This window comes from Seriola dumerili, unplaced genomic scaffold, assembly GCF_002260705.1.
Source record: "Seriola dumerili isolate Sdu_G_001 unplaced genomic scaffold, Sdu_1.0 BDQW01000091.1, whole genome shotgun sequence".
Classification (NCBI taxonomy): Eukaryota; Metazoa; Chordata; class Actinopteri; order Carangiformes; family Carangidae; genus Seriola; species Seriola dumerili.
Window position 1 is genome coordinate 5,879,162 of NW_019174346.1, and position 58,519 is coordinate 5,937,680.

General features: G+C 40.8%; 2 protein-coding genes across 3 annotated transcripts; one reads left to right on the forward strand and one right to left on the reverse strand.

The window, feature by feature from the left end:
* Positions 1 to 4,461: 4,461 nt before the first annotated feature.
* Positions 4,462 to 8,321, forward strand: LOC111222197 (creatine kinase M-type). Its single transcript, XM_022745817.1, has 8 exons — positions 4,462 to 4,551; positions 5,883 to 6,090; positions 6,270 to 6,424; positions 6,595 to 6,727; positions 6,978 to 7,149; positions 7,282 to 7,405; positions 7,507 to 7,696; positions 7,822 to 8,321. Exons 2-8 carry the CDS (start codon positions 5,898 to 5,900, stop codon positions 7,998 to 8,000), a joined length of 1,146 nt encoding a protein of 381 aa, XP_022601538.1. The 5' UTR covers positions 4,462 to 4,551; positions 5,883 to 5,897; the 3' UTR covers positions 8,001 to 8,321.
* A 2,102-nt stretch (positions 8,322 to 10,423) lies between these two features.
* On the reverse strand, positions 10,424 to 38,751 carry LOC111222210 (MAP/microtubule affinity-regulating kinase 4-like). Of its 2 annotated transcripts, XM_022745838.1 has the most exons (18): positions 38,698 to 38,751; positions 35,948 to 36,145; positions 34,392 to 34,445; positions 29,921 to 29,969; positions 29,482 to 29,547; positions 24,955 to 25,025; positions 24,808 to 24,864; positions 23,969 to 24,205; positions 20,894 to 21,013; positions 20,705 to 20,804; positions 20,476 to 20,585; positions 19,105 to 19,291; positions 17,701 to 17,912; positions 16,255 to 16,358; positions 14,890 to 15,174; positions 13,304 to 13,386; positions 12,587 to 12,631; positions 12,327 to 12,475 (listed from the first exon to the last, which is right to left on the reverse strand). In XM_022745838.1, the coding sequence occupies exons 1-18, from the start codon at positions 38,749 to 38,751 to the stop codon at positions 12,411 to 12,413; spliced, it is 2,097 nt and encodes a 698-aa protein (XP_022601559.1). In that variant the 3' UTR covers positions 12,327 to 12,410. The 2 variants fall into 2 exon arrangements, with proteins under 2 accessions (XP_022601560.1, XP_022601559.1); XM_022745839.1 differs by lacking the exon at positions 13,304 to 13,386 and having other exon boundaries at positions 10,424 to 12,475.
* Positions 38,752 to 58,519: the final 19,768 nt, after the last annotated feature.

Sequence of the window (58,519 nt, forward strand, 5' to 3'; positions counted from 1 at the left end):
TTGAAATGGTTCCATAAAGAGGGAACAGCTGATAGGTCTCACTACTCGTGGCAGAGGTACTGAAATTGCTCATTTCCACCATTCCTAACCAATGTGACATAATTTGCTCTGACCTAACAGCTTGACATGGTGCTATTCTGACACAGGTCAGTGCAGTTGGTATGGATTCCTTTGCAAGGGTCAAGCTGTATATGTTTCAAGAAAGTGTCCTGCAAGGCTTTGCACTAATGCTCACATCCTCTGACAAACTCAGAGGGATAAGAAGACAGAAATTGTTCAAATTCAACACTCAGAAAAATCAGGATTGTGAAAGGACATGGTGCACACAAAAACACAGCAAAACATTCACTCAAAACTCAAAAATCTTTAAAACTGTAAAACTTTCAAACCTATAATTTTATCATAACAATACAATCGACCCGTCCTCATTTAACAAACATCCAAGCTGTAATGGGAGAATATTTCTGTGGCCTGAGTTGTATTTCAGTATCTTGTGAAGCTTGAGTAACTTGGTGATCAACACTGGAAAAAGACACATGCATCATGTCACCATCCTGTTGCATAACTGTTCTAAACTGGAATCATTTAATTGCTTTGGGTGAAATATCAGCAGGTAGCCACAGTATCTGGTGTCTCATATGTAGATGAAAAAACTTCCTTCTGGAAAATACAAATTATCCAAACCTATTGCGAGTCTTACTTACATATAAACCAGAAATGCAATTAATATGTTGAGTTTTATCCCATGCAAAATCTAGGTATTTACAGTATGCTTCAACAACATACTTATAAAACGTATGTAATATATATAGTTATATAAAACTATATAAAATGTGTTGTATGCTGCATGAGGAACAGTGGAAGATTGGTAAATGGAGTGATAGTAGAAACCTGCACAGAGACTAATTTGGTAACCTCCCACTCGGAGGACAGGCAGCAGACAGCTGTGTAACAGGAGACGCTGTTTCAATTCAGGGCAAGGGCACTGTGACCAGCCGACACTCCTCTCGCCTACGTCTCCAGACTTTGGCAGCGGCAGAAGCTCAAGAAAGTGATTGGCAAAATACATTTGAGTAGAGACAGAGAATATATGTATATGCAAAGAGGGAAGAAGGTCTGAAGTGTACTGAAGTGTGTTGGCAGGGTTGGGTTGGATATCTGTGGGGGAGGAGGGATGAGTGCTCTACGTGCTGGTTGTACAGTCAGTGGGTGGTAATGATATAGAGGACTGGATGGAGCAGGTGTAAGCCAGTCAGCTGCCAGTCACAGTTGGCTGGGACATCCCTCAGACTGCTCATTGGGTTGCCCCCCCCCCCCCCCGTCCCCCCACACCCGCCCCCCGCCCCCCGGATGCACCTTCAATATTTCAGCTCAACCCACCTTTATTCATGTGTTATGACAACATCAATAGTGTCATCATTAAGTATCTCTTCAATGCAGATACATTTAGATTTGGGCACAGGAAAAATAGTGGGCAATGCAGTGGTTAGCAGTGTCACCTCACAGCAAGAAGGTTCTGGGTTCAAACCTGCTGACTGGCTGGGGCCTCTGTGTGGAGCTTGCATGATTGCCCCATGCATGTGTGGGTTTCCTCCGAGACTCCCACAGTCCAAAGACTAAATTAATTGGAGGCTCTAAAATGCCCATAGGTGCGAATAGTTGTTTGTCTCCATATGTCAGTCCTGTCATATGTCAGACTGGACTTGACTGGATTGGATTTAACCCTGCCTCTCACCCAACATCAGCTGGGATTGGCTCCAGCCCTCCACAACCCTCAAAGGATAAACGGTATACCTAATGGATGATGGGAAACTAGTGTGGTGCCCTGAAAAAATGGGGTTAATGTAGCTTGTCTAGAAATTCATGCATTCAAATTCATTGATATGGATTCCTGTGGGGTAAACACGGGTTGAGAACCTGTTTTTCTGTATTTTACATTACCAGTCTAAATGAGTCTATAATTAAATAATTTAATGTTAATTATGTAGATATAGCTTTAGTCTTTCGTTTATCTCTGTAACAGGCCTGTCAATTAATTTGAGAGCGTTTGGGTTTGCAGCAGCTTCCAAACCTCAGTTTTGAATATTAGTAGAGGGGGGGGTACTTTTTAAATTTGAATTACAGATTGAGGTTTTAAAATAATAAGGCCCAGCTTGACTGGAAACCATCAACCAAGGCAAAAACAAAATCCCTGACAACACTGCAACTTACAAATCTCTTTCAATTCTTCCAGACAACTTTATTAAAATGATGCAGAAAGCAGTTGCAGAGCATAAGCATTGGTAAAATAGTGCAAGACATTTGAGAGAGCACAGTATTAAAGATGGGAGCTAATGAGGCTAATGTGTCAAAGATGGCATTGCCTTTCATCCTAAACATTCCATCTGACAGTCAGTATTCCTATCAAGGATTTGATGTCTGATAACTGGCATATCAATTAGCCATCACTGAGAGATGGCTGGTCTGAGATAGTTTCCTTGGTAGGTCAACATATGGGGGGTGAACATAGCAACAACATCTCCACAACCTAAAGCTATCCAATACAAAAGAAATGTGCATTCATCTCTATGGTATTTTTTGATGGCATACAAAGCAACACCCCAAAAAGTGATATAAGTGATATAAGTCTGGTTATGCAGCCTCTTAAAATTACAAAATTCTACTTTTTCAAGAATATATGATGAAAAGGACAGAATTGTTTTTTCCCAAAGCATGGCATGTACTGTATATATCTTTTAAAAATACATAAGTGAAAGGATGAAGTGTGGGTACATCAATTTTCATGTATGCTGTATGTATGTTTTGTACTCAGAACTGTACATTTTCTTTTATCTTTTAGGTGTTTGGGTAGGTATGAGAAATTGGTTCCATGTTTGGAAATAGGCATTATTTTATTTTTAATTTTTTCTAATTTACAGTATAGATTACAGTATAAACCTGCAAGTCATAAAATAAAAATCTTCACGCTATTCTGGTTTTGTCATTTGAAGCCTCGCTAATGGCTCTGTGATGCTCTGCGAGGTACAGTGGTGCTTTAAGCTAAATGCTAACATTAGCATGCTAACATGTGCACAGTGAATGTTTGCATGCTGATATTTGCTAATTAGCACAAAACAAAGTACAACTGAAGCTGATGCAGTTTTACACGTGCTTGGTCAGAGTCATGGTCAAAGTATTGGACAGACTGAAATTTTGACCAGATGGTGGGCCATTATTCAAGGTTAAGAGATCACAAAAATTACTACAAATTATCCAGGGGTACATTTATGTGTGTACCAAATTTTATGGCAATCCATCCAATAGTTCTTGGGTTCAGGTAAAATCACAAAAGTCAACATAATGGTGGTAGAGGAAAAGTCAACGGTTCACCTGGGACCGTTAGTATCTGTATATAATTTCATGGCAATTCATATAGTAATCTAGTTAATTGAGATATTCTGGTCTGGACCAGAACGGTGGACCGACTGATCAACAGACCACTGCCATCCCAAGAGCAACAATTGTAACCTGACAAGCTGCCGCTGCTGATTATATCAAGTCATGGTGCAAAATTTCCCTGTCTTTAGGGGGCGTTACTTGTTGTTAAGGATCAAACCTTTAACATTTTATTTTAGGAAATTCAGCATTCCCTTGATCCAGAAAGCAGTCAGAGAAAAATCTGACTACGATCTGATGGATAAAATGCTTCTTTGGACAACATAGAAGCATTTGGTGCTCTGTGAGATGTACAGTTTGCCCTTGTTGAATTGTTGCTTTATTATTTGTGTTTATGAGTACACACATGTGTATGTTTGTGTATATGCATGTGTAAATGCATGTACATGTGTGCATGTGTATGTGTATTTATATATATATATATATATATATATATACACACATGTATATATATACTGTATATATATATATATATATGTATATTGTGTATATTTCATTATTCATTTATACATTGTCTATCTTGTTTGTGCTTCTAAATGTTTTTATTTGCTCTGTAAAGTGCCTGTGGGTGTCCTGAAAGGCGATTATAAATCAAATGTATTATTATTATTATTATTAACATTTCTACATGGCAGCCATATTTGATGAGTTAAAAAAATACCAACCTTTGCACCTGACACAAAGACTCCTGATCTCCATGGCATGTTTGGCAAAAGTAAAGCTCAGCTTTTTTCAGTTGCTTCAATTGCCCCCAACACACCCCTCATCCACCTTTGTGACCCCCTCCTCCCTTCCCCTCTTGGATACTCCTACCGTCCAACTGGTGCTATGTATGGGCCAAGGGTGGGTGAGGGGTGGTGAGGGTGCAGCTGCAGTACCCGTCTTGGATGACTGAGATGTAAATGCGTCTCTTTCACAACTGGTCAGAGTATCAGTAAAGAGGCTCTGGCCAATGAGGGCACAGTAGGCACTAAAATGGCCAAGCCAATGGCTGAGTGTTTGCCTGGTATATAAACAGGGAGCAGAGACCTCCAGAGTTGGGTGACCCCTATTTTGGCTGTGGTGAACAGGATCTGATCCCAAGGACTGTTACCTCTGTTCTTGTCTGGTGTGCAGGTAAAGAATTATCACAGCGATGATTAGTTTGTGGAGTTAGAAGAATGAGGAGCAGATATATGGAGACATATGTGGATTTGGAGAACCATCTAAACATTTAGAACGGCAAAGATTTAACTATTTTTGGCAGCTTTTTGTCCACGAAGAAATCAAAGGATAAATACACAACAATCATGGGATGTCTGAATCCATATGATGCATTATCTGCAAAAGGAGAGCTACTGGTATCAGAGGTCATTGAATTTTGTCAGATTATTTTCAGTTAAGGGAAAATGAGCACGAGTATGTTGTTTTAACATAGCAGTAGCAGCAATGGTGTTGCATTGTTAACTTGTATTAACATATATTCTTGCTCTCTGCTAATGGTTATCTCATTTGGACAGTTATTTATGCAGACAGGTGGTTCACAGTTTGATACATGTAAGAGATATTGCCTGAAGGCCCTGAATGTCCTGTAACTGATTTAAGAGTTACACTTTTAAGATGGATTTTTTAGCTTTAAGCTAACAAGATATTTGTTCTCAGCAAAGCGATTACTGCATCAAAAATGTGAATTTTATAAACCAATATGGTTTATTACCAAAATATCATACTGTAGTTCACTAAAGATCACGTTTCATGTGATGTAACAAGTGTGTTACTGCGTGCATCATTTTTTTATTACTCAGTTGAACAGCCTATCAAGGCAAACAAATTGAGAAAGGCAATACGTACATACCTATAGATAATTAGAAGTTAAGGGATCTTGCTAGATCATGGCAGATGGAGTGAAGGAAACCATCTGTAGCTTGTCAGTCAGGCACTCAGCATAGTGACAATTTTAAGTGATGCAGTAAGTGTTTGATCCTTTTGGTCGAGCGGTGATACAGAGTGATTCATGAGTGTTTTCTACAGGCAAATGTATGTAGAACATGACCAGCAAAGACTTTGTCATGTGTATTTCTGTGTCAACATGTAAACCGGAGTACTGGGGTTGTGTGCGTGCCAAGAGAGTTGAAATGTTGTGTATTTGCTGAAGACATTTTAAAGAAAGTGTTTACAGTCAGATGTGCTGATGCTATAAATACCCAGCCAACATGCGCTCCTCCCCCTTCTCTATTTCAAATGGACATTTGAGCTGTTGAGAATCGAGCGACACTTGTTACCAGGATTCCTCTGCTGACACCATTTAAACTCTGCAGCTGTCTTGCAGAATATCCTATATCTCCAAATGCTGAGGAAAAGTTGTGGATATTCAGATCAGCTTCACAGATGCTGTCAAATCAGGATGAACTGTTTTTTTATCAGCCTCATATTAAGTTTGTTTATCCTGTGTTTCCCTCTCTTTGCAGTGTTAGAAAGCAATCATGCCTTTCGGAAACACCCACAACAACTTCAAACTCAACTACAAAGTTGAGGAGGAGTTCCCTGACCTGTCCAAGCACAACAACCATATGGCCAAGGTCCTGACCAAGGAGCTGTATGGCAAGATGAGGGACAAGCAGACACCCAGTGGCTACACCTTGGATGATGTCATCCAGACTGGTGTTGACAACCCCGGTGAGGCCCAGAGAGACATTTCAATTTATGTTCATAAAATCATTCGGACACAGTTTTAGTTTTGGCTGTGAATAAAATCATGTAATTAAATACTCATTATCAGCATCACACTACACAGAAGCTCTCATCTTCTGACCCATTTTCTAATTCCTCCCTTCCTTCTTGCTCCCCGTCTTCAGGTCACCCCTTCATCATGACTGTTGGCTGCGTTGCTGGTGATGAGGAGTCCTATGAGGTCTTCAAGGGTCTGCTGGACCCCGTCATCTCCGACCGTCATGGTGGATACAAGGCCACTGACAAGCACAAGACCGACCTGAACTTCGAGAACCTGAAGGTGCAGTACTCAACAAAGAACAGAAAGTGCCTTGTTTCATTAAGTAAAGCTCCTCAGAAACTTAGAATAAATGAGAGAAAACTTACTGTCTAACTAATCGGATGATGATACTTAGTTCCTTAAATTTGTGGACTTGTCTTTGTAATCAAACTTCATAATTTTGTTTTCAGGGTGGTGATGATCTGGACCCCAACTATGTTCTGTCCAGCCGTGTTCGTACTGGCCGTAGCATCAAGGGATTCACCCTGCCCCCCCACAACAGCCGCGGCGAGCGCAGAGCTATTGAGAGGCTGTCCGTTGAGGGTAAGCCAGAAATAACATGGGCACATAAGGTTGGGCAGTAAGCTAATGCCAAACTATAGGTCTTTTCCTACAGAATGGAAACTGTCATTTAAGGATAAGAGGTGGAATATACACTAATGAACTCAACAAGGAAACACTCTGCTTGTTGGTTTTATGCTGAATCAGTGTAAATGGTCCCACTGCCTCAAAGTTCCTGTTGAAATCTGTACAATCACAGAATAATCGCCTAACACTACAACTATCTCTGCAGCTCTGACCAGCCTGGATGGTGAGTTCAAGGGAAAGTACTACCCCCTGAAGTCCATGACTGATGCCGAGCAGGAGCAGCTGATCAATGATCACTTCCTGTTTGACAAGCCTGTCTCTCCCCTGCTGACCTGCGCCGGTATGGCCCGTGACTGGCCCGATGGCAGAGGCATCATGTGAGTATGATGCCTTCTTGTCAGCAGTCGAACTGTGGAAACACTTTTCAAAACTGTGTGGTATTTACACTTTCATTATGTTTCTGTATTGCCTGTGTTTTATGTTGACGCTTTGCATCCATCTCCATCCAGGCACAACGACAACAAGACCTTCCTGGTCTGGGTGAACGAGGAGGATCACCTGCGTGTCATCTCCATGCAGAAGGGTGGCAACATGAGGGAGGTCTTCAAGCGCTTCTGCACTGGCCTGCAGAAGGTAACACATTGATAACAAGTCAACACATGATTTGACTTAGTGAAAGCAGTCTGCATTGCTGATGGATCTTTCTCTGACTCTCCTTCTTTCTTATCTGCCAGATTGAGGCCATCTTCAAGAAGCACAACCACGGCTTCATGTGGAACGAGCATCTCGGCTACATCCTGACCTGCCCCTCCAACCTGGGCACTGGCCTGCGTGGTGGTGTCCACGTCAAGCTGCCCAAGCTGAGCACACATGCCAAGTTCGATGAGATCCTCACCAGGCTGCGTCTGCAGAAGCGTGGCACAGGTATGCACACGCACACTCTCTAGCTTTTACACCTTTAGATCAGCCTGGTCGGTCCATGAACATCTCTGCAGAGACTCAACAGCATTCTGAGCTGTACTTCACTCCCTGTCCTCGGTCCTCTTTAGGTGGTGTGGACACTGCCTCCGTGGGAGGTGTGTTCGACATCTCCAACGCCGACCGTCTGGGCTCCTCCGAGGTGGAACAGGTCCAGCTGGTGGTTGATGGTGTCAAGCTCATGGTTGAGATGGAGAAGAAGCTGGAGAAGGGAGAGGCCATTGACAGCATGATCCCTGCCCAGAAGTAAAGCGGGACAATCTTATGTTTTTCTCGTGACCATTTATGTGCAATCAAGTCAGCTGACGGGCATGCAGAGGAAACAGCTGCTCACCAAGAGACTCTTGACTCTGCTCACCTCATTTTCCTCCTTCCAGCTTTTTTTTTTCTTTTCTCTGTCCTTCGTTCTTTTTTTTTTCACGTTCTCCTGAGTTGGTTGGTAACATCCTGGGATCAGCCTCCACTGAGCTGGGCTCGCCTGGCAGATGTGGCATCACCTACTTTTTGTTATGAAGAGTAACAATTATTGAAGCTGTGTATACTGTTCAATAAAAACGTGCCCCATGAAACAACTAAATGAAATATTTTGGTCTTTTTTTGTTGCAGCATGAGAAACTGGGTATCACAAAAGGTCAAAGCTATTAACTATATTGTGATGTTAGCAAATATAATCTCCACATACATATTAACACTCACCTTGTCAGATGATCAGAAAACCACTGACAAATATTCAGATAGTGTGCCATAACTATCAAAACAAGACACAGAAAAATGCCAACATCAGTGAATTTTATTAATCTTCAGCTCCATGTTCTCCTTTTATACCAGAATCACGCAATCTCAGTTTACAGTTTGTTTCTGAGGGGAGGAATTAAACAGTGGAGCAATGTAAAATTACTCATACAGGTCAAACTGTGTGTCATTCTGTCTCTTTTGCATATAACATCAACTGTTTCCAAAATCAGTTTTGAAATGACAGTGCATGTTAAATACTGAGCCCCCTGGGGTTGTAATACTGTACCATCCACCATCTGAACCAGACCAGTGACACACTGTCTCTGTGCAGGTACACAAGCATTTACTCAACACTCAGGTCAAAAAAAAACTCCATGTTTCACAGTAGTTTCCACCTTAAGACAATGTTCATCCTTCTTATGCGAGGAGTGAGTTGTTTTATACTAAGCTATTTGCTTTTCAGTCTGTTTCACGTCAATAGTTTCCACTGAAATGCTTTGCAAACAACCTGATTCATATTTGCAATCAGGAGACATTGACATAACGTTTCTATGGCTTGAATGCAACCCAGGGCTTTTGACATGTCAGGGACTCACTGTAAATTCAAGTTAAAATAGAACTGGCAATCAAAATTGCACAATTTATTCCCAATGTCCTTGCTGGATCTAAAACAATACTTCTCTTACACACTGTATGTTGTGGTACATTTCATGGCATATCTAAATACTTCTACGATCTCAGAAGCCCTCTTGAATGTACTGAACCTATCCTCTAGCAAACAAGGTGGAGTGAAGTCACTGTGCTTCACCCAAACCGTCCTGTTTGTTTTTGTGAAAGGGGGGAAGGACCTGGTGCTGCATCTAGCACCATTTTCTTTGTCTAAAAATTTACTGTGTCTGCATTTCACAAAGCTTCCAATCCTAGGTGTGCATCATGTTTCATTTTTTACCCTAAAACCCAAACTCTGAAGTCATGCAGGATTGCAGGTTGGTTTTGTTCCCCATTGTCACTGACAGAAACTGCTTTAAACTAGAATTACTTCCCTTGCTCTAGCTATAAATAAACCTTGAGCTCTAAGATATATACTATATTCATATATTTTATATACAGCCATCAACTGACTGATATAAATCCTGTTTTTTTTAATGATATTATTCTAAAAAATAAATAAAGTACCTGTGCAAATATCCACAAATTGAAGTGTTTCACATTTAAGACATTGGCGCCCTCCAGTGGCTAGTTCTGGGTATTACCTATACAGGTACACTGGAAGGAGCTGATTCAAGTCAAAGCAAAGTGCATTGAGGTCTATATTACCTAATGCTAATATACACCACAATGAGTAACGTCCAGGGAGAGGACAAGGACAGACTCCTGGTGCCCTTATTGGTTTCTGCTTCTCACCCTGAGGGGAAGGACAGGTCAAAACCAGCCTTCCCCAGTCGGGCTCGGTGAAACAGCACACACCAAACAGGACTGAGAAGATGCCATACATGGGTCTACGACGTGAGAGTGTGGATGATGGCGGAGTGTCTTCCTGTGAGAAAACAGGGACTCAAACAAAGAGCCGAGGAAAGCCAAACGCTCATTGTGACAATAGAAAAAAGTTGGTGGTACATATGTGTGTGGACAGGTCAGGATGGCATCCCTGTTAAATTTAGGGAGTTGGAGAGTTTATCATGGGTGGGGAAAGGAAATGGGGGTGGGGCAGGGGGATGTTTTGGGCCACTGTGAGCAAAGCCACAACTGAGAGATAGTATTAACAGTAAATTAGCAGCCAAACAACATGATCTCTGTAGCCTACGTAAATACCACAGTATGTTATTCACTAAAAACAGGGAGGGAGAATAGAAAGCTTTCTCAGTTTTTTTCAGTTTCTTTTTTTCTTTTTTTTTTTTTTTTTTTACATTAAATATGTACTGTATGAAGGCGCTGGGGGTTGTTCACTTTAAAGGCAACGGACTAAACAGAAGAAAATACCGTCCACACTGCCTTCATCGTGCCTTTTCCAGATCCAGAACACTCCCCCCCTGATCCCCACAGTCATCAACGATGGACAGACCAGTTTATATACTGCGTGCCACAACAAGAAGAGGGTGGACACTCGGAAGTGTGTGTTTCTCTATGTGTGTAAAGGTGAATGTGTAATCTGAGAGGTTTCACTGCTTGGCTGATCCACTTTTGGTGTTTCCCATCGACATACTGACGTGATGACTGAGGTGAGATCACATGGCACAAAATAGAACCAAAGAACTGCATTGCACTGAAAATACACCAGAATTACAGTGTCTCTTATTCTGTGGTGGGATGTTTTGGATGACATTTGTAGCTCAGCCTCGCTTTAATTGCCTTGAAAGATTTCAACGCTCTGGGGCTTTGAGTTAGACAGAGTTTCTCAGGTATGTGTCGCTGCTGCTGCTGTGCCTTCAGTGCGATGCTTTTGAAGAAAGGTAAGGGGATGAAACGAAGTGGGAAGGATGGAAAATCCAAATGCCGTTGACCAGCGCTGACAGGCAATGAATCCAACCAATCAGAGAGCAGCATGTAATGTGCATGTTGTCCTTGTGGGTACCTCAAGTCCATTTCATTCTCTGAAACAGCCAGTATAGGAAACTTATATGAAAATTATGGTATGGTAAGTTCTATAACCTTATAATACTTTAACCAAATCAGCTGTATTGATTTAATTTTGATATTCATGCAAGATGAATCTAAGAGTCTTCCTCTTTTTGATGCATGAAACCAAGAGGTTCATATCTCACTAAATTTTATCTACATTTTCATTTCTGCTCATCTCATGCAGAGAAGCTAATGTGATTGAGAGGCGACAACTCCAATAGTTCATCAAGTTCAAGATGTCACTGGCTCATTAGTGTCAGAGTCAGCCTCTGATTGTTTTTTGTGCTTCATGCCAGCCTCTGATTGGCTGCTTCAAAGGCCTGTCAACCCTGCTCCCACTGACCTTAATCCAGTGCAGTCATCAGTGCTGTATGTACACGAATCACAGCGATGCAACCCTCAGCGGCTGCTCGTCTTATCACTGATTCTGACCATCTCCGCGTTTGTGCCCGTTACTGTCCCCAGGTGATGAGAAGTCAGCAGATAATTCGTCGTGAGGAGAAAAAAAATGACCAGTGTATGTAACGGTGACATATAAAAGAACAATTTAAAAAAAGGACTGGCTTGTCAATGACGTCCAGTACACAAGAGATGATGCGTTTCTGTGGCGGTGAAAGTGACAGTGGGTAAAAACAATGATCAGAGCAATAAATAACAAAATAAAGAGTCATTATGGCTAGAGTAGCAATAAAAAATATTCAACTAGGTTCCGTCTGATCCAGGTCCAGTGGGTGCAGTAGCTCAGTGAAGACGTTGGCTGAGCTTGGTGGGGTGATTGGGTGGAGAGGGGGTGCCTCAGTCTATGTGACTTTACGGGTCAGGTGTGTGTGTGCATCTGTGTGTGTATGTGTGTGTGTGTTTGCGCAAGGTGGGGGTAGTCATGAAAGAGACAGAAGGAGAAGTCTATTCTCTCGGGTCCAGCCCCTCCATTTTTTTTTTCTTCAATTATTTCCACCCCTCTCTGTTTGCACACACACACACATCAACACTCACTCACACAAAAACACACACTCGTACGCAAACACACCCTCTGTTCAAAGTTCAAGGTCCTTAGAGATTTGGGTGGCAATGTCCCGAAAAGCTAGCGGTGCCCCCCAGAGTCGCGTGTAGCGCACCCCATTAGAAGTCTCGGAGTTGCCCGTGGAAAGATGGCACACCTCGGCCTCGAAAGCCACGCGGCCCCCTGCCACGCCGTGGGTACAGGAGAGCAGAAAGGGGCCGGCATGGTGGACCTGGCAGCCACACCCGAGCGCCGCCTCCCGCAGAGCCAGTACCACCTCTGCAGGGTCCCGCCGCCCACCACCTCTCAGATCCCAGCCACGTCCGACGGCCCGGGGCTCGGGCGCTTTTTGATACCCAGGTAAATGGCAACTAGGGAAAAGGCAGGAAAAGCAGAAAAATTCGTTGAACCATAGCTCAGACTACTGGTCTCATAATCCAGTTCATAAGTGCAGTCAATGCAACTGCAACACATGTACTGACCTTGTGACCGCAAATCTCCTGATTCCCTCAGATTCATTTGTGACCCTGTAAGACAAACGGGCAGCGTTGGAGGTAATCCACTGTATTACAATGACCAACGCACAACTCTCAGATGAGATGGCATTCAGCAGTGGATATTATACAGTAAGACCAAGCAAGCATCAACAACAAGAAGCACGTGATGTGTAGAACAGTGTGCCCCATCCCCCACTTACAGGAATGCACTTTCCCGTTTTTTCAGTTACAACTTTTACAGCATGCAGATATAATGCAATCCTTTGACTTTTAATCATGTTTGTGTGTGGTACAACACAATCCCATCCATCGTTCCCGACAACATGTGAGATAAACATACAATGAGTTTTATCCCATCAACCACAAATACAAAATGAAAACATAAAACACCATTTCTAAGGGTATGTTCAGGGTGAAAATACAGTAAAAGACTAGTCAATCTCTGCTGACAATGACACACTGATCCTGAAACTGAAGGCTAAAAACAAAAGTCAAATGAACTTTTCCTTGATTGCAACCATGCTTGAAACCAAGTGTGTGAGACCTCGACGATATCAAGATGATTAACAAGTCATGCAGACAAGCAATAATTCATAAATAGAGATAGCAGGCATTCATGGACTGGAGCAAATTCCCGCATGACCAGGCAGACAGATGGGGCAGAACAGGTAGACAAAAAAGAAGCGAGACATGGGAACTTACTAACTGTTTTTGATCCTTGTGGAAGAGTACAACCCGAGACTGATTTGTTTGAGCCCTGGCGCTTGGACGGGTCAAGGTTGACCCTGATGCCATGACAGGGGAAAGCAGAACAAGATAAAGATGGAGAATACAGGGTAAGAGCAAGGGGTTGGGTGGGGGTGGGGAGTTGGGGTTGGGGGGTAAGAGAGAAGATAATTGAATCACAGGAGAGCAAGTGGTGAAAAAGAGCGCAGCGCAGGAGCTGATTGGCAAGGATAAAGCTGAGGTTTGATAAGATTAGACATGTGTGATTATGACGACTGGGAGGGAGAGGGGAGCAGAGGATAATCCAGGGCCACAGAAGGGCTTGCCAAAAGGCCTGGGTGAATAAAATGTTCTGATAAGCATGGATCCACACTCTGCTCTGCCCAGGCTGATAGGCAGAACTTCACAACAACAAAGCAACAGTCATTTCATATATCTGATGGGATTTTAAGTGAATCTTACACTATCCCCGATGGCAAACCAAGCCTCAAATGCTAAATTGTGAAAATTAGAGGCTACTAAAAATAAAGAATGCATCAGAGCCCTGGTGTCCCTTGGACCATGTAAGAGCATGTGGGAACCAGTAATAAAATGGAAGCTACGCAGAGTGTACAGAGGTAGGAAGAATTGTAGCAACTGATAATATCTTGTCCAAAGGAAAGAAAATTTGGAGGTTGGGGGTCAAACAGATTGAGAAATATAACTAAAAACCTTTAAATTCCAGCCACGACACTATAACTTAAACTCATGACATCTGTAGTTAAGGGAATAGTTTGACTATGGAAACTGGAAAATATTACTCATTCTTACCGGGAGTTACATAAGAAGATAAATACCACTGTCATGTCTAAATATGAAGCTGCATCAAAGAGGATGTTAACTTAGCCACAACAAAATTTATCCGGCCCATACTTTGGCGACATGCTTGTTTTCTTCTCGCCCAGTATACGCCCAGTTCCATGGATCTGAATCTGAATCTATATACAGCATGAATGTAAGAAGCTACTTCCACATCTGGACCAATTGTGAACGCACACACAGAAAATCTTCCAGCTGTCAGTCAATACCGGTGGATAGCAGCCAGACTCTGCCCAGATGCGGAAGTATATGGGCCAGACTTGGGCCGAGGACCCAGGCATATATTGGGCCAGAAATTTAATTTGGAATCTGATTGGAACCAGCAGGAAACAGCCAGCCTGGCTCTATCCAAAGTGCACAGATGTGATAGTGGTATTGATCTTCGTATCTAAACATAGTGAAATCTTGTCTAAATGAAATGAAGTTCCCTGCTAAATAGACTCAAAGCGTAAAAAAATAAACAAATAAACGTATTAATAATTAAGTAGTTCAGTAAATAGCCAACAGGAGACTGCTAGCTTAGCGTAAAGCACATAATCCTGTAAAACTACAGCTTGTCCTTTTACGCTTTGGTTTCTTTCTTTCTGCATTAAAGAAAAAAACCTCCAGTCTTTACGCTGTGTGTTTCTGGTGTTTAGAGTGCGCTGTTCACAAACATGACCTGGGCCTGCCGATGTGATATGTGATATGAAGTGTACATCTACCTGCGAGTGAGTTTCGAGGTCAGCTTGGTGAAGAGGTTGGAGGTTGCCCTGGTGCGGGCGTGGGGCAGGGGGCTGGCATCATGGTGGGACAGAGTGGGTGATGTGGGTGGGGCTGAGTAAACTGGGGGCCCACGGTCCCTCAGCTGTCCCCCATGAAAGGTGCTGCGAATTGTGGAGCCTCGGGTCAGGCGGCATCGATCCGAAGAAGAAGAGGAGGAGGCAGCTCCGGCCCCGGCAATACTGAGCGTGGAGGGAGAAGCTGCAGGCATGCGGTGGCCCAAGGAGCTGCAGAGAAGAAGAGAAATGATTTTGTCTTAAGTTAGCAATGAGCAAACCACTTCTATTCATCATTTCATTTGATAAAAATCCTTCAGCATCAAGTAAAAAATCTGGGGGGAGTGAATGAATCAGGCCTCTGTAGCCTGCTCCTCATATCTGCATGTGGCTGAAGGATCAAGGCTACATTAGCCGCTACTAGCATAACTGTGAGCGGTTGAGTTGCATTGTAGGTAATGTAGGCACCCCATTTTGAAAAGGATGAAGTGTGGAATAAAAACGACATTATCTCTTGGTTTGTGGCATCGATAGATAGATAGATAGATAGATAGATAGATAGATAGATAGATAGATAGATAGATAGACAGATAGATAGATACTTTATTTATCCCCTAGGGGAAATTCATGTGTCCATTAGATCATTGTTGATAATAATAATAACAGTTTATTATAAATAAACAATAATAATTAAATTAGTCCACTTCCTTTGTCTGAGATGTTGTATTATTATAAATATTTAAATATTTGACCATATTTCCATCTAGATTTACCTTTATTCAAACAAAAACATTTCAAATATACTCAGTACTGTACATTTTTTTCATTTTTTCAGTTAGACCCTGTTTTCAACTGTTCCTACAACACATTTGAAATCCAATCACTGATCACATACCAGTATACAAAACAGCTACAATCTCTATTCAGCACAATATCTGGCCTGTAGCTATATGCCTTTGTTGGCTCATCACACAAACACTTCTGTCACTTTTGAGGACATTACATGGCCTTGCATTCATTTCCTGGAGACTTACCCTAACCCTAACCATAACCACTGAACCAAAGGTTGGCTTTCTCCAAACACACACACACACACACACACACACACACACAGACACACACACACACACACACACACACACGCACACACACACACGTGCCTACCTGTCACGATTTTTGTCTTTACAGTATGTTAACATTTCACCATAGATCCACATGATTTGTGCTGGTACACTCGCTTGAAGTATAACATGCTATCTATGAAAAATCTGAACTACTATAAATATTGAAACCTTCAACACTAAGTGTTACCTGTTGTCTTTGCCATTCTGCAGGAGAGAGTGTCTGTCAGCGCCTGAGCGGTCTGTGCACACGTATGTATTCCGGCGTGTCATGGCGCTTCCAGGGATGTTATTCTACAGAGAGAAGAATAAGGTGAGAGGAAGATGTTGAGTCATTTTGGCATTCAGTGCAGAGAAATCCACATTATTCTAGTGTCACATTCACCACACTCAAGCACTATGTCTCAGAATATTTAAAAAGTGATATTAGCAATGTTACTATATTCTGCATCTGTATCTATTTCTGTTTAATCCACAATAGTATCTTTACATGGGTCTGTACGAGGAGTGGATGGGATCTACAGAAGAAATCATCTAGACTCTTTCATTTTCTGTTTATTCATTTTCTACTGCCAATTACACTTCTCATACATACATGTATATGTGTAACTTATCATGAAATATACAAAATTACATTTCAATGTTTTAAACATGAATCAAATAATAAAGCACGACTTGTATTTGAACCCTAAGTTAAAAATATATGAGAAATATTTAACAATGGCAAAATACAAGTCTGAACTGCATGATTTTTTTGACAAAAACTGGAGGTTGTGAATGTAATGGGAGGAAGCCCAGGTGAATATTAAGTTAGTATGAACTGACTGTGATGAGAAAATGAGAAAGAGATAAAAAAAAGTGAGCTCACTGGGCCATATGACATAGCTTAAAAATGAGCATGTCAATGCATCAGTTAGCTCATGGGAAAAATGAAAAAAATGAAAAAATAAGAAAGCTAATGACAAAAATCTTAAAAGCTCCATTTGCCATTTCAGTGCATTTCTGTGATGATCCCTCACTTGAGCTTGTCAGAGTCTGTCTGCTGTCAAGTGTCATGCTTCAATATCTGATTATGAGGAGAAAATAACACACATGCAACATCTGCCACGTTTTATCCTGCACCGCACAACACATCTGGTGAAACGGTGAGGATGAACCTCTTTGGATGTCTGACAGCTGAACTTTAAACTATCTACACCCCTGTGTTTTTGTTTATATTCTGGCAAATCTGTATAATGGAAGGTCCTGCTGCCTTTGTCTGACAGTTCCTATTCACACTGTACAGGCAACAGCCAGTTGGATAACTTTGATACTGAAGAAAGACTGAATCTGAGGACGATGAGCAAAGATCTGTATTTATTCTCGCTGTACATTGGATTATGATTTCACTGCTGATTACACTGTGGTTATAAAGTCTGTGTGTTTCAGTTATGACTCCTGAGAATAAGTGGTATGATGTTGGTGGCAAACTGTGTCAGGGTTGACACCAAAGCCAAATTTCTGCAGCTTAGTTGTTTCAAAGCTCAGGGGCCCTGGTGGCCTGGGCCCCTTAAGTTTAATGCCAACAGAATCATCAATCAACATCATTTGAAAGACACTGTCTCTTCCCTACTTAAGAAGGAAATGTGTCACTTACTGTGGTGGCAGTCATGTCTTTGCGGCGGTCTGGGATCTCAGACTTGTTGGGGTTGTTGGCACTGCTGACCATTGGGCTGGAGGGAGGGAGGCTGTGGCTCCCCATCACGCTGCAACTGGCCTTACGTGAAGGCATTCGTCCCTCCCGCAGCTCCCGGTCGCCCGTGCTGGTTGGGCTCCGTTTGGGGTGCATGACGGGCATGGAAGGCCCACCTTTGTTGTGGAGGACAGCAGAGCACAGACACACAGAGACTCATATAAGGAGTATTCTGCAAAAACAATGAATTATGCAAGATGGAAGTGGTTATATGTAACATTCAGAAAACCCTTGCTATTAACTCTAACCCTGGTGGCTATTAAGTGAACTGCAGTCAGCATCCTGTTGCTTGTGCTCGTGCTCACACTCCATAGGTAGGTACGAGTGAGGGAGGGAATCGGCCAAAACAGTGATGTGTTGGTCAGCCTGGGAAAGAAACTCAGCCCTGTATGGCCTTTGGATAGTGCCAATTCAAGGATTCCCAGGAGGAGAAGTAGGATCAGTCTATCTTTCTTTCACTCCTACACCATGTGGAGTTGCATTAGCAGCATGATGCCCTGGACTTATTCGCTGGAACATGCCCGTGGTGTACTCTCATGTGCACCCTGAATGACAGGCGCACAGACAGGGACAATCATAGATTTTCTGACAGTCCACCGAGGCAGCATCCCACCAGGATTTATCCCAGCAGATGGCCAGTCCGACTATAAGACTGAACATGATTGACCAGCATCACACTGATAGATGATGTAGCTAAAGTTACAATGTTATCATAGTTTAATTATAAATTATATTTTAGACCACATTTAACTAAAACAAAGTATGGAGAGGTAGTTTGTCTAATGTCTAACAGGATGTATAAAGCTTAATATCATTATCAGCTGATGTTGACCCTAGTTTTCCCCCTGACGTCGGTCATATTTGATCAGATGGGATGCACTAGATGACATGTTTACATGAAGTTTGTATTGGAGTCTGTGTTGTGCTGGGAGCCGGTCATTTGTTAGTGGATTCGATTTCTAAGCTAATATTAGCTAGTGTTGCACATTGTTGGTGCTGTAGGAGAGTGGGAGAGAGGCATTGAGGCAAGGCACTCGGCAGCGGGCACAAATGTCACTGCAACCCGTTCACACACTGGTGATAAAACACGATTGATACATTTATATTGTTTCACATTCTGAAGTTTTCATTACAAATCATTAAAGCAAGTTAAAGCAATATTATCAGTTGTTTGAATTGCAGACAGTATAAGAAGCACTATTTATTTAAGATGAAAACTGCATGGATTTGCTGTAGCTCTGATAGAATTTTATTCCTTATCCGTAACTGTAACGCCTGAAGAATGAAGAAGTTAGAGAAGAGACTCACAGAAGTCACTGTGTCGTCGCTGCCTGTGGTAAGTGGAGGCACTGCGCTGGGTCTTGCTATGTGAGGAGGAGGTGGAAGAGGAAGAGGAGCCAGTGGCTGAGGAGTGCTTGTTGGTCCCGTTGGTGATGGGGCTGGGTCGTACCCTCGCCAGGGACAGGCTACTAGCTGTGCGAGCCTCACTGCCTTCCTGTAATGTTATAGTCATATTGGATAGAGAACTGTGAGCCAATATGACGCTTGATAAGCTGAGTAGCATAAAGAGAAGGATGAATGAGTCTCTGATAAGCGGGGTTGGGTATCGAACCTTGGGGCTTTTTGAGAATTGACCAAAATTTGACTATGGCATTGAGTTTCAAAAACTGTCAAGCACCAAAATTGGTATTAAGTTGGTATTAAATGTTTGGTCACATTCCCTGCAGCTCCTGATTTAGCCTAGAGATCATAGCCAGATAACGCCATTATCAATATATCTATACATGCACCACAACCCTGATAGAGCGAGAGGATGTGGCGGTTCCCATCAAACTTATGTCTGTAGTACATCCAGCTAGCCATAGTTTTCTCAGAGACATGGTCAAGTTCAAGTTAGAATTATTATCTAATAATATTACTTGTGGAAAGGAGAGTAAGAGCTATAAAAAAAAGTTGGTGATCCATTAAACAAACATGTTGAAGATATAGAAAGAAAGTGTGGAGGTATGCAGTGCAGAAATTCCCAGAAGGTCCCATATTGTATAAAGTGAGATTTCCATGTCTTTTTTTTTATTATAAAGCAAGTCTAGGTTCTATATTAAATTATAAATCAAATCATAATTACTGTAAAAGTATCAAAGTTCTTAGTCCAGAGAGAAATGCACACAACTCAGGAACTGTGCCTTAAAACGAGCCATCAGGACTTTGTTAACTTTGCGATGACAAAACAAAAAGGCCTGTTGTTGCTAGAGCTCCAGAGAGAAGCCTGCAAGAGGAGACTTAAAACTACACTGAGATGGTTTTTGGTTCTTAAAATAGCAAATATATCTTCTTATGGATCAACACAAATAAAACACTCTAAAAGTGTAAAATATGGGACCCTTAAAATAATATTAAACCATCTTGCGTTTAAAAGGTAAATTTTTTTTGATATATTAAAACAAATTTGAAAAAAGAAACTTATTCGTCAAAGTAATGCATCACTGTAAGGTAAGTACTGCATATGGCACCAGTATTCAAAAATATTACAAGACTCTTTTGATAAGTAATTTTTCATGTACTGGTGATTGAGGAGAAGGTCAGAATGTTATTTAACTCATTGTGAGTTGCTCCGGTATGACAGTCTGCTGAACAGCTACTATGGATGATTAAACACTGTGGTAGATCTAAATAACTCACATCGCCTTTGCGGCCCAGCAGTAAGTAAGTGGCGGTGACCTCATTGTATTTCTGATTGAGCAGAGAGTCCTTGATTTCCTCTGGAGTGAAGCCCATCCCGACCATCACCTCTGAAGAACACAAACAAGCACAGGTAAGAAAGAGACAGTGATACAACAAAACAGCTTGTAACTTGACTACTCTGATCAGTTTTGTATTGGTAAAGACTGCAGAATAGCAGCTGACTGACCTATGCGAGCTGGATCACTGTAGTCCTCAACAGGTTCTATGTGGGGTTTCAGGTCATCCCCCTCATACCCTGAATTTATCCACTTGTCCTTCATGACTTGCTGTAGAAACAGAAATACAGAAAAGCCTCAGCTGTGTTCAAATTTCATGTGAGGTAAAATAAATGTTTGTGCTGTTCACCACTCCTCACCTCTAGGGTGCAGCGTTTGGAGGGGTTGAGCACCAGGAATCGGCGAAGGATCCCCTCACAGTCTGTGGACATATAGAACGGCACGCGGTACTTTCCCCTCAGCACGCGCTCCCTTAGCTCCTGTTGGCCACATCAGTAACATGTAACACATACAGCACATTACAAGTGCAACAAGCCAAACCAGAACCACGAGTCATTACTTCATATGTATTTATGTTAGTTTTAAGATTAGATAAAAACAGCTTTTGCATCAGGCAACAGTCACAGGAAATAATTATCGCAAATACGTCCGCTCAGCAGAGGAAAGACTTTCCCCACTCACAACTATCACAGTTCATTTGTGTTCATTCACTACCAACATATCCAACAGTACATGAAAGTGTTTCACACTGGTCTTAAGTTCTCTGATGAGACTAGTCATTCTGATGTAAGACTGACTGTTGCATAAAAAAAGTAATCTCCAAGTCCCTCACTGCAGGCAGTACGCTGGGGTGCAGTCAGATATGAGAGGGGTTAAATGCACATTTGTCTTCACCCTTTGGTTGAGCTCTGGGGGGCATTTATTGACATCTGCTGGATTTTGGATAAAAACACTATATTTAACTCTATGGTGCAATAACATTACAGAATACAAACACAGAGAAGACAGGAGATCATTATTTAACACTTCTATTCATCAGTGGGAGTGACACTTGGAACAGAAATGAAAAGGTCAGCGTTCGGTACATCTGTTATATCTGACAAGATTTAAATGACAGCTTATTCTGCACCAATAAGAATATGCAGCTAGAATGTGGAAAACCTGATTTGGCAAAAAAAAAAACTACATCTAATTTATATATATCTAAAATGAAAAAATAAAAACCTAAGTAGCTTCACATTTTAGTGGCAGAAATTCAACCAGTTCAAATCAGATTAACTGCATATTGATTAAAAATTAACCATCTGATTTAACAACTTTCTTTCTCATACATTGATTTATTTGTGGCAGCCCACCTCAATATCAACATTGACCACCACATATTGATTTTCTATGTTTTTTTACTACTTCAAATGGATAAAATCTTATTTCACTGTACGCTGTGCACAGGGCATTGATTCGCTCAGGCGCTCCTTGCCCTGCAATCTCTGTCTCCCTCACACTGACAATGGACCCGCCGGACCAGCGTATATATATCATGCGTATATATACATATATGTCGGCTGATAAGTAACAAAATATTGCAGTACAGAAATGCCAAAGATATGTTTTATGTAGTTAAGAAACACTGAAACCATTGCACACTTCGTCCACCAGAGAACACTGACACTGACACCAAATGTCAAATGATTCACTCAATACATGTTGGCCATAATTCTTTAAAGCTGCTATAATTAATATTTTTCAATCAACAAAGTAGAGCCTGACTGATATATCGGACGGCCAGTTTTATTTAGTGGAAATGCTTGGGTCAAGTAAAGTTATATAGGCAGCATTTTATGTATATTTGATCCTTTCTTTTCATTCAAGTTAGATAAATATATACATATTTGTTCTTATGTTTATATATGTGTATGTATATATATATATATATATATATATATATATATATACACACATATCGGCTGATATATCAATATCGGAATTTTTTGAATCCCTAATATCGGTATCTGCATCCGCCCCAAATATCCAATATCGGTCGGGCTCTGTAACAAAGGATCAAATTGTCATGTGTAATGTGATTTGGGTTGCATAAAGAAGCTCTAAAAACCCACTGCACGCTGCCTGTCCAGCACCAAACATCAGGCAAACACAGTTAGCAACTAGCTGGTGATAAACATTGTGGTGCATTTAGCAGCTAAAGAACCAGACGTTTCCTGCAGGAGTTGGTGGACACCAAAAACAGAGCTAAAACAAGAGTTATTATTGGACTTGTAGATTTGCCAGATGGACAGAAGCATGTCTCTAAATGAATGCTAATGGTGCTACATGTCTGCTGGATGTGTGTGATTTGTTAATGTTAGCAATCAGGTGTGCTAACACGTTCACCATGTCAACTTTATATATTTATAAGATGTTCGTGGTTGCAGCCTGTTGCAGGCCCCCGCGTAGATGAAAAGCAGTTAATGCAGGCTTCACATACATTTGGTAAAAAGACTCTCAAATATCAATACAAGCTTCAAAACTTCAGTATCGAGTCAGGTTAAAGTTTCGCTCTCTTCTTTCTCTTTCTCTCTTCTCTATTTCAACCACAATTCACAGCCACTCTTTAAAGGGGGTATATGTTTTTAGTAAATGTTATATTTTACAGTGATTTAATGAATAACAACAACTGTGAACTATGTCAGTCAGTGATCATTAGGCAATCCACATGAACAAAAATGATGTTTTTCAGAAAATCGCTGGAGGAAATGAGACACAAAGGTCCTGGACCACATTCAGGACCAGAATGCCACACCAACACGTCATTCACTGAGTCACCAGGAAGCTACTACATCCCTGGATTTGATCCAGACTATGCAAAGGCCTGTGTTTCTGCACTTTGGGGCCAGGCAGAAATTCTATTATCCACTTTTACTGTAACAGAACACATCACATAATAATAATAATCAAGATAACACTTGAAATCACCCTGCCTCAACATGACGCTCAGTACAGCACACATCAAAATAATAGGTTTTGTACAGCACCACAGAATGGTTCTTCAATCATTAAATACCATATATTATCAAACTCAAGGGTTCAACCATGGACTGTGTAGCGGTCTTGCACTGACAAGTTAAAATATCACACAATTCAAGGCCTCTTTTGTAGAATGGATTAATAAAAGGACATTAAAGGCAAGTGTGAATACTGAGAAGGCAAATTACAACCTTTCTTTGTTGATTCTTCAGGATAGATTTTTCATGTCATGGTTTTTTAAGGTTTTATGAACCAAACCTGATGCCTCACTTTTTTTCTTGACTTAATCAGATGCATTTCAATATAAGTAAAGCCATTGCTGTTACCGTATCTGACTGAGGGATCCTTTAGCCTCTGAGTCTACCCACACAGACAGACACGCAGACAGACAGTCCCTCCTCCCATCCACTTGCCTTCAGGTTCTGCCCATCAAAGGGCAGAGAGCCGCTGACCAGTGTGTAGAGGATTACTCCCAGACTCCAGACGTCCACCTCAGGCCCATCATACTTCTTGCCCTGGAAAAGCTCTGGGGCAGCGTAGGGCGGCGAGCCACAGAAAGTGTCCAGCTTGTTGCCCAGCGTGAACTCATTGCTGAAGCCGAAGTCGGCGATCTTAATGTTGGCGTCGGCATCCAGCAGAAGGTTCTCCGCCTGAGTCATACATACATTGATGTGGAGGAGAAAGAGGCAGGGATGGCCAGTCGAGAGGAAGGGAAGGAGGGTAGAAAAAGGGATGTATACAGAGAACAACACATTGGGGGTGGGGAGGAAGGGGGGAGCAGTGGAGAAAATAGTTGGATGGGGGAGGAGAGAGAGGAATGAGAAAGTAGGTGGACACAAGAATGGGAGTTGTGATGAGGAAAATAAAAAGAGCACGACTGAGAGACAGATGGGGAGGAGGGGGGTGGTGCTTGCATGTTGTCCAACAACACAGATACTGGACGTGACTCATACTGTATATATGTCACTGTGTGTGTTTAGGAATCTTATAATCTACTACAACAAGAGCCAGACTGGGACTGCCTCAAACCCTTCTCAGCTTGGTGAAAAAAAATCAGCCTCTCCACTCATCAGTGCTTTACTGTGTGATTAAGATGCTAAAGGGCCCTTTTCACAGACACAGATTAGGACTAGTCCCAGATTATAACTTTCAGTTTAGTGTAATCTGTCAGTGAAAGAAATGTCCTAGTCTTGGACTAGCCTTAATCCCTCATCTCTGAAAGCAGCCCAAAACATCTTCTGAGCTTTCTCACCTTCAAATCTCTGTGGACAATGTTCTTCGTGTGGCAGTAGTGGACAGCGGAAACAATCTGTGGACATGAGGACACAGACAAATTTGAAGTACTGACAATTAAATGTGAGGACTGGTGCAACGTGGGCAAGAGGTGGTTTATTCGTACCTGTCGAAATTTGGCTCTGGCTTCAACCTCCTTCATTCTCCCATGAGACACGAGGTAGTCAAACACTTCACCTGTGAGATCAGTCCGGTAATAAAGCCATAAGCATTACAGTCATACTGTTATTGATTATACATTGCTGATATACACACTTAATATGAGTCACATTAATTGAGTTATTAATATTTATAAGGTTAACATTTATAAGTTTTATAAGTGCAGTCAAGGCGTCTACTTCAACTTTATTCTCCTCAGGGGAGGAAAATTGTCTTTTAACGATGTTAAAGACTTAAAGGAATAGTTTGACATCTTGGGAAATATGTTTATTCACTTTCTTGCCAAGAGATAGATGGGAAGATCAATACCACTCTCATATCTATCCATTCAATACGAAGCTTAGGCCAGTTAGCCTAGCCTAGCATAAAGACAGGAAACTGCAGGAAACAGCTGTCCTGGTTCTGTCCACAGGTTACAAAATTTACCTATGAGCACATCTAAAGCTCATTATTTAACATGCTGTATGTCGGTTTATTTGAAGTTTAAAGTAAGACACCGTAAATTTGGAAGGAAGAAATAAAAGTTGAATTCAAAGGCAGTAAAATGCACCCTTACTCAGTTCAGTACATTTGGTTTATGCTGCTAAAGTCTTACTTGGTCTGGTATGACCACAATCTAATGTTAGCAGAGTTTAGGTAGATATTGCTGCATAGCTGACATTACTGTGTTGGTTTGCTGATGTTATGCCTCTTGTCTACTTCAATAATTACCTATATTATTATTATTATAGAGCACAGTTATATAATTTCACTTATATTTGTACATTAGCTTAGTCAGCTTTAGTGAAATTCTGCTACGTTTGGACAGAGCCAAGCTTGGTATTTTCCACCCATTTCGAGTGGTAATGCTAAACTAAGCAGGAAAATGAATAAGTGTATTTTGTCAAACTATGTTAAAATATAAAAACATAAAAATATACACTGTGAAACAAACATCCAACCCCATTGTACAAGCTCACTCGTATAAAACAATATGAATCAACAGTATAAAATGAATATTTTAAAATATATTGGAGTATGGGGTGAGAAAAATGTGTGTAAAACCCTCTCGTGTTCTCCTCAAAATATTCTGACTATTCTCCCCTCAAACACAAAAAAAAACCCTAACTCTTTTTATGACCCCCCAGCCCCTCACAAGAATTTTTATACAGTCCCTTAGTCCCTTTTGTATTAATGTAGCAAACTGTTGGATATTGTATTGAATATAATGTATATAAAGATAGAGAGTACATTTTGGTCTTCACAGGAATTCAGGAACCACTACAACTCCCCTATACTTCCTTATGATCTATTTATCTGTGACTTAAAAGGTAATATGGGCCTGAGAGAAAGCCACATTTGAAACTATCTGTGACATTCTCCAAGGTCACCGTGAGCAAATGATATGGTCTGGGCCAGAGCACAGAAAAAAGGGGAATTGGTGAGAAGAAACTGACACAAATAGAAAAATAAGAGACTAATAGAAGCAAAAAGAAAAGGAGACATTAGATGCAACACGCTGGCTTTACTCCTGAAACTGTGTTAGAAGTCTGTTTAAATAGCAGCACCATTACTGCACAGGGACTGCTCACTTATTTATGCTGTGGTTCCATAGTCTATTAAGTTTGAATGTAACACTTATTAGGGGAGAGTCTGCAGTCATCTTTAATTTAAAGATACTGTCTTTCCTATCAGATTAAAAGGAAACACATCTACTGTACGCTGCATTTTTTACTGTACACGGTCTCAATATCTCAGAATTCCAAAATATCACTGGTTTGAATAGATAAAATAGGTAAATTTCACAAATTAAAGTCTAGAATAAGTGATGCAAGGAAAATAAAAATTATTCCAACATAATGTTATAATTTGTTTCAAGAACACTATTAAAACACAATGATGTAGACTGTAAAGTAAAAATTAAAATGTTATGTTAATGTGGGCTGAGATGTAAAGTTCATATTAATTTTCTCAACTGTAAAGGGGATGAAGGTGTATCTCTGAAAGGACATTTAAACATTGGACAAATATGCCAAGAATTACATGAGAATATTGATACCATTCTCATTCTCAATCCATTGAATATAATGCTCAGCAAGCAGACTGTTAGCCTAGCTTAGCATAAAGACTGGAAGCAGGGTAGCCTAACTCTGGGTAGCTGTCCAAAGGTAGAAAATATCCACATATATTAGCAACTTTAAACCGTATTGATGAACATTAATTACGTGTCAGCTGTTTATTTTGTACAAAAATGTCAATGTAAAAACAAGTTGTATTTTTACTAGGGGGTTATATTAAATTTATGTAGTACTTAGACCAAGGTCTCCTACAGCACTGAAGCTTTAGTGTTGTCCCTCACTTGTTAGTTGCTTTTGATAAAAGTGTCTACCAAATGAGTAAATGTAAATGTAAATGTTATGTGCTAGACTATTTCTTGGTTGGGCATAGTGACTTCCTAGAGTCTATGCTGATTGCCTCACAAACTCATATTATTTTTAAAATACATGACACTACTGGTCAAAACATTTTGAAACACCCCCATTTTTTCAGTTTTTATTAAAAAATTCAGCTTCATTTGCAGCTCCAGTAGTCCAGTGAATAACCATAAATGGTACCAAGGTAAGCAATAACTGCATTATTAGGATAATACTGTACAGGACGTACAGGAAGTAGTGCTGTATATTGTTATCAGAATGGTGAGAAAAAGTCAAGAAACAAAGGAGGGCAGACTCTTTGGTCAGGGATTCATCCTTCAGCAAGATAATGAGCCAAAACATTAGAAGAGAAGAACCAGACAGAGGCTCCACATGATGGAAGAGCAGCACAGTCTCCAGACTTAAACCACATCGAGTTGGTTTGGGATGAACAAATGCAAATGCAAAAGTGCATCTGTGGGAACTTGTACAACAGTGTTGGGAAAAACCTTGAACAATGTTTGATTTCCATTGAGGAAAGAACATCACAAGTGTGTTCAGCTGCTGAATGAGTCAAAAGTTTCGATTAAAAGATTTAATATTCCATGATTCCTTTTTTTTTTTTAAATATTTGTTTATTTGTTCTATATTTAATTTTAGAAACTATAAGGCATTACACATGTAGGGCCCTGACTTACACCTGGTGCAGAGTGGCGCAATGCAAGTGTCTTTGCTAGTTTCAGATCAACGCAGTTGTCATTTTCCTTTCCATTGCCCACATAGTGTAAATAGCAAATACATTTGCGCCCATTGGAGCGCCCATGGGTGTGTCGGTCTTTAAATGAGGTGTGGTCAGAAGCATTAATGGCGCACTGCAATTTTGAGCCAGCGGAAAGTGATTGCGTGATTGTCCAACAAAAACCTGGTCTTAAGTCAGTGGCTCAGTATTTCACTGTTATTTTAAGGGGGCATTAAAATGCACCTGCATAGGTGGGTGCACAACGCGCAACGGCACTGCAGAGAAGCGTTCTTTCTTACTACCTGGTAAATCTGCCAGTGTTTCCTGTTCATTACCTAGACTAAGTCTGTCCCACCACAATTTCATAACGAAACGCAAGATTTATTCAAACCTCTCATCATATAACATAAAATATTTTTAACGTTGTGATATGTGCCGTTACTTCTTGGTAGAGCTCACTGATTTACTCAGCCATTCTTTGCCCCCCAGGACGCACAGAGCTATGGCGTGCTTGTGGACTGGGTTCACTGGTCAGTCACAATATGTAATCAACACACCATAAATAGAATCTAATTCTGTGTGAAATACTGCGTCATTGGAGCACCTGGTTTTTAAAGGGAATCGGAGATGGCACTCTGATTGGTTTATTGGATGTTACACCCAAAACACTTCAATGAATAATCAAGAGATTAAGTACAACCTTGAAAGAACCACGTGTCTGGCGCAGCGACAGTTTTTTTCTGCCCTACATGCATTTTCGCCATGCGCTTCAGACCATGCGCTTTGGACCGTTAAAATAGAGCCCATACATTTTTGTAACAACTGGAAAAATTAAGGTGTGGTATAACTTTTGACTGGTTGCATATATAAATACGTATATATTTGGTGGCTGCATCCCTAGAATAATCAGTTTTGTTTGCACAGTACGTATGCTGTATGAACTGTATGTATTATTCTGTTCAAGTGAAGAAAAAACACCTTTGGACAGAAATATACTAGCTGTTACCACTGCCTCCTGTCTTTTGGCTAAGCTAAGCTAAGCTAATGTGGTTCTAGCTTTATATTTTGTATACAAACATGAAAGTGACATCAATCATCTCTTTTAACTATTAGCAAAAAAGCAAATAAGCATATTTCCCAAAATGTCAAACTATTTCTTTAAGCTGTTCAATTATGGAAAGAAATACCCCTCAAATGAAGCAGTGTTTTGCAATTTTACCATTAGCCACTGTGTTTCACCATGCATCCAAATGGAGGAATTAAAATACATTATAATATCGATCACATGATAAAGAATTTCCTGCTGCAGCTGAATTGAAAAGATGACGACAGATGTACCCACCTCCACTGGCGTACTCCATGATTAGGTAAAGGGTCTTATCCGTCTCAATCACCTCAAACAGCTGCACTGTGGGCCAAAACAGAATCAGATTAAAATCAAATATATATAAACAAATCCTGCACATGTTATAAATAATAACACAGCCGTCTGCCAGTCTGTCTTAATACCAAGGAACCTGCTGTTAATGCTGTGGGGGTTTTTGATCCATATGACATTTCAGCTTTAGAAAATCCCAGCTCGTGACCTCTGTATGAGGCCTGAGACATCACTTGCTAGACTCTGGTCAATGAATGCTCTGAAGCTTATTCAAAGCATTATACTTCCGTCTGGTCACACATGGAAGCAAATCTCTCCACACATGGAAACAAATCTCTCGCACACACGCGCAGATGGATACACACAAACATAGAGTCCATGGAGATGTATGTATGTGCCTTACCTATGTTAGGGTGATTTAAGCCTTTCATTATCCGTACCTCCCGAAAGAGCTGGGAAGAAGAGACAGAATATTATAGCATGACAATATGGGTCATAAATAAAATCCAATCACTGCCTCTGAGTGTTGAACACTGTCCATCCAGAATGCAGTAAATCTGTGCTTTAAATTGTAGCGATGAGGGCACTGTTATAGTCATGCTTATAGCAATACATTTAAAATATAGAACCGTGTATGTTCTTGAAGTTGATGAGGGGTTTCATTTTTGACTTACTACCCTTTAGGTCACATGACCCCAGGGAAATGTCAGGTTGTCATGGTTGGCATGTAAAATGAGTATAGCGGACTTTTGTATTTTCCTTTTTAGCAGATCACCATTAGATTTCAACAGCTGAGAGCTTTCACAAAAGTTGTAGTGATTCCTATCGATTGAATTGTAAAAATTCAAATTCTTGCAAACATATAATTCTAATCACATTTACAATAAAAGAGGTACTACGTCCTCTGAGCAGCGTTACTTCTTCAGGCCAGACTGGACACTACAGTGACTCTATATCAGAAAGAGATGAGACTAGCTAAAAGTGAGTCATCACCAAAATCATGAATCTCGAATATTTGAGGCCAAAGACCAGTATTTCCAATAAATTTTAATTAAATAATTTCATAACAAGATGACATAAAAAAAGTATCTGTATTGTCAATGAGAGGATCAAGCCTTTCAATTTGTCAGAAACATAATTTTGCTCACAAATGTGTTAAATCGATGTGAATTGTTTTCCAATTGCAAAATTTAAGCAATTTAAGCCACAGGAGAAGAACTTTAGTTGCAGAATCTGACAAGGTGGACTTGATGATTTACTCCTCTACAGCCCTTAACCAACTTCTACTGAGTCACTTCAACACTGGCACTTGTCCTGAGTCATTTTTGGAGTTTAATAGGAAGATTAACATGGAAAATTAGCATACTGTAACCACAGTTGTTAGCACATTAAAGGAGAACTTCACCAGCTTTACAGATCAAAGTCTGTTTACAAATGTTGGGGTGAAGTACTCCAGAGGGAGCTGCACAAAATCTGATAAATTGCCTCAACTGATGTCACTTGAGTCAGCTTGCAGCATTAGCGGCTATTAGCATAATACCACTGAATTTCTGACCAAATTGTTGGCACAAAGTCGTACTGTGGGTAATGTTGTCACCATGTTTTGGCAAGAAAAATTAATTTTGATTTTTTTTTTTTTTTTTTTTCCAAACTGTCCGTCATGAGTCCAACAGTGTTTTAGGAGTGCAGATATAAATCAGTGAGTCCTCTATTAATACACATAGATTACTGAGGGGAGTGAAGGGAATCTATGTCAAGTAGCTCAGTGCCTGGTTGTTTATTTATCATATAACTTTTCAGCTAATGTGCAATCACTTCTGCTGCTGAGATCAAATTAAGATGACATCGGAGGTTGACCTGTACAAGCAGCCAAATTTATACTTTTGTCACTTCCTGTGTCTGATATTCATCCAAATGAGAATTTGCAAGGGTGACAACAACCAACAAAACCTCCTCACCATTAAAAACAGCATGGACCCCCATACACTAATGCGATGGCTCCGCGGTGAAAAACAGACCAACTTCTCACTGCATGTGATACGTCTACTCTGGGGGATATATTTGTACACTTTGTCAGAGCAGAGCAGGGGATTAAATTTGAGCCAGCTCCCCTGGTTTCATGTATGTAACAGTACAGTCCCTGAGTAAAAGGCCATCGCTGAAAACCAGCGACTCTCCTCCGTGTTGTCAACTCCAACTGAAAAAAAAAAGATGGTGCGATAAGCTTTTCTATCCTCTTTTCTCAATCCTTCCCCCTCTCTTATTTCCTGATGCGTCTCCCTCCATTCTCTCCCCCTTCATTCAGTTCCTCTCGCAGTCTTCTCTTCTAGCCGTGCCCCACAACGTCACTGTTGCCATAGCGACCCAGGTATTAAGACCGGGCTCTTTCCCTGCTTCTCCAGCTGTGCTACAGGGAATCTTGGGATATGTAGTGCAGAAACCTCTCATCATCCAGGCATCCCATTATTTCCGTGCTTGTCATGGCAGGGCTGAGCGACCAGGTCCATCAAAACAATAAACAATCCGCCCAGCAACATGTTGGACTCTGGTCACTGTTAACGCACACACATGCACTGTGGCAATGAGGTTTCTGGCTTTAATTAAAAAAGCAGTATGTAATGTAAATTTAATCTGGGACACAGAATAAAATATACTAATAAATAAAATTCTGACACATATTTTGTTTTGAGGTGTCCTCCAACACTGCAGAGGACAATGTGAAAGTCTCCTCTTGTAATCTGCCTCTGTAATCTTCCCTTCTCAAAAAATCCTTCTTCACGGATGTTGAGGTTTGATTTTCTCATCTGTGATTTCACTTTCCTCTTTTCCTTCCTTCCTCCCCCTCTTTTATCCACCTCTATACATCTCCCTCTTCCCTTCTCCCCTCTACATACATCAACCTCTAGATTATGCTAATATGGGCTCTTTCATGTCTTCAGTACTAAGGATTTTCTCTAGCCCACGGGTATGTAAAGAAGCCTGCTATCATCACCAGCCAATTGTAGAGTATTCTCTCCATTCAGTGGCCAATCCTTCGCCTCTTTCTCCCGAATCCTGTCCTAAATGTTGCACCATTGTCTTTCACCGCAGCCTGTCCGGTCCAAGAAAAGCACCAGGCGTGAAGACGGGATAATATACAAGTTGTGTTTAACAGATCCTGCAAAGCGTCTAATATTCTGGCCAGGTAAAGTAAAGAAGCTCCATTTTCTGTCATGATATAAGCACAAACAATATGATGAGTCAAAGTATCAGGATTAGAGGAAGCCAGCGATCAAAAGGGCAACGAAAATAAAACACTGAAAAGTTGCATTTATGGGATAAAGCCTTGATAATACTACAACAACGCAAGGTCACTGCTGTCGCTGCATGGTGAATACAGAGATTGAGGAAAAGATCAGCTACAAAAAAAGAAATATAATCAAAAGGATTATTTTCTTTAATCAACATTTAATCTGGGCAAATCGTTTGGACATTTTGCTGCTACCAGTAAAGTGGACGATTCTAGGGCCCCACACAATTTCCAGTAGGATAAAGGGGGGGCCCTTAGCAATAATATTTCATGGGCCCTAGAAATCCTCGATATGCCCCTGCTACTTTAATTCTACATTTCACCTCACGTGAAGAAACACTGGTGTTTTTACCATATGTAGCAGGACATACAGACATCTTCCTGTCAAACAAAATCACACACACTCTACACACATATAAAGCACAATTACTTCATCCCTGATTTGATCCTTCTGGTCTGTTCACTTCTTGCCTGCAGGCAGAGGAGCTGAGGGAGGTAGAAAGAGATAAGAGAGAGGGAAGGACAGACTTATGGCTAAAAGAGGGAGACACTTTGGCCTGTATGTGCACATAAGCAGCATCACAGGCAAATATGGGTTTATTGAATGGTGATCTGCGTTCTTTAATTCACATTTATTCCTTCACCACTACGTACTGTAGCTGTATGATGCAGCTGCATGAGGTACACGTGACAGGGCGGAAAAGTTTTTGATTCCTGTGGTTGGGAGATGGAGACATCTGAGCACCTGATCAACCCTGATAAACTGGCCTTCACGTCAGCCATGTTGTGTCTGGATGTGGATGTCTACCGGTCCAGGTCTCCTGCTCCAGATGTCTACAACTCCAGCTGCTGAATCTGAGTTAAGCATGTGTGTCTGCACCACTCTTGAGGCCGATAGCTGCCAAAACCAAAGCGGCCACTGTTCCGCATGTCCCCGACCTTCATGCACAACAAACCTCGAGTGCCCACCATTCAGGCTCAACGGTCAACATGCTGACCAGCAGGAAAAAAAGAAGCCAGCCCATCAAAAGCCCTCCATGTGACACACAGTATGTAAGCTTTTCTAAAGACACCTCTTGCAATGAGACGGCCACCAAACCCAGCAACATCGACCGCAAAATAATTACAGAAGGGAGTGTTAGGGGAAGACAAATGAAGAACATAAACAACAAAAAAAAAAGGATAGGTTGGATGACTGCGGTTTCCGACATGCGTCACCTCCCCTCTCAGGGCAGCGATTAGCCCAGAGAGAGACGAGAGATGACCTCTGGAGCAGAGGCCTCCTCTCACTCCCATCCAGTCCCTAGCACCTGCCAAACAGCATCATGTCCTATGTGCCCTCTCTCTATCAGCTGCTCTCTCGTTCCTGCCCCCTCTGAGGGGGAAAAAACGGAGGATAAACCTGAACCTCTCCAAGTCCCCAGCGGCATATCCGTATTTTGTTGAATTACACCAACGTGATCATGTGAAATCATCCACATTATGACACTATTCACACTAGATACCATTAAAAGTGTTTCATTTTTAACTCAAAGACATTATGCACAGATTCTCCAATCCATCCGTATAAAGAAGAAAAACTCACCTTTTGTAGGCTGGTTGGGTTCAACTGAGTTTTGTCAATGATTTTTATTGCAACCTGGAAAAGACATCAACACGTCACCATTAAAATTCACCTTTGCTTATAATCACCTCCCTACCTGACACTCAGACGTCTTCCCTGCTGATGTCACTGATCCATATCCAACAATAATGTCTCATCATCCAAAAATGTAGATAAATATAATTCAAAGGAGAGCATGAGACTGTTTACCAAAGCAGGTGAACGTGGGCTGAGTACACTGTGAACAGTTCCTCAACAAGCTGTAGTAAAGTCAGTTTGTGTGGTTTTAATCCCTAGTGACTTGCATTGGCACAGCTAACCCGGGATATAATGATGGTGTACTGCCAATTTCAGAAAAGAAAAAAAAATGAAAACACTTCAAAGTGTTTTAGGGCATCATAAGGACACGGCCTAAAAATCCTGAAACTAATCAACACCACTATCTACCCTATTTTAGAGTATACCGGTCCCACATCAAAATAATACAATTTATATCCATTTTGTTGTAGCTCTTTTAACGAAGCCACCATTTGTAAATGGGTTTATGACTCATAAATCCTTCATTAATGCTTTATAGTTCAGATCTAAGCCATTTAATAAAGCAGATTTGGGGTTGCCAGGTTGTAAAGAAGTGTTCATCCTTTCTATTGGGCCATAATGCAGTTAAATGTTGGTAATCCATTAAGAAGGTAGGTGGTCATACAGTCCAATCAGTCAACCTGGCTTTCCAAAAGTTGTTCTTAATGTTTTATAACTGATCTATAAATCTTTATTAAATGGCTTATTAAACATTAAAAAAGCAATTAGTTACAACTTATAAACCTTTCATGAAGTGATACCTATTTATTTCATCATTAAGTATCCAGTGTTTTAACTAGGGCTGCACGATATGCAAAAAAATCATATTGTGATAATTTTGGCAGATATTGCAATTGCAATATGTGTCATGATTTCTGTTGGAATGAGCGTTTTTGCATTTAATTTTCACTGAAAAAAAAAAGGAAAATGATGATGTGATTTTTGTTGAGGCTTGTCCCAACATGTCCCTTTACATCTGGAGAATATGATTTGTAGGCCGGGTGTTTCTGTAGCACCACAATGCTTCATTTACGGCCTGTTGTGACACATTTTACCTTTATCCAAAAAATTGCAGCTCTTGCAATTTGGATTTTGCACTTGGCCATATTGCAATTTTGATTAATTGTGCAGCCCTAGTTTAAACCTTGTCATTCTTCAAGTAACTGAACAATGGACTGAAATCATTTCTATTGAAATAAAGTAAAAACTTGAACAGTGAAAATTATGATAGAGGAGGTTCAATAAGGAGGTAAGATACGACTATACAGTGAAATTTACTTCTTTATAAATATGATGATGAAGACTCGATAATGGACTGAATTACATCTTAAATACACCAGCGACATCAGCAGCTTCTTGCCTTTCTTCACCCTACAAACATAATTTCCTCATTCATCATCTAATCATCCATTCCTGTTGTCCCTCCCCCCTCCCTGGACCTCCAGTGCCCCGTGTCTCACCTCCCTGCCCGTCAGGATGTGGCGGGCCAGCTTGACCTTGGCAAAGTTTCCCTTGCCGATGGTCTTGAGCAGGCGGTAGTTGCCGATGTGCGGCTGCTCGTCAGAGCAGGAGGCGATGGAGTTCCTGCACCGGGCACCCAGCGAGCGGCTGGACTGGCTGGTGGCCTTGTCTGAGCGGCTGGCCCCCAGCGACACATGCTGGAAGAAAATGAGGGGGAGGGGGTTAAAGTGAGCAGCAGCAGCAGTAGTAGGCTGGCAAAGGTCCTCCAGGTCTGTCTGTACCAGTGGAGCACTGATGGTCCACAGAAGCACAATGATCTGGGTGAGCTCCTTCTGTCTCTGCAAGCTAGTTGTGAACTCTGCACAACTAAGAATATGGAGATCCAGAGAGAAACTAAACAGTTTGAAGGCATATGTCCAGGGAACTCCCTATCACACTGAGTATCTGCTGCGTTTGTGGAGTCACTGAGCAGCCACTTGCTTCACAGATGAGTGTACATCTCTGAAAACACGGTTACAATACACAGCCCAGCTTTATAATCTTTTGGTAGACTTGACAAACACAAAGAGGACTAAAGCTGAGCTGAATGAATGCATGCCCTTCACTTCTGGGTTAACAGCTCAAGAACACTTGAACATAATGTTTCCATTTTGGGTTCTGCATCATTGTCGTTAGAGCTCTGTGACTTGACTGCTCGAAGATGTCTTCATGCAGTGTGACAGACTGTAAATTTAATATGTTCACTGCAATGTGAGGTAGCCCTGAAGCTTTCACCGCCCTGTAAACAGTTAGCTGCGCTGCTGCTGCTGCTGCTCCACGTTACCGACTGACGCTGCTCGATTCTGGACCCCGATGCTTCAGAGTATTGTTGTGCAGCGATGATAGAGTCCAAAGCTTGAGTCACTGATAATTTTCAGCCAGTAAACAAAGCAGAAGAGAAAGGGGGGACAACAATGTGCATTTACACAAACAAAGCTTGATGTATTACAGTATGAAGTGGCTTCTTGTCATGTGACAAAACAAGGGAAGATACAGAGGAGGGAAGACAGAGAAGAGATGGTGGGGGGAGGAAAACAACAGGCCATACTAAGACACAGAGAAATCAGGATATCTGATGGAAAAGGGGCAGAAAAGACAGAGACAACCAGAGAAAGGACAACTAGTGGAGAGAGAGAGATGTAGGAGGCGAGCGTAAAAAAGGGAGCAGATGCCGGCACAGTGGTCCCTGGCCAGTCCCACTCCCTGAGGCATCACACTTCCATCCCCCCAGCATGTAATTTTGCTCTCAGCTTCACACACACACACAAATGCAAACACAACCACGCAGCCTTAAGCCCCACCTTCAGACACTCCTATCTTCCCATGCTTCCATTCCTGTTCTCACGCCCCACCTAGAACCAATTTGGACTCTCTCTACAGTCCACATAACCAGTCCCAGCCCAGAGCACTGGAGGCTCTTGCAGTGTGCAGCAGAGTACATTAATCCACGGACTGTACAACGCACATCCAGCCAAAGCCTCACCTGTGCCAGTGTGGCAACGTCCTGTCAATTCACTCATCTGTCATCATCACTTAATTGTAGAGTGATGACAGCAGATCGAGATCCGTTCTAATGGAAGGAACGGATCTGCATTCATAATCAATCATGCACACACACACACGCACACACACACACACCAAGTTACACACACACACACACACCACACACACACAGATACACACACACACACACACACACACACACACACACACACACACACACACACACACAAATCTACTGGCTTAACCATCCCTCTGTGCTGAAAGCTCTGCTAACAAACAGATGGGGAGGGGGGGGGGTCTTGCCAGAAGTGTTTTAGGCAAAGAAATGACATAATGCAACGTCAATCAGTAATGTCACCATTTTGATGTACATTAATAAGGAGTAGGGCTATAGATAGATAGATATATAGATAGATATATATATAGATAGATGGATAGATGGATAGATGGATAGATGGATAGATGGATAGATGGAGTCTACATTAGTGGACCCTGTTATTCTGTCTGTCTCACATGAATAAACCCCCTTGGCTTCTGTCTTTTCTGCAGGCCGCTACTGTTTTCCACTGTACTGAATGTACGGCGCTGTCTGACACCCACTGGCTCTGGGGTTGGGCGCTTTGTAGGCTGCGCAGCAATGGACTGCACATCATTTTACGCAGTAATCCCCTCGCTTCATGCGAACAACCCAGATATTCTCTACACATTTATTTTGGCCTTCTGTGCTCTTGTCCCACCCATCCAATTTCTGGGGAATACACGCGCGCGCGCACACACACATGCACACATACACACACACACACGCACACACAGGAGGCAGCAGTAGCAGCAGCAGCAGCAAGGAGTATTATGTGACATCACTCTCTCTCCACAGCCTTATAATAAGAGGTGACGGCTGGTTTTCAGGCTTTCTGCGCATATCCGCTGAGTGTTATCGTATGCGGATGGACTCATTCCGGGCTGCGCAGACACTCAAGGTTAGCCCATTTTGAAAGAGCCTGCTCCGATAAAATATCCATCCAATATAATCTCCAGAGGCCTTTCATCTAATGAGGAAAAATAGCACCATCTGTGACCCCAGTCTGCACTGTGAATAAAGCCAGTGAATGCAAAAGGCCACAGATATGAGGAGATCTCCGTTTAGGGGATGCACGATTTATCTTTTGCATGCACACAAATACAGGCTATAGGCTGTAATTGCACTTACATGGTCTCCAGTACTCCTGTCGTTTCCAGACGGTAATGCAGATCGAGAAGACATGTTGTTTTCTTTCTCCTTTTTCCCTGAGTAAGAATCACGGTGTATTTGCGCGGATGAAATAAAGGCTCCACAGACAGAATAACATCCGCAGATGCGACCCACCGTCCCAAATCAATCTGCCTCTTCTCCAACCGGCTGAGCCGCGGTCGAGAGGAGACCTCTGCCTATCATGGCAGCAATTGATATCTGGAGGGGGGTGTCCTCAAACAAGCTGCATTTCCACCATGCACTTTGCAAAAATACGGCCGATCAACGATGCAGCAAATGCAATGCAATGCAAATCCCTAGCATCGAATAAGTGCTAAAATGCGGTGATGTTTGGCCGGAGCCCAGCGTCTCTGTGGCGACTCTCCACCCCCTGCCTCATTTCGCCATACAAAACAAACACGGCTCCTTCTGGATGTGTGTCATCTCCGTTTGTCATAATACTGACCGACAGGCTGTAATCTTTCGCTCTCACCCCGCGACGCCAATGCAACCCGCTCCGCTTTGCAGCAGCTCGCAGGAAAACACAGCTTACGGTGCAGCGGGGAAAAAGGCCGAAATGTTCAGAAATCGGTATTCCCGGTCGGTGAGATGCGCACCACCGTCAAGTCAGGAAGGCGACACGCAGACAGCAGTTCCGGTCGTTGGTTTTTGAAGCAAAAGCCTTAATGGCGATCGCATTAATGAAACAACTCATTATCCTAAATAAATAACAAAAATCATTCATATTGCCACTCGTTTTAGTTCGCTTTATCTATTCTATAGTTTATCTATTTTACTGTGGTTTTGTTGTTATTATCATTTTATTAAATGTAATTATTTGTTGCCTACTTATTGTGGCCTGATTATTTAATCCTATTGTTCTGAACTAATTATTTTGATAAAGCAGGTTAACTCTGCTCTGAAAACTACTTAATAAATAAAGTAATTTATTATCATTATTATTATTATTATTATCATTATTATCATTATTATTATTATTATCATCATTAGCTTTTCTAGAGAAAGGCTGTAGTGTAAAACTGTGTGGTTGCAATAAAAAATCGAAATGATTAAAAACACTGAAAATCGAGAGTAGCCTAATACATATCAATATTTTGTAGCAATGGCCCGCTTTTATTACAATGTGCTTTAATCCTGATAAAATGATAGAGCCTGTATACTTTTCAAATAGAGACACAAAGCTACTTTATAAGAGATACAGATAAATATATACAGAATTACATACAGAATTCTATAGTATTAGCCCAAGTACTGCTAAATTTTAATAAATATCCAGAATTATTCGGTTTATATATGCATCATATAGTTATATCATGTGTGCTTATATATGATGCATATATTGGTCCACGTTTCAACCTGCGTTTCACCCCATCCCTGGTGGAAGAGGCATCAGCATCCTGTGACTTTGAGTGGGAATCAGCGGGAACACAAAATGGGTGGATCAACGCCCCATTTCTCCAAAGCGACAAACGTTACCCCTTTATTTTGGAAAGCAAATATTGTAACTTCCTGTCTGAGCCGTCTAACCGTATTTCGCTTGACGCAGTTGAGATGCGCCACATCAGAGATGCTGACAGGTCCAACACAACACAGCCCACTGCCGGTTTTACCAGCGTAGATTTGTGCGTAAATTAGCATAAACTCTCCAAAGATGGCCGAAGTACAGAGCTTCACCATCCACATCTCTGATTCATTTCAGTATCTGCTGCTTTTCTATCATCTGATTCATGACATGTGGCGTGGCAGTGGCCTGCACAGGGACAGGAGAGGTCTGCACTGTGGGTGCCAAGGTTGTTCTCTCATCAAAGCAGATCCTTTAAAAAGACAGAGGTATTACTCCACCACTCAGAGCCTCTGTGATGCTATAAAACCTTCTGAAACTTGACCAAAAGACTGGAAAAAATGTTTTTGAAATTAGTATGATGTGTGTAAGAAATGATTAGAGCATCACTTCACAACAAATATTGTTCATCCAGCCTTGAGCCTCTATACTGGCCTTTATATCTCAACCCTAACCTCTTATCACCACACTGAAAACTGCATGGAAACCCTCAACCATCTGATGAAGCTTTTGGGGGTTTCCTGATACACAGGAGCAGCAGCACTTCAAATCCCCTCTTCTTCTTGGAAGGGCCCATTTGGACCTCAAGGGGTCATCTCTAAGTAGTTGGTCCCCACAGAAGGATCTGGATTTGCAAAAGCTTATTTTGGTATAAAATCATCAACATGTTCACGAGTCTTCTAATGTCTTTATCAAAGGCTCTGATCTGTAGCAGCCTATTTCATCATCTTCATCAAAAGCTCAGTTTCCAGTTGGACCTGCGAGGCAGAATTCATCACTGTAAAGGTGCATACCTGATAATTCCCCAACAACTGCCTTTCTTAGTTTCTGTCAGCTGTCTCCTCTGGGCTTCAGATACCTGACTGGTCATTCTTGTTTTCAGTGGATGGAGGCCTTCTGTTGAGGCTGATACCCAGCCTTTAGATTCTGCTTTTTCTACTTTTATGTCTCTCTTCTCAAGGAACTCTGGTCTCTCATTTCCACTGACCCTCTAATTACTACTGTGATCTTTAAAATGGTGTGCTAATTCTGCCAGACAGTTCCCTCCATCCCCCTCTCCAGACTTCCTTTCGTTTAGTAGGCGGTGGAGCCAGTGACCCAGCATGTGTTCTGGTTAGATGGTGTAGCCCGGGTTCCAACTGCTGCTTTCTGTTATCACCAACAGTATGCATGAGCAGAGGAGGACCACATTAACCTCACAATGACATTGCTAACATACTGATGTTCAGCACAGCAGTTTGTGAAATAGTCACACAATATTATCTATTGATTTGTACACGTGGACACAAATTTTCACTTTTCTTCGAGACACTTAGTTAGACTTTCAAACCAATCTAGCTCAGTTGGAAACATATTTTTTGAATGAATGAAGTGTCACGTTCATGAACAGTAGCAGAGTCACAAAGAGGTGGTTGGGGTGGATGGCGGGGGTACAAAGTCACACCAGAGACCGGGGGTCATATCCAGGGTCCCATCCATGGTTTAGGTGCTAAAGCACTTTAGTTAAGTTTAGTGAAAAATCGTGGTTTTGGTTAAATTTAAGTTTGTGTTGTGTTTAAAGTCACTGTGAACTCCTGACTCAGGGCTGGTTTTGCAGTATTGGAAAAATTAAAATTTTGACCTGGTGATGGTGCTAGATGACAAGTGTTGCCAGATTTGAATAACAAAATATAGCACTTGCATCTAATTTTCCAATCAGCTGATCAGGTGACAGCAGTGCAATGCATAAAATCCTGCTGATCCAGGTCCTTCAGCTAATGTTCACATCAAACATCAGAATGAAGAAAACATGTGACCTCAGTGACTTTGACCGTGGCATGATTGTTGGTGCCAGACGGACTGGTATGAGTATTTCACACACAACTGTCTCTAGAGTGTTTTTACTCAGAATGGAGACAAAAACATCCAGACACATCCAGTGAGCAGCAGCTCTGTGGAGGAAACATCTTGTTGATGAGAGAGGTCAGAGGAGAATAGACAAACTGGTCAGAGCTGACAGGAATGCTACGGTAACTGTGGTGAGCAGAAAAGCATCAGAATGAACAACATGTCCAACCTTGAGGTGGATGAGCTACAACAGCAGAGGACCACATCAGGTTCCAAGAGTAGAAACTTGAGGCTGCAGTGGAGACAGATTCACCAACACTGGACAGTTGAAGTCTGGAAAAATGTAGCCTGGTCTGATGAATCTGGATTTCTGCCTTGTGTCAACAGTCCTGGTGGTGGTGGTGGTGGTGTGATGGTGTGAAGATTGTTTTCTTGACACATTTTGGGCCCTAAATACCAATCAATCATGGTTTGAATGCCACAGCTTCTCTGAGTATTGTTGCTGACCATCTGCATCCATTTATGGCCACAGTTTACCATCTTCTAATGGCTACTTCCAGCAGGGTAATGCTCCATGTCACAAAGGAAAACTCAAACTGTCTCAAACTGTTTTCATGAACACGAGTTCAGTGAACTTCAGTGGCTCCCCCAGTCTCCAGACCTGAATCCAGTAGAACACCTTTGGAATGTGGTAGAACAGGAGATTGTATAGGAGCCATTTCTGTTTGTCTGTATGTGGGATTCCAATTGGGCCAGTGGGTGTCACTATTCTGGGTCAGACAATACAGGTAGGAACCTTTCATTGAGGGACAGGTATTGCTAGCTGGAGAGGGCATATAGTTTTTAATTATTATAAATTTTTGACTGCAACACTGTGCCATCTCATGCCAGGTATGTTGTACTTACATATTGAAATATGTTGTTGTTTGGATGTTTATGGACACTGACTGACGGATTCCTGTATATGTTTTATGGACTACAATGATGAGAAATAAACTTTGTATCAGAAACAATAAAAGGAAATTGAACAATATTTCCACCACACATTAGCAGCTGGTTAAGAAGAGTGAGCACGTCATTTAAACCTGTACGCCTATAAACCCCACAGTGACTTAAAGTTTTAGGCTTAGCCGCTATAGATTGGATTCTACTTAGTTGTAATAAACTGAATTGACATTTGGTTTTGATGGTCATCAGTTATAAGTTGTTGTGCATTGAGCTGAGTCTACTGATGTCAGTGCTCCATCAGTCTCAATGCTACTACTCAGATCAGAGATGGAGTGCAATTTATGCTTGAAACTGCCCAAATGATACAAAAAATTAGCCCATGCAACCTGCCCAAAGCTGGAATAAAGTGACCTATTGGCCAGCTTTATATTTATTGCCTATGGGGCATCCAATTTGGTAACACTGTTCAACAAAGTTATTACAAACCATGTCCGTACCAAATTCCATGACAATCCATCCTGTACCAGATGATATATTTAAACTGAAACCATATGTCAACTATGGCAAGGATGCATCCTCTGGGGACCATGGATTTCTGTATCAAATTCCATGGTAACCCATCCGTTAAATGTTGAGATATTTCAGTGTCGACCGAAGTGGTGGACTGACTGACATACTGACACTGTCATCCCTAGAGCTAAAGATCAGTGTTTTTCATCATATTGGTGCAATACATCCTGTAAATCCAGTATTTCCATCCAGAGGCCACTACAGCAGTTATCAAGGAATACATACACATACATATGTATGTGTATATACATATGTATGTATGCATACATGTATACATATGTATGTATATACACATACATATGTATATACTGTATGTATATATGTATGTGTATATGTGTGTATGTATGTATATATGTATATACAGTATATATATACATGTATATATGTCTCTACCAATATTTTTATCCATCTCAGACGATCTGATCACTTTAACTTCCCTCTGTGTTACTGGTAAGGTCTATGCAGCAACTCTGAGTTGCCAGATTTTTGTGTTTGCTGCAAAATGTTGGTTATTATGATAAAGACTGAAAGACTGGGATCTGGGGAATAGTCGACTGATGTGGTGACCCTCAACTCCAAACTACACATTGTTGACCAGCAGCAGGAGCTGGTGGTGGACAGTGCTGAATCTGAAACCATTAAAAGTTTCAAATGTCACAGAATTGAAAATGTCTTCAATGGACAAAATGACCACTATATCTAAATTTCAGTGGTCATTTTATTCTGAAAATCCTGTCAGCAGCAACATGGACAGACAGACAGGTGAGCTGCTGACTCTCAGCCAAATGAAAAATAATACAAGAGTAAGTTTTTTGATATAATTTAAAGATTAGTTTGCTGAGTAGTGTTTCCCAAATCAACAAACTGAAAGGACAGAGCAAGAGAGTCTCAGGATAGATTCGAACATGGCTCACAGCAGATAGTTGGTTCACACAGAGGAGCTCACTACCTACAGGGTTTTATATATTTATTTTCTTGTAATATTTTCTTGAGAATCTATCAGGTCAAGATTTCTATTAATTAAGAAAAATGGAAAATATCTTTTTAATTAAAATCAGAGAAAAAAAGTGATACAAATCAATTCCAGTGTCAGGCAAATCATATCAGCAAACACATTCAATTCAAGTAAACTGTCTGCAGAGTCAGACTCTTTATGTGCGAATGTGTGCACACATATCAATGAGAAAAGAGAGACCGAGAGCAAGTGCACATCTGACAAGAAATGTCCCTTCCAAAAATAAACCCAAACCCACTCCCCTGCAACCTTGTTTGCTGCACAAATGCCCAACACTTGAGACCCTAATTGCATTCATGCTGTACAAGGAGGAAGCCATCAGGTTCATGAATGATGAACACAAGTAAGTACAATCTATTGCAGAAGCTGATCAGGTTATTGGATTGAGGGGAACATACAACTTATTACTGCACTATTACTGTATTTTGCATCTACAATTATTTATATACTATTTCATTTTTCAATACAATTTTCTTCCCTTTTAATTAAAATTTTCTTTTTTATTGTGTTTTCATATTTCTTTACTGTGTATTGCTTGGACTGTTGTTAGGGATTTACCTCTGTGTTTGAACAGTTTGTCATGTAATACTTCACAAAAGCCACTAGAGGGAGGCAACGTTTAACTAATGTTGTCACTAACCATAATTTGTCTGGATTGGTGAAATTTAAAAAAAAAGTGGCAATACATTTAAAATGTAGTAAATGTATTGATCATTATGTAATACATATGATATTTCATTCTGCGCCTTTAAATAATATCACTTTGTGGGTTCATTTGGTGTCATGCAGATGAAGATTTAAAGGCAAAGCATCTAAAATTTTTCTGCTTTCTGCATAAAGTGCTTGGACACAATATACATGCATACGTATAAGACAGTATAGTCTTACTATCTTGTTGTGCCACAGCTCTGCAGGCCTGTAGGCTTCACTGCCGAGCCTCCTCGTTGTGTTTCGGTCAGGCAGGTGCCCCATTGCCCCCCACCTGTGTTCATGATCTGCACCCGTCAGTGTTTATGACCTGTTGTGTAACACAGACAGAAGAGGGCACACGGTGTTCATTCAGATGCATTGACGAATGTGAAAAAGATGAGTGGGTTCATGTGTCAAAGGTCAAACAGACCAATTGTGAAGTGTTGGAGGGCAGGTTTGCAGCGCACCGTCAGCAGGGGGGCAGAGAGGATGTGGAGTCATTAGGCTCTAACTTTAACTCTCTGCAGATGAAAGATGGATGGGGGGTTCACGAAGGGGTGAGAGAGGCTGCCGACGCCTCATGTTGCATTCATAACACTTTTTGGTTGGTGGTGATTAGGGCTTTCAAATCATTTGAACTCATCTGGGCTGCAAGAAAAATGCTGATGTTTCTACAGTCTGATGATAATTATTCTCTTTTATCCCTTCATAGTCAGTTGTGGATGAGCTACAAAGAAAAGACTACATACTGTATCTGAAAGTTGTTATGAATATTATTCAATAAAATGAAATAAAAATGCTGCACCAGATGACATTATTAATTTCATGTCTCGTGGCACATCCTACTTTTTCTCACACTAATACAATCAGCCATACACTGACCTGATCTGAGTCTGCTCAAGCTGAGTGAACAGCACAAATTCTGTTGCCACAAGAAATCATCCATCTCCATGTTTTAACCATGTTTATTCTTCATTTAATGCTCAGCAGCAGCACTTTTCTAACATCTTTCAGAGCATTTTCTATTGTTTAGCGGAATCTATATTAATCCACCTTCTAAGAATTACACTCTTATGCTCTAAAGATCCAAAACAGTGAAAAATGTATTTGGTGAAAGGGAAGAATAAGTAACTTATTTCTACCAACATTGAAAAGTAAGAGTAACCTATAAAAGCAGCTTTCCAGTGATCACACCACTGATCATTTGCCTCTGTCAAACAGTTCATTCTTTTAAATAGATCATTGCATTCTCTTATTTTCTTATTTGTGTAAAATCTTTAAACATTTCTGGCAGCAATTTCCATGTAAAAAAAACTGTAACATACAAATAGGGATGAAATAAAAAAATAAACTAATAAAAATGTGTATTTGAAGATAAGAAACAAGAAAGTAGCGTCTGAAAATGATACAACCATATTCTGATATATCTTATATATATCTTATACATAATACTTCAGATAACATATTAATTGTCATGACTAATAAAACACACCACTCTAGAAAAGGGATGATGATTTTAAAAAAATAATACCATAAATACTTTTTATTTATCATTTAACTTCATACAAAGTTCAGTAAACAGGAAAAAAAAACCTAAATCAAATCAGTATTTGCGCTGTGACCTCCGTTTGCCTTTAAAACGACACCAGTTCTCCTCGTACACCTGCACACAGTTTTTTAGGTTGTTCCAGTATCTTAGGAGAACCTGCCACAGTTCTTTTGTCTCTGTGTATTCTGTCTCTTCATGTGACCCCAGACTGACTCCATGATGCTGAGATCAGACTCTGTGGGGACCAGACCATGTGATGCAATTACTCATTTATTCTTAAATTTGAGAGTAGGGGTAAAAGTGAAGGATTTTTACATTAATCTTTCATTTGAATAGAAAATAAAAAATTTTAAATATACTATATATTTATTTAGAAGAGACATTGTTATTGTCTGTGGTAGCATGACATCTGCAATATACCCTTCAGTTTAAGTGAAAACACAATGTTCAGCAGTGTGTTAATGATTTCCTCTTGTACGTTTATTGAACCTTCTGCCGTTTTTATTCTCTCGTCACTGCATTGTTTGTCATGTCATAAACTGTTGCTGTTGAAAGTTTAATGTGCATCCAAAAAGCAGCTTAATGATAATTAATTGGCATTGCTGGAATTTAACACAATAGACAGGTTAGGCTGCAGGTCAGCACAACCTGCCAAAAATGTGGAAACAACACAGCCTGCAATCAAATGCAATGAAGTGAATCTTTGGCTCCCTGTGGGTTCTGGTGCACAGGTCACACTTGTGTTTACACTCTCTCTCACCTCCCCCAGGGATCAGATAAGCTCTCTTTTGGGGTCTAATGTTGTGAGTTTACTCTAAATCCCACCTCAGATTTGGGTTTCCTGCAACACCTCTTCCTGATGGGGTACAGAACACAACCTGCTTACGTAAATAAGCCGGGGGAGAAGGCACAGGGAGCCAAAGGTGAGACCCTGTTGCCATATTTCACAAGAGGAACCATTGTTTAGCTTCAGACTTATTCCTTGCCATGCAAAGTAGTTTCCGTTCTTGCAAATGGCCTGAGCCAATAAATTTGTTGTTAACGGTAGAGAACAGACAACTTACTGGCAGGTAGAGGAGATCATGACAAAACAAAGTCGGGGTAACTTCTTCATGAGCACCGGAGCTGCTTTCAGTCAGACAAACAATGCATCACCTTTGTTCACAGGCAGAAATACCAGCAGACACAAACATGTGTGTCATCAAGGAAAATATTTCAGGTGATTTCCAAATGTGAGCAAAGAGAAGTCGCTGATCGTTACGGTGACTGATGCATTGACTCATGCATTCATTCTTAAATGTTTCCTAATGCCATGATTTGTGATTGTAGTGAGAACAGCACAACGAGACAGACTTTATGAACCCATTCTGGATTTGATAACATGCGCCTACCAGTCCAGCATATCAAAACATCATCTCCTGCCTCTTTTTCTTTTAAGAGCTGCTATGACCGAGTTTGTATTTGGGGGTTACAACAACAGAAATTATTCCCAGAGAGTAAAGGTGAGGCCTCTAGGACAGACCGTGGACTTCCCTCACAAATACACAGCCTTTAAGGATGTCCGTTTGTCCACCCTGTTTTCCATGAAAAGATCTGACAGCACAGTCACTCACCGTCATCCCTACTCTCTCTTCTTTCTTCTGCCTCTCATCTATTTTTAACTTCCCATGTTTGTGAAGTTATTGTGAGAGCTGCAGAGAATGCAGCGCTCCGTCACCAACAACATCCAAGCAATGAGCTTTTATTCCTCTTTTCAAAATAGAAAAACATCTTCTTGACCCTGTTGCATTCTGAGCTTTTCTGTTCACTACAGTCACAACATGAGAGAAATCTAACAAACAACAATCTGTAGAGTTAGAATTACACAATGTGTTGCATGGTGTATAATGACAGTGCATTTATATTTAATATATGATACTCAACCGGTGGACAGCTACAATATATTTGGCTTTCTGCTGATCATTTTAATGAAAGGAGGAACCTCTTAGATCTGTAAACATGAGGAACAGCTGGTGGGACGGTCACCAAGGATACCATGGAAATATAGCTAAAGATTGGCTGCTAAAATTACTTGAACCACTTTTGGACTAAAATAAATCTATAGGCCTGTTCAATTAAAAAAAAACAAAAATAAAAGTGGCTGCATATCATTATAATGAATGTTTAAATGACTAAATGCTCAAATCAACATGCTAACATGCTCACAAAGACAATGCTAATAAGTTTGTTTACCATGTTCACTACTCAGTGATGGAAAGTAACTAAATACATTTGCTCAAGTGCTGTACTTAAGTATAATGTTGCAGTACTTGCACTTTACTTCTATGCTTCTTTATATCTGTACTCTACAGGCAAATATTCTACTTTTTACTGCACTAGATTTATTCTATTTATTTTTATTTATTAGCTACTTTGTAGACTCAATTTATTATTATTTTCATGCATCATTACAGATTACACTTCCCAGCAGTAAATCAAGTAATTTACCAGCTTCAATGTAAAAGTGAAACAAACATTAATGCATCAATAATTATATTTTATTATTATGAAATGAGTCATTCTGAACTTTTACTTTTTTATGCTTATTTTTACACTGTTTTATTGCTACTTTTAGTTAAGTAAAATATTGCTGGACTTCTTCTACCACTATCACTACCTTCATTTAGCGTGTTAGCATGTTAATATTTGCTTATTAAAGCACAGGAAAGCACAGCTGAGGCTGATGGGTATGTCATTGGTTTTGCAGGTATCTAGATCACGTTGTACCACATTTCATGTCAATCCATCCATCAGCATTTCATTCTAAACCACAAATGTCGACCTCATGGTGGCGCTAAAGAAAAAGAATCAATAAAGTCACTAGAATTTACCACTAACTATGAATGTCTGTACAAAATCATATTTTAATCCATAAAGCATCCCACCATCATCAACTGGAGGTCAGAGTTTTCCTTCTTGTTTACCACCGTATCATTGGTTAATTGCAGCTGATGCTGAGCGTCTTGCTGTAATGAGGCCAGGTCTGTGAGGCCAGGGGATGTGCTCGCATAAATACAGACATTCAGGACCAACAAAGCCACCCCCTGTTTTTTTCTCACTATTATATACATGTCAAAATAGTTTAAACAAAGGAAAACAAATAACTCCACAGGTTGGGATGTTTACAGTGTAAGTGGCATCAGGCCAGCACAGACCTGAGCAAAATATTTATATCAGTGCATCCACCCACAACTTTCAGCACAAATCAAATCAAACAGCATTAAAAGCACTATAACCTGATGCATGCTCATGTTTTGTTGATACATTTTAAGAAAGACAAATGATTTAAGATATTGTCAAAGTTTATTTTAGATTACAGTCCCTGCTTTGAACAAAGGTGAACTTCCTCTGCTCCGCCTGTGGCCAGGGCCTGAGAATGATGATTTAATGTAGCTGTTGATAAGGAAACAAACAGGCTGGCGTGTCTGCTCCGTCTGACCTGGAGCTGAGCGGGCACCAGCAGCCTGGGCCCCGCACCGCCTCATCGCTAAATAAAGATGCACTTGATGGATACGCGGGGATAACATAAATCAGGATATCCCATCAGGAGTGACGAAGTGCACCATTGTTTTGGTTCAAGTGGGCAGCCATCCTGACAGACAGTGCATACTGGACATGGGAGAGGACAGGAGGTTCTCTCTATTGAATCTTGCCCTGATGGGTCATGTCAGAACAGGCCGTTTATATGTAGTTACGCAATGTGTCGGCTGCCGGCACCACACCTCAGCCAAAAGTAGACTAGACATAGTGAGTAAGGCATTTTTGACATTTGACAAAGCTGCCATGTATTAGACTGATACTGGACTTGACAATGCGACTAGGGTGAGGGCTGTTATGGGAATGAATGTTGGGATATCCTGTGCACTTCGTTGGTGAAGCTCATCTTGCTGTTGAGTAAAAATCCCACGACCAGCTGAATGTAAGCTGTCTCCTGTGTCTTTATCATTGAGTAGGGGAGAGTCTGGTGATTTGAGCCCGTGGGGAAGTTGAGGCACCCCTTGTTTCTAGGCAACCATAGACAAAATTGGTCATGTGATCACGCACTTTTGAGGAGAGAAAACTGTTTTAAATGTTACTGTTTATAACAATGACAGTTTGAAAAAGATCTCACTCATGTGTTTGTCATGTCGGTCATATGTAAGTCATATTTTGAAACCTGCTTATTTTAGATCTAGTGTGATTATTCCCAGGGATGCACGACATCCTGAAATGCAGGATGTACATACAAACAGTATTTCAGATGGAGACTTTACTGTCATGCCCTCACTTTAAAGATACTAGAAGTCGCTCTCCCCGACACCAGATATATAATAAAAAAAAAAAGTTAAAGATAAAAATCTGATCAGAATCTCAGTTGCATCATGAATTACTTTCACTTCAGCAGTCCAACAGTAAAACCTGTAGAAAAAAAAAGCTTTATTGTAAACAAATTTCACTGAAGTGCTTCATGTCTAATTACAGAGCAGACAATTACTGTGTTGTCTTCTATTGTTTGATTTCTCAAGAGTCGTGTTGGTACATGTATCAATGTTCAGTATCTCTACAATATAGTAAGTGATAAGAGTTTGGTCAGCACTATATGTGATGGTAAAACAGTATTCCCCACAGAAAATTATTATTGCTCAAAGCTTGCTCTTCTATTGCTCAGGAACAACACTGAGATTCTCATTTCAGCCTCATTTTATTTTCTATTTTGTCTGATGTTTCTTATGTTTCTCCTAAAATTCACTAGCAGAAATAGGTGAGACACAACGACTTGAGACATAAGGGAGATACCTTGCTGAACTTGATTCAGTGTTTTTAATGGCTCCTTTTATTCTCATTTGTAAATTAAATTGGGTAATACTAGAGCTACCATGGAGCAATATGTGACTTATGGACACAACTGTATATAAACTAACCCTACACTGAGAGGTGTTCCTAATATTTTGTCCATCCCATTAATATGACTTAGATTTGACAAAATATTAGGAACACTTGTCAGTATATCTAGGTACACTTAAACATTACCACAATTACAATTACAGCCTCCACAATGACCATTAAAATAAACCAACATTTCTCAAACAGATTCAGTGAATACCGAACATTAAAAACCTCACGAAGGTGTATTGCAGGCCTGTTCCATTATACTGCAAAAATTAAGGGAACACTTAAATCACACATTGGTTCTTGATGAACGAATCATTCAAGTTGAAAATCTTTAATGATGTACATTGTATAATTTGTTGAGAACAAAATGACTTAACAACAGTCAATGGAAACCAAAATCATCAACCCATTGAGGGCTGGATTCACAATCACACCCAGAATCAGAGTAATAAATTGAAATCACAGGCTGATCCAACTTGTGTGAATTTCATTACAGCAACTAATAATGTGACTCATTAGTGTGTGTATGGCCCCCATGTGCTTGTTTGCACTCCCGACAGTGTCTGGGCATGCTCCTGATGAGTTAGCAGATGGAGTCTTGGGGGATCTCCTCCCAGACCGGTCAGGGCATCAGTGAGCTCCTGGACAGTCTGTGGCGGTACTTGGCACCGATACATAACATCCCATAGGTGCTCAATTGGATTTAGGTCAGGGGAACGTGCGGGCCAGTCAATGGCATCAATGCCTTCGTCATCCAGGAACTGCCTACACAGTCTGGCCTCATGAGGCCTGGCACTGTCTTGCACCAGGAGGAAGCCAGGGCCCACTGCACCAGCGTCAGGTCTGACAATTGCTCTCAGGATTCAATCCCGGTACCTACCAGCAGTCAGGGTACCATTGGCTATGACATGGAGGTCAGTGCGACATCATCGCCGACCCACCACCAAACCCGTCATACTGGATGATGTTACAGGCAGCATAATGTTCACCATGTCATCTCCAGACTCTTTCACGCCTGTCACATGTGCTCAGTGTGAACTAGCTCTCATCTGTGAAGAGAACGGGGCGCCAATGGCGGACCTGCCGATTCTGGTGTTCTCTGTCGAATGCCAATCAAGCTGCACGGTGCTGGGATGTGAGCACAGGTCCCACTAGAGGACATCGGGCTCTCATACCACCCTCATGGAGTCTGTTTCTGACAGTTTGGTCAGAAACGTGCACACCAGTAGCCTACTGGAGGTCATTTTGTAGGGCTCTGGCAGTGCTCCTCCTGTTCCTCCTCCCACAAAGGAGCAGGTAGCGGTCCTGCTTCTGGTTTCATGCCCTTCTACGGCCCTGTCCAGCTCTCCTCATGTAACGGCCGGTCTCCTGGTGTCTCCTCCATGCTCTTGAGACTGGGCTGGGAGACACAGCAAACCTTCTTGCGACCGCACGTATAGATGTGCCACCCTGGAGGAGCTGGACTACCTGTGCAACCTGATTGGGTTGCAGGTACCGCCTCCTGCTACCAAGAGTGACAAGGACACTCACAAAAGACAAAACTAGAGAAGAATCAGTCAGGAAGGATCAGGAGAGAGCGACTGTCCGTGGCCACCACATGCAAAACCATTCCCTTTTTAAGGGTTGTCTTGCTTTTGCCTTTCCGTTGCACCAAAGCAGGTGGAATTGATTCACAATCACTTGTGCTTCCTAAATGGACAGATTGATATCCCTGCAGGTTAACTGACTGGTGTTATACTGTGATAAGTGTTCCCTTATTTCTTTGAGCAGTATATATATGAAAAAAAAAATCAAGGACACTTACAAATACTAAAACAAATGTTTAAAGGTCTATTAAAGGTTTACCCAATATACAGTACCGCTTAATAAACTGCATTCATTTTGAACAGAATGGTAATGGGGTTATAACCTTGACAACAATTCTGACAATGGTGATCTCTTCAGAAATAAGTGACTGCAGATTGCCTTAAAAGGTACATTTTGTAACTGGTGCTATATGTCCTGGACAGTTTTATAATACCACTTTGTTCCTCAACAGGCCATAGTGAGTCACTGTAGCACAAAAGACTTATTATATAACTTGCTAGTAGAACTTGGGGTTACAGGTGAAACTGATGATCTCTCTCCAGGGCTCCTCACCCTGTGATAGTGAGTCATGTGATGCCCTTCAGAAAGAAAAGAAAAGAAAAATGAACTGTGCAGTAAAATAACAATGATTCAGTTACCGTCTTTGTCATCTTTGGGTGAGCCGAGGTCTGGTGGGTTGCACACTCTGAGCATATCTGTTTTATAATTTCCTGCTGGGTACTCCATTCATACATATAGAGGTTTGAATTTTTTTTTTTTTTTTTAAAGGTGGTTCTTGGTTAATTTTATCATTTCATTGTCTCATAACCGTCTAAATGGTCTCACTGCAATGAAATAGCTATTATGGGGTCTAAGATGCGCACAAGAGTACAATGAGGCTCATTGGCTCCACAGGAGTCTCAGCTTTCCAGTCATACCAAATTTATGTAATTTCAGGACTGTTTAATGCCACAGTATGCAGAAATAGTCTAATACATCATTATAGGATAGGGTTAAAAATAACACATATATACTGGATGAAAAAAAATGCATGGTTTTTGCCTAAACTTGTCATCAACAAAAAGTGAGCATGTCTGCAGAGCGGAGACCACAGAAGCCATTTTCATTCACATATCTTGTCATAAGATGTCAAGGGACTCATAGCTGTGCCAGGTTTTCCCTCTCCAAAATTTAACCTACCTTTATGTAGCCCACATGCAAATAACCTAGCATGGCATATTTTGTACCAATGGATTCCTTAGATCATCTAGTTTCATATAACAGTATTTTCACTCTAGCTAGATGAAAGACAGTATTTTGGCAGAGATCGCCGGCATCCTCTGCGGAGTCTATGAGGTCAACCTCTTAAAACCTGCAAGACACTCGGCCGACACACTAACTTTCCGAGGGTGTAATGGACTCAGTGATTATCTTCTGATTGGACCTTGCTGCACTAACAGTTAGCTAACATTAGCTCATAGCACACACATTTGAAAGATCCTTTTACTACTGAGCTTTAACTTCCTGGCTGACGTTTTGATGTTGCTTCAATATATCCGCATAATTTTCCTTCCTCATGATGCCATCTATTTTGTGAAGTACACCAGTCCCTCAAACAAACAATTGTTTGAAAAATGACTTTTGTCTTGAACAGTATTCCCTTACAGACATGCCAAAACTATAGATAACATGAAATGTGTGCATTGGTTAAAAAATAAGTTTATATGAATGACAATTCAGTGAGTGCTTGCAGGGAGCTCATTGTTTGCTCTGTCTGAGTTTAGTGTGAGATGTGTGAATTTGTGAAACTAAAGGCTAGGATGGGAATAGATTGAGTTCATAGAGAACGCTCTCTGGTTTCTCTGCCTGAGATCAAAAAGAGGCAAAAAAAATTGAAAATATGAGAATTATTTCAGGGCTTGACGTGAAACTTAAAAGGAGACTAATTTGAGATTTTGTGAGTCTTTTTCTCCTGGAAAGAAAACTGAAAGACAGGAGAAGTAAACTATAGCCTCATTTTGGTTTCTCTCAGATCTCATAGTTGCCTAGGAGAAATGAATGAAACACTTTTGAGATCTCTTTTCTGATTTTATTTTCCTCTGGGTTGAATTAAAAATGGACATTTTGGAATACATTCATTCAGAGTTGGAAGAGAAGATTAATACAACTCTCTCATCTCTCTGTTGGATATTTGTTTAAACTGGTTGTCGTGGTTCTACAGGGGAGTTACCTGTGCAGGAAATATTTTTTTCACAGTTACTTCCTTGCAAACACACGGTGAAGGAAGAATACTGGGCCAGACCAATAAATAGTTCCATCATGTAGATCCCTGTAAAACCGTATCTTCTCATTCTTACATGTGTGTTTGTATACAAATTAAACAAATAAGATGTAATGTGTTGTTTGTGAGCTTAGGAGGTGCTGGTAGGAGTATTTTCTTACCTTTGTACTGAGCCAACTACCTTCCCCCTGTTACCAGTCTTCATGCTAAGCTAAGCTAAACCTCTCCTTCACATGTACAGACAATATCAATCTTCTCACATAACTCTCTGCAGGACAGTAAATAAGCATCAAGTATATGACTGCTTGTTATTTTACAAAGTGTACCAAGTTCTAACATTTCTAGGTTCATTTCTTACCTGTTGAGCAGCAGTTGGTTTCATAACCTCTTGCAATGATGTTGCAACTTGCAGATACTTCAACAACAGAGAAAGTGGCTGTGAATCTTTTCAGCAGTAGTTATATTACTGCCATAAGTCAGTGAGGGTAGCCACTTTGAAAAGTTACCTGGTGGTGCATTCAAGGATGCTGTGACATCCAAGTGTTGAGAATTTTCAGCTGAGAAGCACTGAATTTTTGCGGTATGCTGTATGTTAGTCAAACCCAGCAGACAAGAAAGAGTTAAGTACTTTGCTGTTAAGAGTCTTGTCTCTACAGCAAGTCTGAAGTTTCAGGTAGTTGATTTCGGCTCTCTGGAAATCTGGAGATCTCTGATGTACTGTGTAAATTTTTGGCAGTAATAAAAGCGACTGTGAAACATGCACTGGAATAGTCCGTTAAAGCAGTGTGAACCGAAGCCATCCAGGTTTTATGCTTCCACTTTCATTTCGGATCAATGATTAGATATTATCTGATTTAAAGAGATCAACATCAGCCCAATATTTCAGTGGGCTGGTATGTCAGTCTAGTCTGAGTTAATGACTGATGACTGAAGCAAGAGGAAAGAAATTCAGTGGAGTGGCTTCTCTAGACTAAACAAGCCCTAGTGCTCAAAACTGACCTGAGAGAAGTGCCACTCTTAGCCTCAACACAATGTCATAATTGAATACTTTTAGATATATGTTGCACTGCACGAGGAGCAAACAAACAGAAAAGAGTGGGACCACGAAAAGTGCACAACAGTGTGAACAAAGACAGGGCACGGCTTGCTTCCGAAAACAAACAGTGAATACAACCAGATGGATTTTCCATTGCAGAGCTGTGTTAATGAGAGGAAGCAAGGGAGTGCTTCCCAGGGATTGCATTGTGATACCGTGGACCGTTCCACCTTAAACAGCTTGATCGAGGGAAACCTCCTAGAGTTTGGCCCGCATGTCTACTTGCCCTCCTCAGTCAGAGATGGTAATCCCCACCTGGGATACCTGGAAAACAGCCATCCAGCATCCGCCTTCAGCCTGCTATATGAGAGGATGTCTGATAATGTCTCAGATATACATATGACTCAGAAGCTGCACTGCCAAACTTAACATTTAGTTGATGCCAACTACACTTAATGTTCTTCCTGTTCTGTCCCACTAATTCGTGGAACGTATTAAAAATAAAAACAAGTGCACGGTGCAGTCCCAGGTCAAAGAACTCTGAGGGCTATTGTTGGTAACAGGTAAACAGTTTCGAGAAATATTCAAGAATGTTTGAAACTTTTTTTTAGAAATATATGATTCCTTCCCTCGTTGTGCATTCACAATTTTTCCATGTTTGCCACGCAGACCTTTTTCCATCATGACTGTCAATAAATCTGGAGCGGAGAAAATAAAAAGGCAGTCCACTTATACACAAGCGCAGTGGAATCTCTTATCTAACATAATACTCTCAGTAAACAAAAAAAAAAAACATATGTGCACAAGTCCAAATTAATGAAATTATATCTACCAAAACTATATAAACCAATTTTAGTCTTGAATTGCATCACAAAACACATCAACTTCAATAAAAGCAGCAGAGATGTTTTCACACAAATAGGACTGCAGTATAATAATAACATTATAATACAGGATGATGTTTTCACATTCATCTTTTGAATCTTATCAGTCACAGTTTAAGATGTGAATGTAAAGGCAGGATTTATGACATCACATCCAGTTTGGAGCTCATCATGGTCCAGTATATAACCAGTCAGGGACTATTTTCTGGGAGGAGGTGCTATAAATACACATTATAGACTTGTTTACCCTTACTTATTTTGTGGTGCCCCACCCTGAACCACATTGTCAAACACAGCCGTGCTGATTAAACGGAGATATTAATGAGCTTCAAGATTTTGATTTCTAACATCAGTTAATTTAAGAAGGAAGCATTATTAAGAAAACTATAAAGTGAGATCTATGAAAATAAAAAAGGTTTATTTTACAGAGGCATAGCATATGTCATGCATACTCATATCAATCATGATAATAAAATCTTTTAATAAAAAGTGCAAAATCAGAAGTCATCAGTCAAATCACAGTTACTGATGGTGCAAATATTTGTAGCCTACTTGAATAAATGAATGAAGGCTGGCTATTCATGAAGCCTAGTCATAGGTCTCCAGAATCAATTTCACGAAACAGAACATGAGGCCAAAAGAAAACAAGCAAAAATAGATAAATAGTTACCTGCAGTTAGCTCAGCTGGTGCCTGGAGCCTTTCACATTTGAACACTTTTTTAGAACTGTATTACCTTTCAGTATTTCTTTTGTAATTAAGTCTTTCGTTGCTCTTTCAAAATGATTTGGTGCAAACAGTTTCCATTACATCATCAGGGGGTGTTTGCAGGCAGTGTTGCCAATTTGGTACCTTTTTTGAGAAAAAAAGCACGTAGCAATAAATCTAGTGACTTTTTGGACAAACCTTAGAGGCTTTGCATAGGAGACAGTCGTCAGTACTG

Excerpts from the sequence above, each read along its gene's own strand:
- LOC111222197 (XM_022745817.1), top strand. The coding sequence starts at position 5,898 with ATGCCTTTCGGAAACACCCACAACAACTTCAAACTCAACTACAAAGTT. Across the intron at positions 7,406-7,506 it reads TCTGCACTGGCCTGCAGAAG|ATTGAGGCCATCTTCAAGAA; the intron begins GTAACACATTGA and ends CTTATCTGCCAG. Across the intron at positions 7,697-7,821 it reads TCTGCAGAAGCGTGGCACAG|GTGGTGTGGACACTGCCTCC; the intron begins GTATGCACACGC and ends GGTCCTCTTTAG.
- LOC111222210 (XM_022745839.1), bottom strand. The coding sequence starts at position 38,751 with ATGTCTTCTCGATCTGCATTACCGTCTGGAAACGACAGGAGTACTGGA. Across the intron at positions 36,146-38,697 it reads ACAGGAGTACTGGAGACCAT|CATGTGTCGCTGGGGGCCAG; the intron begins GTAAGTGCAATT and ends ATTTTCTTCCAG. Across the intron at positions 12,632-14,889 it reads ACCTCGAAACTCACTCGCAG|GGTCACAAATGAATCTGAGG; the intron begins GTAGATGTACAC and ends TTTGTCTTACAG.